This window comes from Prionailurus viverrinus, chromosome F2 (genome assembly GCF_022837055.1).
Source record: "Prionailurus viverrinus isolate Anna chromosome F2, UM_Priviv_1.0, whole genome shotgun sequence".
NCBI classification, from domain to species: Eukaryota; Metazoa; Chordata; class Mammalia; order Carnivora; family Felidae; genus Prionailurus; species Prionailurus viverrinus.
Window position 1 is genome coordinate 82415772 of NC_062578.1, and position 68531 is coordinate 82484302.

The 68531-nt window shown below is 57.5% G+C and overlaps 2 protein-coding genes and 1 non-coding gene across 7 annotated transcripts; 1 reads left to right on the plus strand and 2 right to left on the minus strand.

Annotated features, from left to right (window-relative positions):
• Positions 1–16989: 16989 nt before the first annotated feature.
• LOC125156795 (small nucleolar RNA U13) lies at positions 16990–17092 on the minus strand. Its single transcript, XR_007148779.1, has one exon. It is a non-coding gene; the product is annotated as a small nucleolar RNA U13 (small nucleolar RNA).
• Positions 17093–28031: 10939 nt separating this feature from the next.
• On the minus strand, positions 28032–35959 carry LOC125156415 (lymphocyte antigen 6H). Of its 4 annotated transcripts, none has more exons than XM_047842426.1 (4): positions 35073–35959; positions 29580–29707; positions 28770–28889; positions 28032–28506 (listed from the first exon to the last, which is right to left on the minus strand). In XM_047842426.1, exons 2-4 carry the CDS (start codon positions 29644–29646, stop codon positions 28271–28273), a joined length of 423 nt encoding a protein of 140 aa, XP_047698382.1. In that variant the 5' UTR covers positions 29647–29707; positions 35073–35959; the 3' UTR covers positions 28032–28270. The 4 variants fall into 4 exon arrangements, with proteins under 4 accessions (XP_047698382.1, XP_047698379.1, XP_047698381.1 ...); XM_047842423.1 differs by lacking the exon at positions 35073–35959 and adding an exon at positions 30235–30771; XM_047842425.1 differs by lacking the exon at positions 35073–35959 and adding an exon at positions 30187–30771.
• Positions 35960–56953: 20994 nt separating this feature from the next.
• GPIHBP1 (glycosylphosphatidylinositol anchored high density lipoprotein binding protein 1) lies at positions 56954–59903 on the plus strand. Of its 2 annotated transcripts, XM_047842430.1 has the most exons (5): positions 56954–57073; positions 57280–57383; positions 57892–58017; positions 58458–58574; positions 58702–59903. In XM_047842430.1, exons 2-5 carry the CDS (start codon positions 57332–57334, stop codon positions 58932–58934), a joined length of 528 nt encoding a protein of 175 aa, XP_047698386.1. In that variant the 5' UTR covers positions 56954–57073; positions 57280–57331; the 3' UTR covers positions 58935–59903. The 2 variants fall into 2 exon arrangements, with proteins under 2 accessions (XP_047698386.1, XP_047698385.1); XM_047842429.1 differs by having other exon boundaries at positions 57042–57383.
• Positions 59904–68531: the final 8628 nt, after the last annotated feature.

Consider the following 68531-nt stretch of genomic DNA (forward strand, 5'->3'; position numbering starts at 1 on the left):
TCATTCCAGGGGCGCCTGGGTGACTCAGTCGGTTCAGCGTCCGACTTCAGCTCAGGTCATGGTCTCACAGTCTGTGGGTTCGAGCCCCGCGTCGGGCTCTGTGCCGACAGCTTAGAGCCTGGAGCCTGCTTCCGATCCTGTGCCTCCCTCTCTCTCTGCCCCTCCCCCACTCTCACTTTGTCTCACTCTGTCTCTCAAAAGTAAATAAAGGAAAAATAAATAAATAAATAAATCGTTCAATAAGGCAGCAGAATATAAAATTAAAATGAGGTCCACTGCCTGCTAAAACATTAAAATGAAAACCAAGAGCCTTTTTATATACAAGCAAGACCCAGCTAGAGGGCGTAGCTGTAGAGAAAACCTCCTCTACGGTGGGGGCAAGAAAGCTTATACTTGAAAATAAGCCTGACGCTACATGTACAAAATCTACAAGAAATCTAAATTTCACACCCTTCCGAGAGGCAGCCAGTGACCCCGAACAACTGTGAAGAGGCTCCTTGCTCCTGGATATGAGGACTCGGAATAGCATAAAATGTCAGCTCTCTGTAACCTATAGATTTTTAAATTTAATGTGATTTCCATAAAAAGTACTGGTTTTCTTCTTGAATGAGATGAGTTGAAACGCACATAAACAACAACATTCTTAAGATCAGCTAGAAATACTCTGGGAAAAAGCAGAGTTGTGGGGGAATTAGTGCTACCAGACGTTAAACCACACTTTTTAGCGGTTCTCTCTCAAGCCTCTAAACAGCGTGTTATTGTCATATGAACGGATAATCAAGTGAAAAAGATTGTAGGGACCAAAAACAGACCCAAAACGTATGGAAATTTTGTGGACGATAAAGGAGGAATCTGAAATGACTGGCTCAAAGACAAGGTTCAAAAATTATTGGTATGTAAACAAATGCAAACGCATGGCTATCTGGAAAAGCCAAAACTGGATCCGGATACGAGTGTCCACACAGCACGTGAGAGCAAGCGAAATGCTAATTAAACAATGAAAACTACGCAGATACCAAAATAAATGGGATGTGAATATCTTGAAAACCTGGGTGCAGAGAAAGTCTTCTTTAGTATAAATGAAGATCCAGGGGCGCCTGGGTGGCGCAGTCGGTTAAGCGTCCGACTTCAGCCAGGTCACGATCTCGCGCTCCGTGAGTTCGAGCCCCACGTCGGGCTCTGGGCTGATGGCTCGGAGCCTGGAGCCTGTTTCCGATTCTGTGTCTCCCTCTCTCTCTGCCCCTCCCCCATTCCTGCTCTGTCTCTCTCTGTGTCAAAAATAAATAAAACGTTGAAAAAAAAATCAAGATCCAAATATAAGAAATAAAAAGATATGTGAGATGACCCTGGGGGGGCTCAGTCGGTTAAGCGGCCAATTCTCAATGTTGGCTCGGGTCATGACCTCACGGTTTGTGGGATCGAGCCCCAAGTCGATCCCAAGGCCTGCTTGGGATTCTCTCTCCCTCTCTCTCTGCCCCTCCCCCTGCTCGTGCTCTCTCTGTCCCTCTGTCTCTCTCTCTCTCTCTCTCTCTCTCAAAATAAATAAATAAACATTAAAAATAAAGATAGATTGGGGCGCCTTGGTGGCTTAGTCAGTTAAGCATCTGACTTCGGCTCAGGTCATGATCTCACAGTTCATGAGTTCAAGCCCCGCATCAGGCTCTGTGCTGACAGCTCAGAGCCTGGAGGCTGCTTCGGACTCTGTGTCTCCCTCCCTCTCTTCCCGTCCCCCACTCACGCTCTGTCTCTCACTCTCTCCAAAATAAAAAAACATTAAAAAAAAAATTTTTTTTTTCACCCCAGGGGCTATATTGAGGACAGGGGAAAAGCCTGATACCAAATATGAGAAAAATGAAAAAATGTAACAAAAATGATATGAAATACCACTTAAACTTAAGAAAAGATGTCTGCCCTCACCTGCGACCAAAATTCCGATGAGACGGTACCAGGGAGGGGGTGCCGCACCAGGTCGTGTGCAGGGCGTCCAGGGCGGCCTTGCACAGGGTGTCCAGGGGCTGGGTCAGGTTGGGGGAGGGTGGGCTGGGCAGGGTCCCCTGCATGGAGAGAAATTCTGTAAAGATGCTTATGGAAACCCAGGCTCGCTCCTGAGCTGTGCACACAGGCTGGGCCCTGAGCAGCGGAGACCATGAGGACCGGACCATGGGCACCAGACGGGCCACTGGGTGTCCAGAGACAGCAGCCTTTGAAACCTGGGCCAGCACAGAAGCCAGAACGCACGAACCCGGGTCTGCACTCGTAGCATAAACCGAACCGGGTGGACTGCTTCTGCCAAAACGAGAATATCAACACTTCCCATCAGATGGAAGTAAGATTCGGCGTCTCCTAGCCTCACGTTCAAAGTTACTCTTTATATGGAAGATCGGGCAAAACCCAACTAGGAATCATCACACAAAGCCTTCAAAGCAGTTAGTGTAAAAATGCCCCAAGAACTGAGGGCAAACACGCTTGAGGTGAATGAGCAAGAGGGGAAACACGCGGAGAATGACAAAACGGGACTTGTGGCACCGAAGAACACGATCGCCAGATTAAAACCCTCACCTGCTGGGCTCGGTAGCATGATGAGGATGAGAAAAGAAAGACTCAGACAACCTGGGGATAAATCGCAGCGATTATCCAGTCTGAACACGACACGAAGAAAAGGCGCCGAAGAAATGAACAGAGCCTCGGGGACAACACCAGAAAGTCTAACGCGTGTGCAAAGGACACCCTAGAAGAAGATGACAAAAGTGGGGGACAGGAAAAATATTCAAAAAACAGTGACTGGTAATTTTCTGAATTTGGGAAAAGACATAAAACTATGGATTCAAGATGCCCAGTGAATCCCAAACATGGAGACTCCAAGAAATACACACGCAGACCTTTCCTAATCAAGCCACTTAAATACACTGATGTCAAAAAATAAAATAAATAAATAAATAAATAAATACACTGATGTCACATGACAGGATTCTCGCCGCGGGAGAACAGAGACAAAACGTGTGGAAGGGGAAGGAAAGACGGAATGAGATGGAATGTGATGGAAGGGGGGTATGTGTGCGAAGGTACATCCTGTGACACACCCCAATAGCGACAAGCATGGACTGGCCCAGATGTCGGTTTTCAAATACTATCAAGTATCATTTCTTTTTCAAAGGAATCTGAATTTAAACAAAAATAGATAAATAAATAAGAAGCTAATCCCAGGGCAGGGAGAGGAGAAATACAGCAAAATGCAGTCAAATTCCAATCCGTGTGGAGAGAATGATGGAAATACTTAATGACCGTTTGGCAAAAAATCACAATAACAATTGTTTTAGGCAAGCGTCATCAAAAGAGACTAAGCAGGGGGTGCGCGGGGTGGGGGGGGCGCTCAGTCGGTTAAGCTTCTGATTTCGGCTCAGGTCGTGATCTCGCAGTTTGTGGGTTCAAGCCCCGCGTCGGGCTCTGTGCTGACAGCTCGGAGCCTGGAGCCTGCTTCGGATTCTGTGCCTCCCTCTCTCTCTGCCCCTCCCCTGCTCACGCTCTGTCCCTCTCTTTCAAACATAAATAAACATGAAAAAATTAAAAAAAAAAAAAAAAAAGACTGACCACGTGGGCAAAAGAGTGATGAGAAAGAAAACATTATGTGATTTTGAAAACGTTCTCACAAGACGCGCCTTAAACACTACAGGACAAGGGGTAACTTTGCAGCGGAAGAAACTGGCAGGTGCCACCTTAACCCAGTGATCAGAGTGCACACTGCCAGCGACGGGACACATCAGCTTCCCGGCCTCCTGATGTGATCCACCGAGAAGAACACAGCCACGTTCCGTGATATTTTTGTCAAAAGCCTTGAACTAAATGTAATCATCAGTAAACAACTAGCCGGAATGAAAAGACTTTCTACATTGTTCCTGTTCAAACAGTGTGAGGTCCTGAAAGAACTCAAGACTGGAGGCCCATCCCAGACGGAAGGACGTGGGGACACGACGGGTAAGATCAGAATGGGACCCGGGGATTAAGTGATCATGCGGGATCCGTGCTAACTTTGTGATTTTGATCATCGTACAATAGTTGTATACGATGTTACCTTCTGAGAAATCTGGGTAAAGGGTTATATAGAATAATTCTTGTACTTGTTTGCAACTTTGTTATAAATCTGAAGTTATTTCCAAAGGACGAGAGTGTAAGCTACGAGCCTCCCAGCCGAATATCCCTGTTTATTCTTCCTCCACGCATGTGCAGGGACAGACATTTTGAGAAGGCGCATGTCCCTCATTCGTGTGTCCTAGGTATTTACAAAGATACTAAGATGCTCGCTTTGTAAAGACTGTGTCGATTTGAATGTGCTCTCACACTGTCGCTCTCACACGGAGAAGTGTTCCTCTGGTCTGTTACTGATTTGTAGCTTTCTCGTATCTGCGTCAGAGAAGATGGTCCTGAGCCGGGAGATAAAGGAGACTTTTGAGAACGGATCAAATCTGGACCCTTGAACAAAAGCGAAGTCCCGGAAGGTCCTGTTCAAGTCCCAGCTGAGCAGCCGGGTGCCCGGGGCATGGCTGTCTGGTTCCTTTCTCAGAGCGAGAGCCCGAGGGAGCCGATGGGTTGAGTGCTTTACGGACCGAGACCGCCATGCCTGAGCGGTCCCCTCCGGTCTCGGTGAACAAGCCCCGCGCACTCTCTGACCTTACACCCCACACCCCAGCAGCTCTAAGGTTCGGTCAGCTTCTCAGGGCCCCCACGGTGGATGGGAAACAGCGAAGCGGGGTCTGTCCCTGCACGTGCGTGGAGGAAGAATAAACACGGATATTCGGCTGGGAGGCTCGTAGCTTACACTCGTCATGTCTCCTAGCACAGTTGTGCTGGCTGTGAATTCCCATAGCTTCATTCTCTCAAATGAAAGTATTTTACCTTCTTCTTTTTTTAATGTTTGCTTATTTTTCAGAGAGAGAGAGACAGAGCATGAGCGGGGGAGGGGCAAGACAGAGGGAGACACAGAATCTGAAGCAGGTTCCAAGCTGTCAGCAGAGCCGGACGCAGGGCTTGAACTCACGGACCACAGGATCATGACCTGAGCCTAAGCCGAAGTCGGACGCTGAACCGACTGAGCCATCCAGGCGCCCCTATTTTGCCTTCTTTCTTGAAGAATATTTTCACCGGATATAGAATTCTTGGCAAATAATTTTTTCTTCCAGTACTTTCAAGATATTGTTCCACTGTCTTCTGGCCTCTACTTTTTCTGAGGAGAAGTCAGCTATTTTTTAGTTGCTCCTCTGCTTAGTAATGGGTGTTTCCCTCTGGCTGCTTTCACAACGTTCTTATCTTTGGTTGTCGGCAGTTTGACCGCGTTGCGTCCAACTGTAGTTTTCCTCATGTTTACAACCTTGGGGGCTGCTGGCCTTCTTGAATTTGCAATTTTATACCTTTCATCAAATATGAAAGGTTTTGGCCATTATTTATTCAAACAAGTCTCTCTTCTCCGCCCCCTCCTCCTGCTCCTCCTCCCCTCCTCCCCCTTCCCCTCGCCCTCCCCCTTCCCCCTCCCCCCTCTCCCCTCTCCCCCTCCCCCTCCTCCCTCCCCTCCTACTCCTCTTCAGTTTCTTTCTCCTTCTTCTGGAACTCCTATAACATTTATGATAGACCCTTCAATACTGTTCCCCAGTTCCTTGAGGCCATGTACATTTTTTACTATATTTTTCTGTGTCTTCTTCAAATTGGTTAATGTCTACCAATTTATCTTCAGGTTAGTAACTCTTGTGTCACTTCCAATCTTCTCTTCAGCCCAAATGGTGAATTTTCAAATGTTTGATTTTTTTAGTTCTAGAATTTTCATTTGAATCCTCTCAGAGTCGCCATTTCTCTGTCGTGATTTCCTATCTTTTTATTCGTTTCATTCATCGTAAGCATATTTTCCTTGACATCCTTGAACGTACGATATGGCTGCTTTAAAGCCTTTACGTTGTGATTACAGAATCTGGATTCTGGATCGTCTCAGTGTAGATCTCTGGTCATTATCTTTTCTCTAGAGTGTGCATCATAGTCTCCTGTCTCTTCAGGTAAGTTTCCTCACGTAGTTTTAGGCTGCTTCCTGGACACTGAGAATGATGGGCGTAGAAACTCTGAATTTGCTGGGTTCCTCTGAAGGGCACCAGGCCACCAGCCTGGCTGAACCCCACCTGCAAACGGTCTCCTCTTCAGTGGGCGGCAAGGAAACCTGCAGTTCGATCTAGCAAGCTTAGTTGGACTGTTCGGAAACTTCCGTACACACGCAAGGTTCAGAGGTCAGCCAGAGATTTGAGGAGACCATATACATGGGATTCGGGGCTGCCCTGCTCGATCTTTTTTGGTTTGTTCCCTCGTTTTCCAGCTGCTATGCTGGTCCTGAACTCTGCCCTCGGGTTCTTAAAGTCATTAAGACTAGGGGTTCTGTCCCTCGTGTTAGCCTGCCACATGGCACAGATTGTCCCCAGACTCAAAGCCACAACAATAGGAAATTTACCAGTGGTTCTCTTATCCCCGGTGTTGACCCCTCAGTATCTGCCTGCTTTGGGTCACCGGGGACGGTACAGTCAGAGACAAACAGGTGAAGCCAGACTTGACCCGCTGTGGGTCAGATTTTTGCCTGGCATCTGTAGTTTGCCAACCTCTTCTATAATCTATAAATAATGAAATTTTATTTTTTAAATTTTTTTTAATGTTTATTTTTAAAAGAAAGAGACCGAGAGAGAGACGGGGGGGGGGGGGGGTGTGGGAGGGGCAGAGAGAGAGGGAAACACAGAATGTGAAGCAGGCTCCAGGCTCTGAGCTGTCAGCACAGAGCCCGATGTGGGGCTCGAACTCACGACCTGTGAGATCATGACCTGAGCCCAAGTCGGACGCTTAACCGACTGAGCCATGCAGGCGCCCCTAAATAATGACCGTTTAATGTCTTCTTTTCCAATCTTTATGCCTTATTTTCATTTTCTTATTTCAGGTCACTTATTCTATCATCGGAGTAAAAATGGTGAAAGTAAATATCTCTGGATCATTTCTGATGTTACAGGGAATGCTATTAATGTTTCCCTGTTTATAATTGGCGGTAGGTTTTTTATAGATAGCCTTTACTGAGTCAATCCTCCTCTACTCCCACTTACAAGGAGTTTTTCATGAATTTGTGTTAAACTTTCTTCAAAAGCTTTTTAATTGAAATGACCAGGTGACTTTTCTCATTTTTTCTGTTCCTGAGATGATACTCTTTCACAGATTTTCTAATTTCACACTTCCCTTGCACTCCTGGATTAAACCTACCTTGGTCATCTTGAATTATGTTTTTATACATACACACTTTTATACGTCTTTTCGGATTTGGTTTGTTAAAATTTGACTTGTAGTCTTACTTCTTTGTTTTTGAGTAAATGGACCCGGAACGTTTCTTGTCATGACTCTTCAGGTCTTTGCCCTGTGCTGGCCTCTTGGATTTGGATGGGTGGCTGAGTATTCTCTCTTCCTCTTCTCTGGGGTGATCTCAAGTGGTTTGCTTCGGGGGCGCCTGGGTGGCTCAGTCGGTTGAGCGTCTGACTCTTAATTGCGGCTCAGGTCAAGATCCCAGAGTCTTGGGATTGAGGCCCTGAGCTGGGTTCCACGCTGAGCATGGAGAGTATAAGACTCTCTCTCTCCCCCCCCATGATGCTCTCTCTCTCTCTCTCTCTCTAAAATAAAAAAAAACAAAAAAGATTTTGCTTCAATTATCTCATAATTACAGTACAATGCATGCTATCTAATTACAAGTCCACTTTTCAAGTTACTTTTTTCTATGAATGTCTCACGTCATCTAATGTTTTAAATTACTTGCTACACCGTGTGTGCTTTATCTACAGATACGTTCTACTTTTATCTGTATCGACGGTGTTCACCTCACCTACTTCCCTCCCTTGTTGGGTCGAGTCAGGAGCTCCTCCTGCTGGAACCCATAATGGGTTCTGGCGGGCTCCATCACCCCGCCATTACCGTCCTTCCTCGTTCATTTCCACTTTGACGTTAGTACCTCTTTTGGGGGACCTAATCCATTGTTCATTTTTTAAGTTCAAAGCTGGGCACTTTTAGCTTCTCTTATTCTCTAGCATAAGCAGGCAAGGGTAAAAATCCCCACTCCCTTGTACCCTAAAAATCTTTATATGTAATTTTTTCATTGGTATTTAGAGATAGTTTTACACTTACGTGGTGATTTCATTTCTCATCCATAAACATATCAGGAGAATATTTAATTTACTTGTACAAATAATTGTTTACTTGCTTGTATTAACGTTTAGCTTCAGGTGGGTGGTGAATGGAGAGTGTGGCCGTTGTGGGAAGACGTCTAGGGGAAGTCTGGACCTTTGGAATGAAATCAAAGTTCTCGCATGTAGTGTTTAAGGTTCCAGAGCAAATACCTGCCTATTCTTGTGGTGAGACACATTCATTTTGCGGAGTAAGGCGGTGGGAGGAGGGGAGGTCGATGCCGTCATTTCGTGAGACAGAAAGTTGTGTCAAGAGCAGACATCTGACGGCCCAGAGCCCCCAAATCCGGTTAATCTGAGGACGCACCCGTGGCCCGGGAGCACCCGTGATGTCCCCACAGCATCTCAGCGCTCACACCTGCCCGGGTGCTGAATCGACCCTGAGATCCATGTGTACTTACCTTTGTTCCTCGTTTCGTCTCCAGAGAGCTAAAAGGAGTCTGAGAGAGAGGCTCAGCCCACACAGAGGACTCCGGACTCGGGAGCGAAGGCAGAGGGGGGCAGACATTCAGGGGGTGCTCTGTGTGGGGTCCCGAAACGGGAGGGCCAGAGCAGCTGACACGCTCACCGCCTCTACAGCCCGAGTGAGGGACCGTGCAAGCTGATAATCAAAGACTTGGGGAGCTGGAGGCAAACGGGGGGAGGGAAAGAAGACAAAGGTGTGACCTGGATGAACCACGAAGGAGCCAACCGAGGCTGAAAGGCACTGGGCAGGGGTGGCAGTGGGGGGTGGGGGGAGGGAGGCTGGAATCCGGTGTGGAAAAACAGGCCAGTGCCCCTTTCTCCGGCCCATAAGCCAAAGCAGAGCAAGGTCCCTAGGTGTCCGAGTTCTAATGCGGGGTCCTGGCAGAGGGGACCGTGACAAGCAGCAGGGTCTCCCTCACGACCCCAACCAGGACGGACCTATCGACATCACGCCGAGCGCACACGGTGACAGTTTTACACCTTCGGTGCACGTTCATGCCGCGGGCTGGCAGCTGGCAAAGGTGGGGGCATGGTGTGCCCGTCTCGGTGATCTGGATTGATCCAGAAGTAACTTCAGGAAAGTGGGTTGAGTTCGGTCCTTTAAGCCAGTGGACGTTTCGCTTCTCTGACCATGACCCATATCAAGAAACACAACATGTGAGGCATCCTTGGGTGGCTCAGTGGGTTAAGCCTCCGACTTTGGGTCAGGTCACGATCTCGTGGTTCGTGAGTTCGAGCCCCGCGTCGGGCTCTGTGCTGACAGCTCGGAGCCTGGAGCCTGCTTCCAATTCTGTGTCTCCCTCTCTCTCTTCCCCTCCCCTGCTTGCAATCTCTCTGCCTCTCAAAAATGAATAAACATTTAAAAAAAAAAAAGAAACACAACACGTGACCGTGCATACACGCTCACAAACACGCACTCACATTCGCACACACTCACACATGCCTGGGAAGGAGGGCTAGCAGCTGGTTGCAGTTTTCCTTCCTCCCCCGGGGATGCCTCGGAGAAAGCCAGGAAAAAGAAGAAAGGGGGAGGGATCCCGCACATTTCCTCGCAGACTTGCAATCGGAGCTCGTGCTTCCTCCTGGACAGATAAACACATGTTCTCGTGTCGGCCCGTCTAGGCTCATCACACACAAGTCTGGGTTTATCACGGCCACTGGGATATGTCAGTATCTCCGTGCAACTACTGGATTTCCAAGGAAAATGTTTCTCAATGGAAACACATCCTCCTGTAGGTGAAGGCCCCGGGCACCCCTGGGGGTTCTCTCTGCACCCTCCCCCCCCCCCCCATGAGGTGTCAGGAGGGCAGGCTGGGCGGTGTCTGGATGCCTCCCCCGGGCTCCCCTCCGCCAGGACGTCTGTCTCCCCATCCTCATCTGGAGGCCAGAGGCCAGAGCCTGAGCCTCAGAACCAGCCAGGCGTGGAGCGGGGGGAGAGGAGGGGAGGGGGGCAGGTGGGGGGGGCGCTGGGCAAGCAGGTGGAGAGCTCTGTCCTCCGGCTGCTGTGCCCGGGAAGAAGCTAGGCCTCCAGGAGCAGCTGGACAATGAGGAAGAGCTTTCCACCCTGAGACAAGCCTCCTTTCTCCTGTGACCAACGAGACAGACGCTGTGCTCCCTCGGAAGGTCACCCAGCCTTGAACACCATCTGCTCAGAGGCTCTGCAGGGGGAGGAAGGCAGCTCCAGGGAGCTGGGGGAGGGGGGAGCCCAGCGGCATTCTGTCGGACAGCTGGGACACCCTGGGGGAAGTGACGGCAGAAGTCTGAGGACTGGGCACTGGGGGTCCTCAAATCAGCACCAGGAGGGCAGGCTCACCCCTCATTCCAGACACTGCTGAGGGGAGGGGAGACTTGGATGCGGTCACCTGGCCACCAGTCCCGGGTCAGCCCCCAAACGGCTACAAGCTGCTGTGAGCGAACACATTTAACAACTGACTGGCTGCAGCGGGGGTGACGGGGGCGGGGGCTTGTCCCCAGAGAAGTAACCGCCCCCCCCAAAATGACTTACTCCTTCCAAAGCATCAGGAAAGTTCCAAGTGCCCGTGGCCTCCTGGCTGGATGTGGCAGGTGCTGTGCCCAGGGGTCTCCCAAGCTGGGTATCTGTACGACCCCCCCCCTTGGGGCCTCAGGCTGGCGGGGAGGGGGGAGGTCCGCTCCAAGAGGAGGAGAAGGCCGCCTGGGGGCGGGGAGTAAACACGGCTGGAAGTGTCCGCTGTTAGGAATGGGACGGAGAACGGGGACATGGCCAGGCGGGCACCGGGAGCTGCTCACCCATCATCCTCTTAGGGTCCCCCATCTGTCCCCTTCTCCCCACTCTGGAGCAGTTCACATCCCATCACGAGTGGGAGTGAGAAGAGAAATCCTGAGGACGAGGCCCTCCAGCTGCCCCAGTGCAGCTCCGCCGCCTGGTGGGGGCCCCCCCTCCCCGACCCGACTCTCCCCGCGACCCCCCAGCGCCCGCTTCTCGGAACCCCCCTCCTCCCCCACTCCCCCCGGGGCCCCCCAGCGCCCCCTCCCCGGAACCCCCCCTCCCACTCTCCCCGGTCCCCAGAGTCCCCTCCCTGGAACTCCCCTCCCCCCACTCTCCCCAGGCCCCCCAGCGTCCCCTCCCCGGAACCCCCCCTCCCACTCTCCCCGGTCCCCAGAGTCCCCTCCCTGGAACTCCCCTCTCCCCCAGTGTCCCCAGGCCCCCCTCCCCCCCACTATCCCCTTGCCCTGCAGTGCCCACTTGGACGCCTGAGTGGTCAACCACCTTCTACTTGTTGAAGCCTTTTTACACTGACCGTCCCCTCCGAGGCCCCGGTGACCTCTGTGCCCCACTGCCACAGTCTTGCCACGGCCCAGAACACTCCAGAGCTGTCCCGTTTGGGGGGAATCACAGTCCTCCTCCAGGAACCCTGTGACTTCTGCTCAGAGTCGCTGTGAGGAGACCTGAACCCGCGGCTGGGGGCGGGGGGGGAGCATTCCCGGGGTGGTCCAGCAGTCCCCTTGCGCAGAGGACAGACCCCCCCATACCAGAGGGTCTGGCAGCTAGGACACGAGAGGCAGGAGCCGCTGGCAGAAATCAAAACCGGGGTGGGCCCAGCACCCTGGGGGACCCTAGACCCACGAGGCGGCCCCCGTGTCACCCGCCGCCACCTGCTCAGCCCCCGGTGCTGTCTCGCAGTTTGCCCACAGGAAGTCTGGGAGGACGCTTGGGCTCCCTGCAGCCAACGTGCGGCCTGGCTGCACTCCCCTCCGGGGCCCAGGGGCTCATCCGACAGCTGGCAGAGTTCCTCTTTAAGGACCGAGCCCCCTTTGTCCTTGCTGAGGTCAGCTGGGACTGCTCTCTGCCCCTAGAGGCCGCCCCATTCCTTCCCCCGAGTCCCCCTCCTCTGCGGGCTCCCCCACACCTAGGACCCCTCACCTGCACATCCTCGCTCAGCAGCGCCTGGGCAAGGGTGCCGACCGAGTAACCAGGACCAGAGTCCAAAGGGATTTGGGGTGCCTGGCCAGCTCAGTCCGTGGAGTGAGGGACTCTTGATCTCGGGGTTGTGAGTTCGAGCCCCATGTTGGGTGTAGAGATTCCTTAAAAATAAAATTTTTTTAATGTTTATTTTTTTTTAATTTTTTAAAATGTTTTTATTTATTTTTGAGACAGAGAGAGACAGTGTGTAAGCAGGGGAGGGGCAGAGAGAGAGGGAGACACAGAATCCGAAGCGGGCTCCAGGCTCCGAGCTGTCAGCACAGAGCCCGATGCAGGGCTGGAACTCCCAGACCGTGAGCTGAAGTCGGACGCTTAACCGACTGAGCCACCCAGGCACCCCTATTTATTTATGTTAAAAGAGGGGGGAGAGGAATAGAGAGAGAGAGAAAATCCCAAGCGGGTTCCACACTGTCAGTGCAGAGCCCGACACGGGCCTCAAACTCACAAGCTGTGAGATCATGATTTGAGCTCAAACCAAGAGCCAGACGCCTAATCGCTTAACTGCTTAACTGACTGAGCCACTCAGGTGCCCCTAAAAATAAAATCTTAAAAAAAAAGAATCTTGGGGGCATTTGAATTCTGCACACCACCACCCTGACCGTGGAAGGCATCAGATCATTCTGAGACCAGAAACGCTGCCCCGTGTCATGGGCAGCGGGAAGAAGCCTGTGACCAGAGAGGAAGCGGCCCGGCAGGTGACGGTCTGGGCCCCGACACGGCTGCCTGATGGCATTGGCCTCCGAGGGCCCTAGCCGGGACTGCCTGGCCGGATCCTGGCTGGATCCCCACCAAGGCGGGTCCCAGGCAAGGCCATTTTGCTGCTAGGAGATCAGCTTCTGTGCACCAGGCCTGCGGTGAGCTCTGTGGGGACCCCGGAGACGATGAGCCTCCCTGAGGTTGACTCTCAGAGCTGGGGTTTTCTCGGTGAAAAAGGAGGGAGGTCCATACGCTCGGGGAACGTTTGGGTGTTTGGGTTTTTTCAGACTCTGGCCGTAGTAGCCCTTAGTACCACAGGGTCTCCAGGCAGCTGAGTCTCCAGTGATGGGACAGTGAGACCCACCCAGGGCACCAGCCATGTGAGTCCCCGTGGGAACGTCGAGGAATACCCGAGTGCCTGGCACAGACACCCGCCAAAACTCCCACTGCCACCCCAGAGGGGACCGAGGCCCGGCCGGCACCTTGGTCAGACCCCCAGGGCGAGACCCGCGGGTCCCAGGACGAGCCTGCACGTGGGTGCGGAGACCAAGCACCCCCGGCGTGCGGACCTGCACCCTCAGCCCGCACCCGGTGACACTGCCCGGCCGAGGAGACGTGGAGCCCACCGTCAGCAGGGAGGACGCCCCAAGGCCACGGTCCCTGGAGGCACACGGCCCCCCGACTTCCACAGGAGCCCTCGGAGCACGAGAATCAATAACACCCTTGCTCCCTCCCCCACAGGTGTACCCACTGAAGGCGGGTGATGGAGAAACGTCCCCAGCGTGGGACGGGGCCCTGCACCCCCGGGGTGATCCACGAGCATAAATGAGCCGGTGCCCCCGCTGGCTGCTAACCAGCCCGGGCTGTCCGCACACGATACGGGCGTTGTCCAGATGACCTGAGAGAGACGACACCACTGAGGCCTCCGGGAGGCTCGGTGTGGCCCCGAGGCTGCCTGGGCAGCTGGGGGGGGGGGGGGGCAGGGGGCTGCCATCTCCCCCTCAGCGTCAGAGCTAGGTCTGCACCCCCAGACGGACGGCCATGGGCGCGAATGAGCTCGGAGGACATGTGGCTTCAGCGACCTGATGGCGTGGACAGCTGCCCGCTGCAGGCACAGCCGGACGGGGGACAGGAGCCTTCAACATGGCTGCGGGGCTGAGGTCGTGGACAGAGCGCACCCAGCTGGGGTCACCCTGATGCACACGCACAGTTTTGGAAGTACGCCGTCTTCCCAAGCTGGACAAACTCTACCATATGGGATGGTGGAAACTCGTGCACTGGCCCAGATACGACCGCCCCACCCTGCCCAAAGCTCCGTGGGAGTTTAGGATTTGGAGCCGGGGTCCTGAGTCAGGCAGAAGTGTTCCTAGAAGGTCATTCGCTCAGGAGGCTATAGAAGCCATTAGCAAACGGTCCCCCCGTCAGCAACATGGGGGACAGGGCTTGCCTCCTTCCGCGCACAGGAGCGTATGCCCGGCTTCTAGCCACCGAGGTATCCGGTGCCTCTGAAGGTCAGTGTCCAGGCAGGGGCGGGGCGGGAGGCGCTACGGGAGACTGAGTCGTGGAAGGACATCGCTGGTCGGCGTGGCCTCCAGGAACCCGAGAACCACAGCGTAAGAGGAAGTGCGACTCCGGGACCATCCAGCTGGGCCGAGCGCGTCCCCCCAGGTGTCCTTGTCCGGTGTCACCTGAGGACAGCGGGAGCCGGCATCCACACACACCGGTGCTGCATCCCGGGGGCCAGGAGGGACCAGCCCCTGCTCCACGGCGCCCGGTGCCCTGGGACGTGAGTAAAGGTCATTTCCGCCCCCCAGGAACGGGAAGTGACACTGTAGTTTCAGGTGTCACGGCCGCAGACGTCATTTTAATCTCTCCGTCCCTGCTGTAGGGAGGGAGAAAGGGCTTGTCCATTTTCTGATAAAATTGAATTAAGGAAAAAAAAACCCGGCTGGGGCCAGCAATGACCTCAGGAGAAAATGTGTGGGGAGGCTGTTTGGAGCCTTGTGTCAATGCGGTGCCTTTGAAGACAGATCAGACGGGAAGCAAAGAGCATCTGGCCTGTGAAAAATCCCCCCGTGATTCAGTGCCCCCACGGACACACGTAAAATCCTGCAACGACCATCGAGGCTGGGGAGAAAGTGTGGTGGGGCTGGGGACAGACCTGGCCTGAGCCCTGGCACCTCGCCGTCCCTGTGCCTGCGCCGCCACGGTCCCTCTGCGCCCAGCTGGCTGCTCACGGAAGCGGGGCTGGAGCAGAGTGATGGCACGCCGCACCGCGGGTGACGGTGGCTAGAAGTCCTCCCCTTCTCACTGGAAGTCTGGGCCGCCTTTGGACAGCTGTTACCAAACTGAGAAATCCAATGATTTGTGCCCGTCCTGGCCAAGGAAGAAAGCGGCTGGGCGTCTCGACCAAGGGGCAGGCAATGGGGGCCACACACACTAACTCCCAACACTCCATCGCAGTGGTTGGTTTTTTTTTCAGTGTTTATTTTTGAGAGAGAGAGAGAGACAGAGCATGAGCAGGGGAGGGGCAGAGAGAGAGGGAGACACAGAATGCAAAGCCGGCTCCAGGCCCCGAGCTGTCAGCACAGAGCCCGACGCGGGGCTCGAACCCACAAATGTGAAATCGTGACCTGCGCTGAAATCGGAAGCTTAACTGACTGAGCCACCCAGGCGCCGCTAAAAATAATTTTTCAAAAAACTAAGTTGAGGGGCTCCTCAGTGGCTCAGTCGGTTAAGTGTCCGACTCTTGATTTCGGCTCAGGTCACGATCTCACGGTTGTGAGTTCGAGCCCCACGTCGGGCTCTGTGCCGGCAGTGCTTGGGGTTCTCTCTCTCCCTCTCTGCCCCTCCCCCACTGGTGTGCACTTTCTGTCTCTCAAGATAGCCAAATAAACTTAAAAAATATGTTTTTGTAAAAAACAATTTAAGGGGCAGTGGCTCAGTTAGTTGAGCGCCCAATTTCGGCTCAGATCATGGCCTCTAGGTTCATAGGTTCGAGCCTTGCCTCAGGCTCTGTGCTGACAGCTCGGAGCCTGGAGCCTGCTTCAGAGCCTCTGTCTCCCTCTCTCTCTACCCCTTCCCCTGCTCACACTCTGTCTCTCTCTCAAAAATAAATAAACATTAAAAAAAAAACAAAACAAGTCGATAGACACAGAGAACAGACTGGTGGTTGCCAGAGGCAGGGAAGAAATGTCTGAGCTGTTTTTGTCAGATTTTTTAGTTTAAATAAATTGTTTATCTTTTTTTTTTTTTTTTAAGTAGTGAAGTCCTGGTCTGGGGTCATAGCAGCGGGAAGAAAGGCCTGGGAAGCTTCCGGAGATATTCAGAGGTGGGACTGGGATGGGGGGGGGGGGGGCGGCCGGATGGAAGAAGGTCTGAGAAAGAGAGGCATGGTGGCGCTCCGGGCTCGGGTTACTGGGGTAATGGAGGTGGCCTTGAAATTTTAAAAAGTCCTTACTGCTGGAGGGAAAGTCCCTTTGCTTTCTCTAGCGGCAGAGCTGGGGGGGGTGGGGAGGGGCAGCAGGGAGCTTATCACCAGCAGCTCCAGAGCTAAGGCTGTGGCCTCCCTGCCTCCCAGAGGGGCCGTGAAGACGCCTGGACTGCGGGAGGCTGGCAGCAGCTCACCGCCGGTGTGCCCCGGGCTACAGTCCCCAAGCACCGCCCTCCACCACCGAGTGCCTATCTTGGCCCCGTCCTTCACGGCCACCGAAGGCTGAGCGGGGTGGAGTCCCCCACCCCCACCCCGGAGCCCCCCTTTCCCCCCACAGCCACCTGCCCTTCAGGCCACCACGTGCTCCAGTCTGCACTGCCTTGTCCCCAGTGTCCCCGCCGCCTGGTCCCCTAGGGCCTGTTTCTTTCTTTCTTTCTTTCTTCTTTCTTTCTTTCTTCTCTCTTTCTTTCTTTCATGTTTATTTTTGAGAGAGAGAGAGACAGTGTGAGCAGGGGAGGGGGAGAGAGAGAGGGAGACACAGAATCCGAAGCAGGCTCCAAGCTCCGAGCTGTCAGCATAGAGCCCGATGTGGGGCTCGAACCCACAAACAGCGAGACCATGACCTGAGCCGAAGTCAGACGCTTGACCGACTGAGACACCCAGGAGCCCCTGATCCTTTCTTTTGTTTTGTTTTTCCACGCCAACGGATCACAAGCTGAGGTCGTAACAAGGTTTGAGGGAGCCACGGGGCCCACGATGGCGTGAAAGCCCAATCATCACGCTTACGAACTACAGAAAGATCCCCGGAGCCTGATTCTAAGTGTGAGGGTGAATGATCCTGCCGAGGTCGGACCGGGGTCAGCCCCAGGGTGACGGGGAGCAGGCCCAGAACCGGCATCCTGGGTGAAGTGCCCCCAAAAGCACATGCCCACCGGAAGCCTCAGCCTGTGACCTTGTTAGGAAATCGAGTCTTTGCAGGTGCGGTTGTGTCACAGAGGACTGAAGTAAGGCCATCCTGGACTTGGCGGGCCCTCCATCCAATGGGAGTGTCCTTGTAAGAGACAGGGAAGGACTCACAGAGACCCGGGGAGACCACGTGGAGACAGGCCAGAGTTGGAGGGACAGGCCAGAAGCCAAGGACACCAGGAGCCCCAGCAGCTGGAAGAGGCAGGAAGCACCCTCCCCCAGAGGCTCGGAGGGAGCATGGCCCTCCACACCCAGAGTTCAGCATCTGACTCCAGCCCGGGGAGGGTAGACTTTGGTCATCTGTGGGGCTTTGCCACAGACCTGGATGCTGACAGCATCTCCGCGGCTTCTCACGTATCGCAGTCCCCAGGGCCCAGTGGAGGCCAGCTGTCCCCTACATCCTTCTCTGCCTCCAGCTCAGCCCGTGGTCTCTGGGGTCCAGGGCCCCTCAAAACCCTGTTCTCTGCCCCCAGGAAACCTCCTTTCTCCTCACATTCAAACCCTGCCACCGCCCCCCCGCCCCCCAAAGCGAGAGTCAGGCTTGCCATTCCATTCACTGGGACAGGACAGGGGCTTCCCTGCCCTGGGGATGACATTTTCAGCACAAACATGCCTCCCGTCCACAGGAAGGGGGGGGGGGCCTCAGGAAGGAGCCCTCCTGATAGAAAGGTGTCTGGGAACAGACAAGTCACGTGTTCATAATGGGGGACTCACAGCTCAGACGCGTGTGGTGAGGGGTCTGCTCTGGTTTGTTTCACGTGAGGGTATCTCTGATACCGGAGGGGCATAAGGTGGACTTTCACTCATGGTCTACGACACCCACTCCTCGTGGTCCCTATGCGGTCCTCATTTCTTTCTTTCTTTTTGATAATGTGACAACCTTCTGTGAGCTCACCAACCAGCAGGAAGACTAATACTTTGACACTAACTCGCTGCTTCCTGTGAGACCCTTCTCAGTCCCCTCTGCGCCCCTGCACGCCCCTGCCTCCCTGTCCTGGGGGAGTGACACCATGCTCTGGAATCTTCCCCTGATTGTTCTCATTCTCCTCAGATAGATGATTGATAGAGGTGGATGGACGAAAGGATGGATGGATGGATGGACGGACGGACGGATGGACGGACAGATGGATGGATGGATGGATGGACGAACAGGTGGATAGATGGATGGAAGGACGGACAGATGAATGGATGGATGGATGGACGGATAGACGGAAGGATGGATGGTTGGATGGACAGATGGACGGATGGACAGAAGGATGGATGGATGGATGGACAGATGGATGGATGGATGGACAGACGGATGGATGGATGGACGAACAGACAGATGGACGGATGGACAGAAGGATAGACGGATGGATGGACAGACAGATGGATGGATGATGGATGGACGGATGGGTGGACAGATGGATGGATGGATGGATGAAAGGATGGATGGATGGATGGACAGATGGATGGATGGATGGATGGATGGATAGACGGAAGGATGGATGGATGGATGGACAGACGGACGGACGGATGGACAGAAGGATGGATGGATGGAGGGACAGATGGATAGATGGATAGACAGACGGATGGATGGATGGACAGAAGGATAGACGGATGGATGGACAGACAGATGGATGGATGATGGATGGACGGATGGGTAGACAGATGGATGGACAGACAGATGGATGGATGATGGATGGACGGATGGGTGGACAGATGGATGGACAGACGGATGGATGATGGATGGATGGATGGGTGGACAGATGGATGGACAGACAGACGGATGGATGATGGACGGACAGATGGGTGGACAGATGGATGGATGGATGGATGGGGACGGATGGACAAAAGGATGGAAGGACCAATGGATGGATGTTGGGTAGATGCCAGACACATAGATAGGTGACATACAGCGTTACTGTCTGTGCAGCTATGCTTGGCCCATCACACTTCTATAGAACAACAGTGTACTTTACACACGAGTGTCAGCTTTATGTACCGTGTCGGGACTCGCGCTGCTGGCCTCCTTCCGAATCGTGTTGTGGCTAACTCACTCCCCACAACTGCCACAGAGTGCTCCATCACGTGACTGTATCACAGCTCATCAACCCAAACCCCGCGATGGCCATTTGGGCTTTCAGACGGCCGCTCTCGCGCACAGAGCGACCATACACATTCTTGCCCGCGTGAGATGTTTCACTGGGCGATGTGAAGCGATTGCTTGGTTCTGGGAACAGACCATCCAGCGAATGCGCCACGCCGTGTCCCCGGGCGGGCTGTGCCCCAGGATCTCGGACGTGCGGCGTGCAGGAGAATCTGGCCGTGCACGTGGCCTCCATCACGTGGCCCGATCAGGCTTGTGAACGTTTGCTAACCTGGGGGCAGGACTCTCGTTTGTGGTTGGCATTTCCCCAGCGACTAGTACAGCTGGACATCTCTCTGCCGTGTGCGTGTCCTCCGCGGGTCACCCGGGGCTCTCCTTGGCTCCGCCCGACCTCCGCAGACTAGAGACGAGAGCTTGGCTTCGGCGGGAGGGCTCCGTGAGGAAATCCAGCGGATTTGAAGGCACAGTAACCAGGTGATCACCGCATGGGACACTGGGGACGCTCACCAAAGAACGACTTCCTTTCAGATCAGCTAATCTTCAAGCCTTCCCAGCCGTGCTTGCTCGGGTAGACCAGCGCTCCCCTCCGAGGTGTCTTCTGGATCGAGAGCCCTGACCTCGTTGCTTCGGAAAGGTGACTGTCTTTCTGATCATCCGTGCGTCTCCTTGCCCACCTGGGGCCACGGGTTGCTAGGTCCCCAAGTTAGGGGACGAGGGCCTGGTGCTCTGGAGGGACTGGAGCAGGGGCCCGGATATTCCCTTCAGAACAGGGAGACCCGGGGAGAAGGGCAGTTGGGGAGAACGGGGCCGAGGGGCAGTGTTGACGCTGAGGGCTCCAGTCCATAGCAGGGCTGCCCCGTCAGCCGCCTTTTCTCAGTGACCCACGACTCATGACTTGTCCCTCAGGTAAGTCATTTTCCATCTTGTGTTTTATTCATTCATTCAGCGACACTGCCGACGGCCTGCAAGGGTCTGGCCTGGGAGGTGAGTAGGGGTCTCTGCCCAGGGAAGGGTCGGGGTTCTTGCTCCAAGTGCGTGACCTCCCAGCAAGCAGCCCACCTGGGAGGACGGGGAGCAGCCCCCCTAACGCTGACGCCCTCCCCACACAAGCCAGGCAAACGGCTGGGTGCTCCCTGGGCAAAGCGGCTGGTGCAGACCAAGCCCCCAGCCTCACTTCTGCCTCCGGACCCTCCCACACAGCCACGGAGTCACCTGGCTGGACAGACACTCGTGCGTTTCCCCAAACCTCTCCCCGGCCCTCACCCGGCCAGCGCCAAGACCAGCGTGGGATCAGGGGGACTTGGGCATAGTGGGGGACGGGCGACACTCGCCTTTAGCCTAGGAATTCTGGAACTTCAGACTCTCGTCCTCATTCCCGTCCCGCACACGAGGGCCCCGCCCCACATCTCCCCATCCTCCAGGACGTCCCCCTGGGTGACGTCAGCCTGGACAGCCCTGAGCTTGTCACCGGTTCCACCTGTCCCAACCTCCTCCTCGCCTGTGCCCTGACCTGGCGACCGTCCCCTGGGCCCGGCACGGGCCATCCCTTCCCTGAGCCCTCACTCTCCCCACCACCCCGCATCTCTGAGTCCTAGTGCTCTAGACAGGCACCAACCCCCATCACACGCCCCAGACCCCAGACCTCCAGGCCTTCCCCCAGCTCTACACGGTGGCCCGCTGGCCCTTCTGGGAACGTGGATCTGAGCCCGTGACTCAGATACACGGTCAGCTCTTGGTTGCCCACAGGTTGCAGTTCAAAGGTGTCCAGGCCCGGGTTCCTGAAATTTGGGCTCCTCAGGCTTGAACTCGGTCAATCATTGTCTCCCTTGCCCCTGACAAGCATGCTGGCCGCGAGGCCCACCTGTCGAGCCCTCCAGAAGCTCAGGGCCGGCAGCGCGTGGTCTCCCCAGGAGGAGCCAGGCCCCTTGCCCAAGTGGTGAGGCCCACGCCCGCCCCCTCCTCACTCGGGGTCACTTTTCATAAACGTTCCTCAGACTTCGGCCTCGGCCAGCACAGACAAATGCGTCAGCCGCTGGCAGGGAGCAGGACGGGGGAGCGACTCCTGAAACGTGTAACACAACTGCATCCCCCCGACAGCAGAGCCCCACTGAGAGGACAACCCTCGGCTGTCACCGCCCCTGGGGCAGCGCGACCGCCATTCCCGCCAGAGTGACCCTCTGGCTCAGCGAGGCCAGCTGGGGGGGGAGGGGATGGACACCTGACAGTGTCTGAACACAAGGGTACGTGAAGCAGGCCCGGCGGACAGGAAGCAGAGACAGACGGGAGCTGGAAGGTGAGGGCTGGGGGAGCCCGTCTGCGCCGGGGTGGACACGCCGCGCCCGCGAGGCCTCTCGGGACAACAAGTCAACCGCCCACGACTCGTGTGTACAAAGGACACGGAGGGCGGAACTATGGCCACATCGCCCCGTCCTCGCACAGACACCTGGAGGCACAGGGGGGGCAGGGCGGGAGATGCGGGGGCCACGCCTCCCACCTGCTTATGGCGGGAACGCGGCACCCGCTCAAAAACTTAAGTTAAAAGAAAACAGAGAAGCCCCTGGCCTAATTCCCAGGCCCAGGGTCCCTGCGCCCCCTGCCCTGGGGCCGCCCCGTCCCAGCAGCCCCCTCAAGGAAGGGTAAGGAGGCCCCCGGGGAAGGAGAGCGGGCCCCTCCTGGTACCGGCACGGGACCAGGGCCAGGGCCGTCCGCCCGCTGCTCACTCCCGGGGCCTAGAGCCTAGCGCTTAGCTCCCAAAAGTGGAAAACGAATCCAGAAGCACGTGACACCGGGGGCCTGCTGCTGCCACCTGTCCTGGCGGCGCCCTCCGTGTGCTGTGGGCGCGGGTGCTGCAGATTCCTGGAGCCGGAACCGGGCACTTCAGTCGGGATCTCGGTGCAGGGCCTGGGCGCCTGCGACCAAAGCCCTCCGCGGACAGGTTCCCACGGCCACCGGGAGGCGTGGCTTCCTTCCCCGCCTCGGGGAAAGGTCCGCTTCCCTGCAATGCCAAACTCAAGGACCTGTGGGTCCCCAGTGTGCAGATGCTGGGTGAGGTGGCGGATACCCGGCGACGTCCCAGGTAAATGTCCCTCCAGTGGAACAGGAAGAAGCAGGCGTGCCTGGGGGCTTCGGCCAGCTCGGCCCTCTCCACCAACAGTTAGCAGCACTGGCCGTGTGCAGGGCTGAGCCAGCAGTGCCCTGGGGCCCCAGGAGACGGAAGCACCCGGGGTGGGGGCCGAGGGACACGAGATACAGACCGGACGGACCGGACGAGGCACCGGCGGCGTCCTCAGGGGGCTGGGGGCACAGGCCAGGGGGAAGGGTGGGAGAGAGACCACCCGGAGAGGTTGCGCTTCAGGGAAGCCCTCAGGTCCGGAGGAGGGGGCTTGGGGGAATAAGGGAGGGTCAAGGGCAAGCCTCAAGTCCACCCCCCACCCCCCGCTCTTCCAGCCCTGCTGCGGGACCAGCACTCTGCCAGCTGGAACAGGGTTCCGCTGCTTGCAAACACCGCCCCTCCCTCATGAGCTGGGTGTGTCCCCACATCACAAACGAGGCTCAGAGCGGGTGCAGGACTTGGTCCGGGTCAAACAGCAAGAGGCATCTGAACCCCGGCCTTCCCTGCAAACGCACTGACCGTTTCCGAATGTCCGTGTCTTACCTCTTCCAGGTCTGCTTCCTGGGGGTCTGACCGGGCTGAGACCAGTGCAAACGAGGAGGTGGACAGGTCCCGCACCCACCGGGTGAGGACGTGGAGGGGGGGCGGGCACAGGGCACCCACTGACCCTGCCGCTGCCCTGGGCCCACACCAGACTCCCCCAGACCCCCCCCCAGGAGGCCCTGGGGAAGGTGAACTCCACCGACGCCCTCCCCAGCCAGACTGCTCCAGAGCGTGGGCTGTGCCTGTGACCTCTGTGAGGCTGCCAAAATCCTGAGCTCACTTCCAGGGATGACGTCCAAAGGACTAGAGACAGATCCCAGCCATGAATCTGACGCAGCTCTCCTGACCAAGTACGGCGGGGGGGGCGGGGGGGGGGTCAGGCGACGGTCTAGAAGAATCCTGCACCATGACGCCCACCACAGCTCGTTTGTCACAAAAGCCAGGGCGCCTAACCATCCGGAGGTCCGGCGACAGAACCCGCTGTCTCGACTACTCATTAAATGAGCAGATACGGAGTTCTAGCAACAAATGGTGAAAGGCTGTTTCTTTAAAACTCATCAGCCATTCCTCATGGAGAAGAACCTAATTGAGATGTGAATAAATAAAGAGTCTCAGCTGAATAAAGACTGGTTTTCAAGCCCAAAAGCAAACTTCGATTCGAGGTGCCGCAGAAAGGCCTGCCATTAACACAGACGCGCCCTACGGCAGTGTCATTACTCAGCCGCTCTGTGGGTCCCGGCTAAGGCGACAGCCACAAAAATTGAGTAAGCAGTAAACACACTGAGAAAGCTGAGTCGAAATCATCTCCGTTCGGCGGCGGCCTGGTCATGCACCTGAAAGTGCCAGGAGTGGAGTTGACAAAGGTTAAGTGTTGGAAAATCAGCCTCTGCTTGCTCGTGTGGCCGTGCTGTTTGCGGCGGCCCCCAGGTCACCCCAGCCCGCCGCACCTTGCTGGCAGTCCCTGAGCCCGAGCCCCGCGTCTCTGCAATTTGGGAGCTGCATTCTGCAGCCTCCCAGCCCCTAGGGTGGCCCGCCGCGTCTGGTTCTGCCAGGGAGACGCTTCTGGACGACACCGCCAGAGACCTCGGAGGAGGGCCAAGAGGCAGCGGGAAGCGGGCCAGCTCGCCGCCCGGAGCGGCGCCCCGGCCCTGCCACACCGGAGCGTGTGGCACTCAGCCCCCAACCCAGGTGAACGAGGCACGGAACTTTAATTCTTCTGCCACAATTTTTCCCTCTAGACCCATCTTACCGGGCGGAAAATCCTGACGTCTTGGCCAACGTGGAACACCGCCTCTTCTCTTTCCCCCCGGGGCTGCGTCCCGTGGGGGGCAGGCTGGCCTATCTGGTCTTTGCACAGCGACCGGGGCTCCCAGGCTGTACCCGGACGGCCGTCGCTCCTGTCGGCGCGGCCGCACCCTGACTGTCATCCCCAGGCCACATCACATCTTGGTGGCCTGAGGCTGTCTCCAGGTGACCTGGGCCAGATCCAGCCGGGACCGCTCAGAGGTCCTGCCCCTCAGGAACCTGTCTCTGGGGTCCACCCCCCTACCCTGGCTCCTTCCAGCCCCTCTGCCTTCTCAGCCCAGGGGCATCTCCGTCTCGTCTGAGGGAGATTCCTCTCTCCCTCCCTGACTTCAAAGGGGCTTCTCTGCAGACTCCTTCTCTGCGTCTTGTCCTGTCTCAGAGACACCCGTGGCCCTGTGGGTGGTGGCTCCCAGAAACATGGAGGCCGGTCATCCAGGGGCTGCTTCGGTCATCTGCCCTCCTGACACCTGAAGCCCCCAGCCATCCTGCTTTTTATTTTAATTTTTTTAAGTTTATTTATTTTTGAAGGAGAGACACAGCGTGAGCAGGGGAGGGGCAGAGAGGGGGGGAGACACAGAATCCGAAGCAGCTCCAGGCTCCGAGCTGTCAGCACAGACCCGACGCAGGGCTCGAACCCACAAACCACGAGATCACGACCCGAGCCGAAGTCGCCTGCTCAACCGACTGAGCCTCCCAGGCGCCCCCCAGCCGTCCTGCTTCAATGAAGGCCAGGTAGGGGGTGGGCACTTCTGGAAAGAACGGCACGAAGAAAATGAAAAACATCAGGTCACCACACCGAAAATGACCAGTTTGGTTTACAGCACAGGGGGATATCCCACTTACAACGCCCCCCAAAGCTACAAGTTGCCGAGCAGTAAAGACGCCAAAGAAGATACAAGTCGCAGAGGAAGAAAACGAAATCGCCAAGGGGCATATGGGGCAGTCGGCTGCGCGGTGAGACCTCAAACCGGGACCACGACCCCATCCCCCGCGTCACCCCCAAACAGGCGAAATTCCAGTCACCCCTCCGAGGCCGTTCTGGAAGTGGACAAGTGGACCCTAACATTCACCTGGAAGAATAAACGGTGACAAGCAGTGACCTTCTAAAAAGAGGCGCTGCCTCAGCAGCTCTGGAACTCGCTGTGAAGCCGCCAGAAGCAAAGCGCCCGGCGGGGCCCCGACGCGAGGCGGGTCGGACCCGCACGGACGCGGGTGCCGCGCGCTGTTACCAAGGTGGCACTTCACGTCAACGGGGGAAAGACGGGCTCTTCAATGGGTGGCACTGAGACACAACGGCCATTTATTTCGAAGAAGTCCTGCCACCTCGTGGACGAGCCCCGGGGGGCCTGGATGTCCGCAGGTAGTGGCCGTCGCTGTAACAGCACCAGAATATGAGGACTGTCTTCCCAAGGTCAGGGCACAGGAGGCCCTCCTAAGATCCAGAAAGCACAACAATTAGCTTGGACCACACAGAACGTGAGGACGTGCACGCGAGGACGGCGAGGACACCAGAACACAGGACCATGGGAAGGACGGCACCTAACACACAAAAGGGTCCCTAAATCTGTAAGAAAACACAAGGGCCACAACACAAGGGCCACAGGTTGTGACAAACCAGTGAGATGTTCAACCTCGCAAAAGCGTTTTCCAGTGGAAATCAGGGCAAGGGTCCGCTCGGTCTCCCAGACTGACGGAAGCTCCTGGAAGAGGAGGGGCCCACGGTGAGGGGTGGGAGGAGTGGGGAGGGGACACGGCTCCCTTCCCTTCTTTGGGGGCCATCTCCTTCCACGCGGATGCTCTCCTGGCTCAGCCACCCGCTTCCTGAGTCCCCTAGAGAGTCACTCGACTGCATGAGGACACGAGGACGAGGGCGGTCACGCTGGTCACACAGGGTGCTGGTGAAAGAACGGACCCCTCGCCTTGGGGTGAGAGGCGGTTTCGGGGGAGTACTATGCAGACCCCGAAAGCAAAAGCTCTGTGTAGATCCGGAAGGGTGTCCTTGGCCAGTTCTTCAGAAAAACGCCCCAAGGGCGCACGGGTTCACCAGCGCTGTCCACGTGCCCAGCCGGACCAAGCGCACCCCGCAGCCGGCGGGGCTCAGCCCCACGAGGACAGCCCGTCAAGGTGGAGACGCTCGCAGGCCCTCGGACGCGCGGGCCCAGACTTCGAGGCGGCAGCTTGGAAGCAGAGGGGAGACGTCAGAGCAGGGGCTCCAGGCCATGCTGCCCCCGGAGCCCCCGTCCACCTCGAATCACAGCACGCTGAGAGCGCTGGGAGGGCTCCCCACTTGTGTTTTGCACACTCCCCACGCAAAGATGGCCCGAAAAGTTGGTCAGAACACCGTGTCTGGGGGTGGGGGGGGCGGCCTGGTCCTCCCGATCTGTCGACGGCCTCCACTGCTCAGTGTCCTCGCCGGCACCAGAGTCCGGCATCTGAATCCTCAAGCTGCCGTCTTGCGGGTCACCCGCCCACGGGGCCCGGTCCCCACGCTCCCCAAAGGACCAGACCCACCCAGTGGGTATCACACTTTGCTGAGTTTGGGGAGGGGCAGGGATGGGTTCATTGCAGAGAAGCAGAGCAAACTTCAAACCGAGCAGGAGACAAGTCCCCGGCTGTCTGCACCAGCAGGAAGCTGACACCGGTCTCCAGCGACCCCTCTCCTCTCTGGCTCACCCTGGACTCCCAGATCTCTCTCCCTCGCTCACGCCAGGGGAGCCCCAGGAGGAATTCCGCCGCCAGCCTTCCGTGAAAGCACGGTTCTTGCCTAGGAGTCCAGGACCCGGGAGCGACCACGGCCTGGGTCAGCCACCGGGGGGAGGAGAAAGAACTGGGCAGAGGTCAGAGCCCTGAGAAAGCCCGGAGGGGCCGCCAAGCATCACGTGGTGTGCCTGGGCCATAGGGCGACCCCCACAGCCCTGCAGGTGTGGGAGGTTGGGTTGGACTCAGGGTGCAGGGGCAAAACCGCAGACCCACCGCGGGAGCAGGAAGCGCCTGGTTCCCTAAGATTCACCTACACGTCCTCCCCTGCCGCCTCCCACCCGCAGCACCCAGTCTGTCTGGGGCATCCCACACGGGGCTTCCTCGGCCCCTGGTGGGCGGGCTGGCCTCCAGGACCCTGCCCAAGATGGCGCCCCGCTCAGATTGGGGGCAGGGGGTGTCTGCTAAGAGGCAATTCTGGGCACGACAGTGCTCCCAACAGCTCAGAGGGGAGCCGGCCCCCCAGTCCGATCACCCCAAGGCCATGCGAAAGAGCAGGAGGAGACACAGGGGCGTGCGTCCACTGGACACGGAGGGCCGAGTGGTGTGCATCCAGACGTGAGTGCGCATGGGCTGGGGCACCCCGAGCTGGCGTGACGTAAACGTTTCAGTGCGCACCTGCGGACGCTTCGGGAGCGTGTGGCTACGTGCGCGCGGGTGCGGGAACAGAGCACAGCCCTCCAGACATGGGTGTGTGTTAGTGTGCGTGTTCCCATGTCTGGTATCCGCGTGCACACGCGCATGGTTCTAAGGCCTCACCCTCGTGTCCCGGCCGTGGCTCTGTCCACTCCAGCCTCCCCACAGCCGCTTCCGAGGCCCGAGGCCCCCCCAGGCAGCCCAGCACACGCACGCACGCACGCACGAGCCCCCAGTCCCGGTGCCTCACGCCCGCGCGTCCTCCGTCGGGACTCGTCCCCATCCCTCGGCCAGCCCCACCCCACCCCCACCCCCAGGCTCAGACCCACGTGTCTAGACCAGAAGCGACTTTATTTCTCCGTGGAAGACGCCCTCACAGCCAGGCTGTGGGGCTGGGCCTGGCTCTGCCTGCCTTTCCCTCGGAGACCTGGGGGTCCCAGCCCCCTGCCTGCACCCCCGGGGCCCGGAGACATCCTGCCGGCTGGGACTCGGAGCTGGTGGAGAGAGAGGGAGGCCTCGAGTCTCAGGGAGGGGGGGGGTCAGCTGGAAGCCCTGTGGGAGGGGGAGGGCCTCAGGGCCCAGCCCAGAGGAGGGCCGGCCCCAGGCTGAGCAGCAGCCCCCCGGCCAGGGTCCAGGGGCCACCCCCCGCCGTCGGCCCCCCGTTGCACAGATCCGTCCCGCAGCAGTCCACATCGACTTGTAAGATCCCAGAGTTAATGAAGCCCATCAGATAGTCCGAGAAGAAGTGCCGCTTAACGAAGTCGCAGGAGGAGGCGCACATCTTGTTCACGGAATGGTCCTTCCTGCCTGGGGCAGAGCGGGGAGAGCCTGGGGCGGGAGCCGCACCTGCGCCCTCTTCCTCCTGCCCCGCACGGGACCCACCCACGCCGCCTCAACTTCACGCAGAGGGCCACGGAGAGGGCCACGGAGGGGGCCTGGGCAGGAGCGACGCCGCTCACGGTCACACAGCAAGGCAGTGTCCTACCCACAGACCCACACTCTTATCCACGGCCGGAGGGGCTCAGAGGACGCCCCCAACCGCCCCCTGCCGGGCCCAGGTCCCGACTCACTGCTGCTGGGGTCGGTGATCCGGACGCTGGCGCACACCGTGTCCGACAGCTGGCACTGCTTCGGGGTGCAGTGGCTTGAGTTGGTGGTCAGGGTGCAGTCCTGGCACCACAGGCCGTGAGCTGCGCAGGGCACGAGGACGCGGATGAGCAGAGGAGCTGAGGCCCAAGCTGGCCCGTGTGTGCCCCACTCCCCTGGCCACCGAGGCTGCTCCCGGGAGGACCGCGCAGCTCCAGGAGGCCAAGCACCACACCCCCCTCGCCGACCAGCGGTGACCAGGCCAGACTGGCCCCCAGAGGTCAGGCCCTGGGAGAACCGCGGGGCCTTCTGGGCAATCTGCGGGGAGGCTCCCAGCCGCCGGAACTCCGGAAGCCCCTGGTCACCCTCCGTGGCCCCACAGACACGTGTGCACACATGCACGCACACACCAGCCACACACACCTCACACTTATGGGGCTTTCCCACAGGCTCCTGCACGCTCCCACACCTCCCCGCACACTTCGGTCGGTTCCAAGCCAGGAAGGACTCGCTGGGAGGCCAGGTGGGGGCTCTGAGAAGCGATGGGGCGCACGAGGGGGCGTCCGTGCGGGACTAGCCCACGGTACAAGGGCGGGCAGGAGCCAGGAGGGCCCGGTGCGGCTGGGGCTGGGGCCGGAGCACCGTGAGTCAAAGCGACGGGCGCGAGGGCCCGGCTGGGGTCGCCGGGGTCGGGAGCGGGTGTGGACGTGACGGGCACCGTCGGAGGATGGCGGCCCCACAGCCCGGCTCTCCCGGAGACCCGGCCCAGCCCCGCGGGCCGCCCCCAGACTCACCGGGCGCAGAGCACAGCAGGGCGGCCAGCAGCACCAGGCCCAGGCCGTTCATGGCTGCAGGCGGCATGCTCCAGGCGGGCCTCGGGAAGGCGCGGGGGTTGTGGGCGGAGGTCCTCCGGGGCGCAGGCCTGGCAAGGAGACGCCTCGGTCAGGGGTCCCCGCCGCCCGCCGGACCCAAGCCCCCCCCCCCCCACCCTCCTTTTGCGGCCCCGGAGCGCAACCTCCGCCTGGAAATCCCGGGAGGGGAGGAAGGTCCGCTAGCTCGCGAAGCCCTACCCCCAGCCCATCCCCCAGAGCGTCCACCATCACAGCATCCCCTCCGGGGAGAACAGGTCCGCCGTCTCGGGCAGGGTGACAGCTCGAAATGCCCCCAACCCGCGCCGGGCACCTGTGGGGGGCGGGGGGAGGGTCGGGGGCAGCGCGTCTTCTCCCTGGGGAGCGGCAGGTGCGTCCGAAGAGAAAAGGGCAAGACAAGGTGCGGGCAGGCCGTACCTGCCCATGGGGGAGGGGCGCGCGCCACGTCCCCACCCCCACCCCTGGGCTGGGGGCCTGGGAACCCCGGGCCGAGCCCCCGCCCCTCGCCTCCAGCGCGCGCCCGGGCGCTCACCGCAGGTCGAGGCGTGGAGCGCGGGCTTCGGGTCGGGGGCGCACTCACATCCCTGGGGGGGCTCGCGGCTCCGGGGCTCCGGGAGGCGCGGGGAGCGGTGCCCTTCGGTCTCCCTGCGGACCGGAACCCGGGCGCAGCCTTGTCTTTCGGGGAACGCAGCCGCAGACGCGGACCCCGCGCGAGGGGCGGAGCGGAGCCGGGGCGGGGGCGCGCGGGGGGCGGGGGCGGCGGGAGAAGGGCGGGCTGGGCGCCCGGGGCTCGGGGCCCCGGCGGGTCTCCGTCCCTGGCCGTCCGCGCCCCTCGACAGCCAGCGCCCGGCCCGCGCGTCCGCCCCCTCCGGTGCCGGCTCCCTCCGCGGCTGTCCCGCGCGCCCCTCCCCCGGCGCGGACGAGAGCCCTTCCCCCTCCGCTTGGCGGAGATCCCCTCGAAATTTCTCGGAAGAACATTTACTGCGAAAGGAAGCGAGCGAAACGCACAAAGACGCAGGGACGGAGGCGGGTAACAGCGGAGGTGATTCGCTCAGGCCCTCGTTCGCAGACTCCCAGCGAAGGGGCCTTCCCCAGGCCAGCCGTCCCCGCTTCGATGGTTTGCGGGTGCGCACCCGCGCCCCGCCCGGACCCGGAGCAGCCGTGACCACCCCCACCCGCCGCCACATCCACGTCCGAAGCGTCAGTCCCAAATGCTGGTCTCGGCATTCAATGCCCTCCGCCGCCTGCTTGGCCGTTTCTCAGCTTTATCTCTCGCCTTCCCGCCGCACAAAGCTTTTGAGTGCTGTGTCTTCGCACCCGCTGCCCCCGTGCCTGGAATCCATCGCTGCTGAGCGCCGAGTGAGCCCCAGCTCCTGTGCACGTGTTGGGGGTTGTTTCTTTTAGTCTGCCTTCGTTTGGCCGGGCAAATATTTGTGGAGTTGCCACGGTTGGCCTAGCGCTGAGCACTGTGAGAAGAGCTCCGCCCTCCCCACCCCCCACCCCCCCCCCATCTTACCTCAGACAAACGATTATCACTAATACCCCCTTGTGAGCTGTGCCGCTGATCACATGGACCCAGCACATAGTATGTGCTCTGTGTAAACCCGTGTGTTATGTCGTGACAGCTTCACACCCTCCCTGCAAGTGCTGTTGGCGCCCCCACCTTACAATGAGCAAACGGAAGCACAGACAGGTTGAGCTCCCCGCCCAAGGTCACGCAGTGACAGGTGACAGAGCGAGTGTTGGAACCCTAGATCCTGCACACCTTAACCCCGCCCCGGGCTGGAGGAGTGAAGGGGAAGGAGATAGACAGGCGACTCCAACTTGGGGACTGGGGCTCCCACACCTTCAATTCAAATACGAGTTCAGGGGCGCCTGGGTGGCTCAGTCCGTTAAGCATCCGACTCCAGCTCAGGTCATGATCTCATGGTTCGTGAGTTCAGGCCCTGCGTCGGGCTCTGTGCTGACAGCTGGGAGCCTGGAGCCTGCTTTGGGTTCTGTGTCTCCCTCTCTCTCTGCCCCTCCCCCACTTGCACTATCTCTCTCTCAAAAATAAAAATAAACACTAAATATGTGTGAGTTCAAAGTCAAAAAATCAGCAAACATCCAAAGAAAATGGGCCTCCAAAGACACAGAAGAAACGATGAAGAGATACGGATGTAAATCTCCACAAACCTTCTAAACTGAAAGTGTGCGATACAGAATACAAGATTCATTTGTGTGGTAGGTTGTAGTTAGATTGTAGGAAAGAACAAGGCAGTGCCAGAACTGTGCTTTGTTGGAGAGGGGAACCTCTAGAAATGAAAAGCTCTCACTGAAATTAGCAGGTCATCAGAAACTTTGAAAGATTTGGGCTAAATGAAAATAAAGTCGTTTAAAAACATATATGATATGGCTTCATTTACATGAGATGTCCGAAATAGCGAAATCCAAAAAAGAGAAAGTCAATCCATGGTCGCCTCCAGCTGGGAGGAAGAAGGAATGAGGACTCCTTGCTAGTGGTCAAGGCGTTCTTTCAAATGATGAAAATATTCTAAAAATAGAGACTATCCTTGCACAACACTGTGAATGGACTAAAAACCACTGGATTAAAAACCTCAAAAGGCTGAACTTTATAGTATGTGAGTCATATTTCAACAAAGCTGTTGTAAAAAAAAAAAAAACAGCAAACGCATTAGGCGGCACATTAGATACCACTGAAGAAGGAATTTGCAAACTGGAATTTAAATCTATAGAAATTATCGAGACTGCGGTGTAAGGGATAAGGGGACAGAAAATAGAAAAGAGAGGTCGAAACACACAGCATGCACCGTGCTGAGCGCCGAGAGAGGGATGGTCAAAGTCCCAAAGGAAAGACAGCCAGTATTCGAAGAGATTATGCCTCAGAACTGGCGACAGGTAAGCATTTACAGAGAAGCGCAATGTATACTAAATGGAATAAACAAAAAGAAAATTCACACCTAGGTACAGCAGAGTGAAATCACAGACCACCAACGGCAAGAGATCTTTAAAATAGCCAGAAGATGGGGCACCTGGGTGGCTCAGTTGGTTAAGCGTCTGACTTCAGCTCAGGTCGTGATCTCACAGTTGCTGAGTTCGAGCCCCACGTCGGGCTCCATGCTGACAGCTCAGAGCCCGGAGCCTGCTTCGGATTCTGTGTCTCCCTCTCTCTCTGCCCCTCCCCCGCTCGTGCTCTCTGTCTTTCAAACATAAATAAACACTAAAAATAATTTTAATAAAATAGCCTAAAGGAAAGAGCGATATCAGCACTAAAGAAACAGCAGGTAAACTGACAGCAGAAATGGATGCCCAGACTGTGGAGTAAGTGTCTTCAAAGTGCTCGGAGGAAAGTAACTGCCAGCTAAGAATCTTCTACACCGTTTTCTGCCGGAAGCCAGGCTATCCAAGGAGCCTGATGGCAGGGCCCGGGCGGTGGACGGATCGGGGCTGCATGGCGGCCCGCCAGAAGGGAAGCTTCTTGTCCTCCTGCTTTTATGTAATTTGGCCTTAGCGTTGGTCGGGGCAGCCCCCCTACCAATGAAAGCGCCTGGGGATTTGTCGGTTGGGATTGCCCACGACAGGCCCCCCGGGAGAAGAACCACTGGGGAAAGACATAAGGTTCCGCAGGGAAGTCATGCTGCCCTGCATCCAGCCCTTGCCACCCCCTAGGAAGACTCCTCTACCCAAAGGAAGGATGGGCCCATATATTTCCCAGCCGAGGAGGGGGACGAATGGGTTCGAAATCCCCACTCTGGCAACAAAGGAATGTACCTATGGATACAAGTTGCTCCAACCCCTAGGCCCGCTTGGCCCCCAGGAGGCATTCCAGATGATAACCGGACCTGGGGGGTTAAGGTACAGAATGGTTCATTAGTTCCCAGGTAAACATTGTTTCTCTGGGAGCGCATAAGGCGTGGGTTTCCAGGGCCCTCCTGGCTCCCTCCGGGCACCCAGACCAAAGCGAACGCTTTTGTTCCTTGTGCCGCAAATGGTTCAAAGAAACCATTAAGAAGTCACGTCCCTGTAAACGTTCCACTTGAGGTGTTGACAGCTGGATGACCTTGAAAGGGCAGGAGGGAAATTTACAAGAAAATAACTATGTTGTTCCTTAATGGGTGATTACACAAAAGAACATTTTTAGAATTAGGTAATGCCGAGAAACATAGATAACACACGCCACAAGAAAATTGCTAACAAATATGATGCCACGCTTGCCACAATAAAGCAGCCAGTCGAACCCACTGCCGTTGTCCGTGTCCATTTGTTATTTTCACCGACGCCGTTCATCCTTCGGGAACCCCCGGACCTGCTGGGGCGGGACCTCCGCAGTTTTCCAAAAATAAGCACAAGAGAAATTTTTCAGATAATGAAAAGTTTGCACGTAAATGTTTTCTGACAACACTTTGGAGGAGTCGTGAGGGTTTACCGCTAGCGGCCTTTCATTAAAGGAACTTTTGGAGAATGCACTGCAGAAGGAAAAGGTATTCCAGAAGGAAGGGCTAGACTCGAGAAGGAAGCGTGTGGGAAGAAACTGGCTTCTGGGAGGGAAATGGAAGCTGGGGTCGTCATCTGAGGCGGGAAGAATGTCCGATACGTGAAGTTTGAAAAGACTGAACCCGAGGACAAGGCACGGGCAACGGGCGGGGTGACTGAGTCAGAGGGTCCTGAGACCCGTGCGCTGTTTGAGAGGCAGCGCGGGACATGGACTTTAGACAGTGCTCGGACGTTAAGGGTGCAGGAGAAAGCCTCCAGGTAACCAGCAGAAGGGCCAGGGGCAGCGCCTCACGCGGGAAGAGAAAGAACATCTGTGTGTCACAGCACCCAGATACTTAGTCAGACGTTGTCCTGGTGGTTTCTGTGAGGATGTCTGTAGGTGAGGTTAACGTGTACGTCAGCAGGGGCGCCTGGGTGGCTCAGTCAGTTGGGCGTCTGACTCAGCTCAGGGCATGATCTCGCTGTTCATGACGCATCAGGCTCACTGCCGTCACACAGAGCCCACTTGGGACCCTCTGTCTCCCTCTCTCTGCCCCTCCCCCACTCATGCTGTCTCTGTCTCTCTCTCTCTCAAAAATAAATCAACATAAAAAAAAAAAAAGCATTTACATCAGTAGACTTCGAATGAAGCACATTGCTCTCCATGGTGTGGGTGGGCCTCATCCAATCAGTTGAAGGCCTGAATAGAACAAAAACAGACTCCCTCTGAGCAAAAGGAACTTGTGCCAGCAGACAGCCTTTGAACCGGAACTGGAACATTGGCTCTTACTGACTCTTCTGCCCGTTGGCATGCCCTGTGGGTTCTGGGCTTGCCAGACTCCGAAATCACACGAGCCAATTCCTTACAACGACTCTATGTAACTCTACACGTCCCATTGGTTCTGCTTCTCTGGAGAACCCGGCCCGTTACAGGGAGTGACTTACAGCTGGTAAGTGAGGGCCGCTGGAGCTCGAAGCCCGCTGCAGTCTCTGTCCCTGTCCCCCACTCTCCCAGACTTCCCGTCAACATCATAGGGAAATGCAGGGGGAAGGGGCCGAGGCAGGCACACACATCATTAGTCGACGTTTCCGAAGATCCCCGTGGCTGCTGAGTGGAGAATGGCCTGGAAGCTTCTAGAATGGAATGGGGCCGGGGCGGGCGAGGGGGAGGGGTAGTGAGGAGGACAGCGGCTCAGACCAGGGGTGGCAGTAGAAATGGGGCAGGTGGATGGGTTCGCGAGACTTGGCCACGTGTGTCCAGGATGCCCACCTCCGGGGCTCTGGCTCGGGAAGCGGGTGGACCCAGGGCAGGACGGTGAGCACACTGGCCACGAGAGGCATTAAAGCCTTTTTGTTAGTTGGGGACGCCTGGACGGCACCAACGGCGGGTCGCAAGTGCCTGCGGGGCTCAGCGCAGGGTCTGGGCTGGAGACGCACGTGTGATCTGGGTCGGCACAGAGGGAACAGGTGGGGTCTCCAGGCGAGAAAGTGCAGAGACAACAAGGCCAGCTGAGGGTCCAGCCCAAGCAGCGAAGGTGCAAACAGGTCCTGTCACTGGGAGACGAGTGCCTCACAGGATGTCACTGTCGCCTGAGTCCAGGAGCTGTCCATCTGTCTGTCCATCTGTCCGTATGTCATCCTTTTGACACCTAGGCCCACTTTGGCTCAAGTCCCAGCAAGGGTTCACACAGAGGCCCTTCCCTTCTCTGGTCCCTCTGAGCCACCCGTCCCCAGGCTACACTGCCTCCAATTCCCCGGAGCCTCCCGAGCCCCAGCCGTGCCCACGGGACTCCCCGGCAAAGCCCCAGTGCTCTCCCAGCTTGGGGAGACTCCTCTCCCCCACCCCTGCCTAGGTCTGAGCACATGTCCCGGGCAGGGGCAGCTGGCAGCTGTCACCTGGGGCCAGCGTCCTGGGGGCGTTTCTGCCACCAGCATTGAGCACCTGTGCTGCTCCCGCCTGCCACCTTCCTCTCCACCTTCCCTGCGCCAATGTCCAGGCATCAAAGGAACATTCCTGCAGAGGAGGTTGCACCAGGTCAAGCCACAGCCTCAGAGGAGCCCGTGCTCCCCAACGCTTTGCTTCTCCAGCCTCTGCTCACGGGCTCCCTCCGCCTGTAACACCCATCCCGACACCTCCCTCCCTCCCAGCCTGCACTTTCTTTTTGCAGTCAGCAGTCTGGACCCTTCCCCCAAGCCGGCCTTTTGGTGGCCCTGGACCCAGAACGGAGGTCAGATCTTAGTTCCTCCCACCTCCTCCCCTGAATGCACTGTGTCTCTGGGAGCCCGCCGTCGCCCCCCCACCCAGCACGGGCAGCTACGCGACCCCGGCCACCGCTCCAGGGCTCCCTGGCCATCATGCCTGCATCATCTGCCTTTGCCCAAGACCACCTCTCAGCATGCAGGGTCCCCTTCGAGACACCTGAGCCTTCTCGAAGTTCAAGTCGGCTCCGAAGAACCCCTTCCCAGCAGTGTTAGAAGCCCGGAGAGCAGCTGCAAGGAGCCTGAGCACAGCGCCTGGCCCAGGGTCCAGGCTGGGGGAGCTCCCACCGCAGGGAGCACTCAGGGCTCCTCACCCCGCAGCCGCCGGCGCTCGTGCACACACTCCACACACTCACACCGCGTGCACACTAACGTGCACACACACGTTCACGCATATGCACACTCACACCGTCACAGATCCACGCCCACACTAATGCACTTCCTCTGCCACACCTGCACGCTCGCACACACTTACACGCTCACTCACACACTCACTGAGACCTCAGTCCCAGCAGGTCAGCAGCTCCTGAAGCGCACGGGGCTCCGCTCTGTGCTCTCGACGGCATGTCGTGTGTGACCGTAGCCGGCTCGTCCAGGGCCTCTTTCCAGGAAGCAGAAGCAGAACAGCACAGTGGTGACATCCAGCCTCTGGGGGAAGACAGGAGACGCCATGCTCGGTGGGGGGTGGGGGTGGGGGGATGGTCTGGGCCTGCTGCGTGACCTCCTGAGCCTCGGTCCCTCGCCTGTAGAATAGGGGGTGCTAGCCACCTGTGAAAGCATTGTGGGGAGCACACACAATGCCACCACTAAAGTGCTCCACGGCACAGTCATCCATTCCTGCCACCAGCCAAAGAGACAGCCGAGCCCTACCCCGGGGAGGGAGGCAGCAGGGGAGAGCCGGCAAACAGAAAGGCGGCTGTGGGGTGATGTGAGCTGTCATGAGAGGAGCTGGGGGGCGTGGACGGGGCCTCGGAAGGAGACAGCGAGCCAAGGCCTGGGAGACGAGGCTGGCACAAGCCCCAAGTCCCAGAGACGGGACGGAGCAGGGGTGATTGGGAGAGGAGCCAAGTGATGTAAGAGGGGAGGAGGGAGGAAGAGGGAGGATAGAGAAGAGGAAAGGGGTGGAGGAGGAGGGAGGAAGGGAAGGGGAGGAGGAAGAGGGAGGAGTGGGGGTGGGCAGAGGAGGGGGGAGGAGGAGGAGACGGGAGGGGGAAGGGTCTCTGCCAGGCCTAGGGCAAGGCGGCCAACCCCCAACATCTGGAGCCTGCGGTGGGGTGGGTGGGCTCTCAGAACCCCTGGGACACCCCTGCTACCCTCCCCTGAGCCTGGGCTGGACTTAGCCGTTTGCCTGTGGTGGAGAGAGAGGGTGGAGGGATGGTGTCCCTGAGACAGGGTTATAAAAAGAACAGCTTCTGAGGCAGGCTCAGGCCCTCTCCCGCTCACCCTCGGGGAATCCGGCTGCCCCGCCTGCGGAAGGGGTGAGTCCTGCCTGCCGACAGCCACTCGAGGGGGCTTGAAGTGGGTCCCCCACCCAGGCCTCCCTCAGATGAGACCAAAGCCCCGGACGACAGCTTGACCCCAGCTTCCTCAGGGACCCCAACGTAGAGGTGATGCCTGCATTTCGAGTCCACGGACACCGGGAGAGCACAAACCGTGTTGCCTTAAGCCCCTAAGTTTTGGAGTAATTTATGCAACAAAAGATCACGCAAGTGGGCAGGGCCTGACTTGGGCCTGGTGGGGGGGGTGGGGGAACAGACGTCAGAAGGCTTGAAGACTAAAGTCGAGGCGTCCGGCCCCAGCCCCTGGGGAGTGCGGTTCTGGGCCTGCTCCTCAGAGAGCGGAGACTGCGCTCTCCCCATGTTGGGTGGGCTTGGTTGCCAGGGAGATGGTGATTCCTAACCCAGTTTCCAAGCTACTCAGCTTCCTTCCAATGCATGTAGGTCAGTTTCACCCTATCAGGATTTTGCAAACAAAGAGTAACAATCAGTCACGATTAGCAGGAGAAAGGACTTTCTTTCCGGGCAGCCAGAGCAGAGCAAGTCCCTGTGTGTCCCTGGCCCTGCGGTCTGCACAGGTCCTGCAAGGAGCCTCAACTCCCTCCTCCGGACCCGCCCTGGCGCAGACGCCCAGACCCCGGTGAGGGAGCACGGAGACCTCGCTCTGCCCAGGGGCACAGTGACAAGTCCCTGAGCGCTAAACCGGCAGGAACCCTCATCCCACGTTGTGCTCAGGCCCCGGATGACTGGCCGGTGGGCCAGCCCCAGAGCAGAGCCAGCTCTCAGATGGTCAGAACCAGGGACAGCGTCAAAAGCCACCGCACTCAGCCCTAAGCCCGCTGAAGCAGCAGCGGGGGCCGAGGACGGGGTCCTGCCCGAGATGTGCTCCCAGAGCTCCCGGCCTTGTCTTTCGGCCGACACTGTCAGAACCCTCCGAGCCGTCCAAGACTACGGATGCAGCGCGGGCCAGAGCTACGGAGGAGTTTTCCCGAAGACTGCCCTGCGTGCTCACAGGGCCAGCTTCTCAGCCAAGGGTTGACAGGGACGCTGTGTCAAGCCTTTCCTGAGAAGCCGCCGAACTCAGAGAGGGAGAAAGTTTCTGACCCCCAGAATAGTGGGGGGCAGGGTGTACGTGGGCTGAATGGTGGCCACAAAGAGACGCTCAAGTTCTAACCACCAGAACCCGTGAACGCGGCCTTATTTGGAAAAAAGCTCTCTGTGGATGAGATGGAGTTAAGGATGTAGAGATGAGGTCATCCTGGATTTGGGGTGGGCCCTAGACCCAACATCTGGAGACCTTAGATGAGAAAAGAAAGATGCGAGGCACAAAGGCACGGGGAAAGGTCACGCGGCAACGGAGGCCGACCCCGGGCGTGGCCACAGGCCACCGACCTCCTGGAGCCACCAGATGCCGGAAGGGGCCGGAAGGACCCTCCCCTAGAGACTTTTATTTGTTTTAAGGCACCAAGTTTGTGATTTGCTGCAGGAAACAAACACAGGGTGTCATAGGCGCTGTGAGAGGGAAGTGCCCCTAGCCCTGGCCAGCTGCCTGCGTGCAAGAAGCCGGAGGGCCTCCTGTGCTCTGAGGACCCAGGGACGCGTCCTGGGCCTGGCAGACTCAGTCACACCCGGACCCACCTGCAGAGCCCAGGGGCCTGGGAAGGAAGGGCAGGCAGCGGGGCTTCCAAGCTACGTTTATTTATTTTTTTTTTTAATTTTTTTTTCAACGTTTATTTATTTTTGGGACAGAGAGAGACAGAGCATGAACGGGGGAGGGGCAGAGAGAGAGGGAGACACAGAATCGGAAACAGGCTCCAGGCTCTGAGCCATCAGCCCAGAGCCTGACGTGGGGCTCGAACTCATGGACCGCGAGATCGTGACCTGGCTGAAGTCGGACGCTCAACCGACTGCGCCACCCAGGCGCCCCTATTTTTTGAGAGACAGAGAGAGACAGAGCACAAGTTGGTGAGGGGCAGAGAGAGTGGAAGACACAGAATCCGAAGCAGGCTCCAGGCTCTGAGCTGGCAGCACAGAGCCCGACGCGGGGCTCGAACTCACGGACCGCGAGATCATGACCTGAGTCGAAGTAGGACGCTCAACCGACTGAGCCACCCAGGCGCCCCTGTGGGGCCTCCAAGTTAGACAGGAGCAGGGGTCCACCTTAGGGGCAGAGCAGGAAGGGACAGTCCGTCATTGGGAAGGGGCTCCCCCCAGGCCCAGCAGGTCGTGGACAGGATAGAGGCCCCATGTGCGGCTACAGCCCCCCCCACAGGACACTCCCCCAGGGGCAAGATGCCACCAGATCAGGGGCTAATAGCACCCCCTCCACGGAACCAGCACCCACCTTACACGGAAGGAAGAGGGTGGGGTGGCTCTCAGCCCCACCCACAGCTCCTCTTCCCCCACCCCCGCCCCACTGGGGGGCTCAGGCTACCCTACCCTGCCCCGGCTTTACTCCCCGACTTCCCCACAGGGCCCACGGGGCCTGGCCTCCTCCTGCCTTTTCCCCTCAAGGGGGGGGGGGGTGCTGAGAGTCCCCTCCTCCATTCGTGAGCCCCCTCCCCCCACCCCCCACCCCGCACCACAGGGATGTGGCCCCTTCCTGCCTGGATTGGGAACCAAGGAGAGAGGCCTGTGAAGAGAAGCATGTCCCCTCCACTCCACTGCCCTGCCCTCCACGCATGAACCCAGCCCAGGCTGTAAGGCCGAGGCCCCCCTGAAGCTCCTGATGGGTGTCCCTGTCGGCCGAGGGGCAACTGATGTTGGGGATTCCTGTTTCCTGAAGGAGGTGGCCCAGGGGGTGTCTCATCGCTGTGGGGGCCCGAGAGGCCCTCAGTAGACACCAGACAAACACACGCTCACGCACACACGAATACAAACACACATACACGTAAACACACGTAAAAATGCACACACACAACCACACACATGCAAACACACACATATGCACACACATGCACACACGCAGACACAAACACCTGTATATGCACACACGTCCACACGCCCACATGTGCAGGCACAAACACACGCGTGTGCACACACATACACACACAGCAAAGACCAGAAAAAAACAGCATCTGTGGGGAAGAGCCCCAGGTGGGGGAAGGCCCAAGGGGCCCCAGCGGAAAGAGAGACACAAGAGGGCAGGGGGCAGGCCCCGGAGAGGGGACCCAGCGGGGCCAGCAATATTCTGGGAGCTCTCTGACCATCCATTGTCCTCCCCAGGCCCCACCTGGCCCCGGCCCAACCGTCTCTCACCCGGACCGCCCCCAGCGCGTCACCCGGGCTCCTTGCGCCCACTCCCACCCACCCCAACCCATTCTCCAGAGGAGGTCAGAGCGGCTATCACAAACTCAGTGTCCAAATGCTTTAGGGGCTTCTGATCGTTCTCAGGATGAAGTCCAAAGCCCTCCGTGACCCCTGGCCCCTCCCACCTCTTCCGTCACCGCCTCAGCTCCAACCGCTGTCCTTTTTGTCCTTTCAGCTCCCGTACTTGCCAGATTCCTGCCTCAGGACCTTCGCGTACGCCGCTCACCGAGGCTGGAACCATTCAACCCCTTCTCCTGCAACTGGCCAAGTCCTATTCAGCTCTGAGGTCCTGTCTTCAATGTCACCTCCCCAGGGAAGCCCCCCACACCGCTCCTCAAGCCGTGTGCTCTCACAGCATCTCCACTGACTGTTCTCTGTAGAACCAACCACAAGCCACCATATTCAACAAGTGTCTGGGGCCCTGCTTGCTTGGCAGCAGTCTCCATTGGACCTCCCCGCCCTGAGGATGTCTCCCTTGTTCACGCTGTTCTCCCCACACCCAGGTGTCCGTGCTCAGACCCGCTCATCGCTGAGTGGAGGCGTGTGTGCTAACGGCAGTGGCCGGGACACGGCAGCCAGTGTACGTGAAGCATGAGTGGGAGGCATCCTGGGGCTCATAACTGTGGGGGGTTGAAACGTGTGACCGGTAGCCCTTAGATATTTACACGGACTCCTCTCCAGCCTCGGATGGTTCTGCCACACCCGGCCCAGCCCTCTCCATCTTTCCCGCACTCCACCTGAGGGTCTCTTCTTGACCAAGCTCAAAAGCCACCTCCACCAGGAAGCCCTCCCTGGTGGATCCCCACCAACTACTGCCTCCTCATGAGGGGTCCTTGACGCAGCCTTCCCTCCTTTCCTGTTTCCGCGTGCCTGCCACCTCTCTGTCCCCAGCTCCCAGCTCAAGGTCCCACTCAGCGGGTTCCACCGAACACGTATGTGTGTATCTGCTCCCATGCCCCCAACCACACCCAAGCTTCTGGCAGCAAGGCCCCTGGCTCTTCGTCCAGCCCTCTCCCTGGGTAGCCCGTGGTCCAGTGCTCCCTCAGTCCCGTCTTTGCTGGGGCCAGATCTCGGGGTTCAGGGGCATCTATGAGATACCTATGCTTCCTGGACTCGGGTCCCAGCCCCCAGAAAGGGAACGTGTGGATGGTTGCATTGACTCTCAGATCAGGCTCCAGCACAACAGCCTGGCCTGGACCAGGGCCCAGCCCACCCCCCCGCCGGGGTCCCCACCCCGGGATCCGGCTGGTGCCAGGGAAGGTGAGCCCCTCAGCCCATCCTGTGGGTGAGCACCCCAAGTCACAGGTGTGCACCCCACGCAGACACTCCAGGGAGTCCCGTGCACCCGTCTCGCCGTTAGGCGGTGTCCTCTTACATGCGCCTTCAGGAGGTACTGTCTACGGCCCCCCGGGGGACAGTAGCTAATGTGACCGAGCATCAGACTTCACAAACCACGTGGGATCCTGGGATAAAGCACAAATAAAGAGACAGAGCACCCCAAATAGAGGAAGGAAACCCGGCCCACACCCTAACCACAACTCACGCCCTCACAAAAAAATAAGCAAATGAAAACAACCCGAAGTGCTTTGCTTGTGGCTGCTGTGGTCCCGATGTCTTCCGGAAGCGAAGCCCCTTGGCCGTAGGAGGGTCGGCCGAGGAGGCTGTTACTTCCGCACCGGTGACAGAGGCGAGCCGACCACGTGCTGGGAGAGCAGGGTCCTCCGCACACTGAGTCCCGCGCCCTCTGCGCCCAGGGTTCCGGCGGCCTCCCTCGCAAACAACCGCACGTAAGAATAGAGGCGCCTACGGTACTCGGGCTGGGCTCCAGACCACACGGCGAAGCAAACGTCGCCGCGAAGCGAATCAAGTGAAATTTTGGCTTCCCCGTGGCTATGAAAGTCATGTTCACGCTACACTGTTGTCTATTAAGCGTGCAACAGCTTTGTGTCTAGAAAACAATGCACGTACCTTCATTAAAAATACTCCCTTGCGGGGCGCCTGGGTGGCTCAGTCGGTTGGGCGTCCGACTTCAGCTCAGGTCACAATCTCATGGTCCGTGAGTTCGAGCCCCGCGTCGGGCTCTGGGCTGACGGCTCGGAGCCTGGAGCCTGTTTCCGATTCTGTGTCTCCCTCTCTCTCTGCCCCTCCCCTGCTTGTGCTCTGTCTCTGTCTCTGTCTCTCTCTCTCTCAAAAATAAATAAACATTAAAAAAAATTTTTTTTTAATTTTTTTTTTCAACGTTTATTTATTTTTGGGACAGAGAGAGGCAGAGCATGAACGGGGGAGGGGCAGAGAGAGAGGGAGACACAGAGTCGGAAACAGGCTCCAGGCTCTTGAGCCATCAGCCCACAGCCCGACGCGGGGCTCGAACTCCCGGACCGCGAGATCGCGACCTGGCTGAAGTCGGACGCTTAACCGACTGCGCCACCCAGGCGCCCCTAAAAAAATTTTTTTAAATACCCTCTTGCTAGGGGCGCCTGGATGGCTCAGCCAGTTAAGGGTCCGACTCTGGATTTCAGCTCAGATCATGACCTCATGGTTCATGAGATCCAGCCCTGCATCGGATCCAAGAGCCTGCTTGGGTTTCTCTCTCTCTCCCTCTCTCTCTCTCTCTCTCCCCCTCTCCCTCTCCCTCTCTCTGCCCCTCCCCCACTCAAGCCCCCCCCCCACAGATAAATAAATTAACATTAAAAAAAATACTCTCTTGCTAAAAATCGCTAGCCCTCATCTGAGCTTTCAGCCAGTGCATCTCTCTGCTGGCCGAGGGTCTGCCCGAGGCCGACGGCTGCTGGCTGGTCCGCGTGGCGGCCGCTGAAGCCGGGGCGGCAGTGGCCAGTTTCAAAACAAGACGACAGCGTGAAGTTTGCAATGACAGCGGACATTTCCTTTCACGAACGATTTCTCTGGAGCAGGTGACGCTGTCTGACAGCATTTTACCCACAGAACTTCCTTCCCAAGTGGGGACCATCCTCCAAGCCCCCGCCGCCTTACCAACTAGGGTTCCGGAATATTCTAAACCTCTGTTGTCCTTCCAACAATCTCCACGGCATCCTCGCCAGGAGGAGCTTCCATCCCCAGAAGCACGTTCTCTGCTCCTCCCCGAGCAGCACCTCCTCGCCCGTCAGCTTTATCCTGAGATGACAGCAGTTCGGTCCCGTCTTCAGGCTCCGCTTCTGATCCCGGCCCTCTGGTCCCCACCGCCTCTGCAGGGCCGTCCTCCGCGGCCGTCCTGAGCCCCTCAAAGTCCTCCACGAGGGTCAGAGCCACTTCTTCCAAACTGCTGTCGGTGTTAACGTTTCAACCTCTTCCCACCAAATCACAGGGGTCCTTCGTGGCATCTAGAACAGTGACTGCTTTCCAGAAGGTTTTCAACTTTGCGCGGATCCGTCCGAGGACTCCCTGTCTATGAAAGCTATATCCTTTTTTTTTTTTTTAATTAAAACCTTTTTTAAAAAACATAACGTATTTATTTTTTGGGAGAGCGCAAGCAGGGGAGGGTCAGAGCGAGGGGGACAGAGGATCTGCGGCAGGCTCTGTGCTGGCAGATGTGGGGAGCCGACGTGGGGCTTGAAATCACCAACCGCGAGGTCGCGACCCGAGCCAAAGTCGGACACGCAACTGACTGAGCCCCCCAGGTGCCCCGAAGCTGTATCCTTACAAAATGTATTTCCTAAGTAAGAAGACTTGCAAGTCAAAAGTTAACTCCTGATTTGTGGGCCGCAGAACGGATGCTGTGCTAGCGGCATGAACACAACACAAATCTCCGCGTCCATCCCTAGCGGGGCTCTGGGGTGACCAGGCGCCTTGTCAGGAGCAGCAGGACTTTGAAAGGAATCTTTGTTTTCTGAGCAGAAGGCCTCGAGGGTGGGCTTCAAATACCCAGCCGGCCGTGTCGTGGACAGATGCCCACCAGCCGGGCTCTGTGGTCCCACCGCTGGGGCACAGGTGGAGGACACCTAGCACCACTCCTCGGGCCCTCATTCCAGCACGGTCACTGGGCACCGGCTCCCTCTTGAAGTCACCAGCCGCGTCGGCCCCTCCCAAGAGAGCCAGCCCGTGCTCCGGGGCTGTCAAAGCAGGCACCGACTTCTCTTGGCTGCGGAGGTCCGGGACGGCGTCTCCCTCCAGGACCGGGCCGTCTCATCCACACCGAAAACCTGCTGCTTAGTGCAGCCGCCGTCGCTGACTATCTGAGCTCGATCTTCTGGAAAACTGGCTGCTTCGTCCCGCACTTGTAGGTTGTGGAGACGGCTTCTTTCCTGAACCCTCCGGAACCAGCCTCTGCTGGCTTACAGCTCTCCTCCCGCGGCTCCCTCGCCTCCCCCAGCCATTGTGGGACGGACGAGAGGGAGGGCCCTGCTCTGGGCCAGGCCTTGGCTTAAGACGACATCGTGTCTGATCTGATCTCCCATCCGACCACCCGACTTTCTCCGCATCGGCAACGAGGCTGTTTTCCTTCCTTATCATCCATGCGTTCTCGGGAGAAGCACCTGTACTTTCCTTCAAGAGTCGCTCCTTTGCGCTCACAACCGGGCGAACCCTTTGATGCAAGAGGCCTCGCTTTCAGCCTGTCTCGGGCTTTGACGCCTTCTCACTGAGCTTAATCACTTCCAGCTTTTGATTTGAAAGTGAGAGAGATGTTGATGAGGTCCCCAATAGCTCATTTTTGCTTTTAATTCCCTTGCCTTTGGAGACGTGTCAAGCCAGAAATTATTGCTGCCGAGGTCAAAGAGGTTGTTGCCTATTTTCTCCTCTACGGTGTTGACGGCTTCCTGTCTCACATTTAGGTGTTTCATCCATGTTGAGTTTATTTTTGTGTCTGGTGTAAGGAAGTGGTCCAGGTTCTTTCTTCTGCGCGTCACTGTCCAGTTTTCAAGCACCACTTGCTGAAGAGACTGTCTTTATTCCACTGGATATTCTCTCCTGCTTTGTCGAAGATTAGTTGGCCATACGTTTGTGGGTCCATTGCTGGGTTCTCTATTCTGTTCCATTGATCTGAGTGCCTGTTTTTGTGCCAGTACCATACTGTCTTGATGCTTACAGCTTTGCAGTAGAGGTTAAAGTCTGGGATTGTGATGCCTCCCACCTTGGTTTTCTTTTTCAACATTACTCTAGCTATTCAGGGACTTTTGTGGTCCCATACAAATTTTAGGATTGTTTGTTCTAGCTTTGAGAAGAATGCCGGTGCATTTTTTATTGGGATTGCATTGAATGTGTAGATTGTTTGGATAGTATTGACGTTTTAACAATATTCATTCTTCCAAAACATGAGCATGGAATGTTTTTTCCATTTCTTTGTGTCTTCTTCAGTTTCCTTCAGAAACAATCAACAAAACTAAAAAGCAACCGATGGAATAGGAAAAGATATTTGCAAGTGACATATCAGATAAGGAGTTAGTATCCAAAATCTATAAAAAACTTACCAAACTCATCACCCAAAAACCAAATAATCCAGTGAAGAAATGGGCAGAAGACATGAATAGACACTTCTCCAAGGAAGACATCCAGATGGCCAACCGACACATGAAAGAATGCTCAACATCACTCATCATCAGGGAAATACAAATCAAAACCACATTGAGATACCACCTCACACCTGTCAGAATGGCTAAAATTAACAACTCAGGAAACAACAGATGTTGGCGAGGATGTGGAGAAACGGGAACCCTCTTGCACTGCTGGTGGGAATGCAAACTGGTGCAGCCGCTCTGGAAAACAGTGTGGAGGGTCCTCAAAAAATTAAAACTAGATCTACCCTATGACCCAGCAATAGCACTGCTAGGAATTTACCCAAGGGATCCAGGAGTGCTGATGCAGAGGGGCACTGGAACCCCAATGTTTATAGCAGCACTCTCAACAATAGCCAAATTCTGGAAAGAGCCTAAATGTCCATCAGCTGACGAACGGATAAAGAAGATGTGGTTTATATATACAATGGAATACTCCTTGGCAATGAGAAAGAATGAAATCTGGCCATCTGCAGCAACGTGGATGGAATTGGAGGGTATTATGCTGAGTGAAATAAGTCAAGCAGAGAAAGACAGATACCATAGGTTTTCACTCATAGGTGGATCTTGAAAAACTTAACAGAAGACCATGGGGGAGGGGAAGGGGAAAAATAGTCACAGAGAGGGAAGGAGGCAAACCATAAGAGACTCTTAAATACTGAGAACAAACTGAAGGTAGATGGGGGGGTGGGGGAGAGAGAAAATGGGTGATGGGCATTGAGGAGGGCACCTGTTGGAATGAGCACTGGGTGTTACGTGTAAGCGGTGAATCACGGGAATCCACCCCCAAAACCAAGAGCACACTGTATACACTGTATGTTAGCGAACTTGACCATAAATTATATTTTAAAAATAAATAAATTAGGGGCGCCTGGGTGGCTCAGTCGGTTAAGCGTCCGACTTCGGCTCAGGTCATGATCTCGCGGTTTGTGAGTTCGAGCCCCGCGTCGGGCTCTGGGCGGACAGCTCGGAGCCTGGAACCTGCTTCAAATTCTGTGTCTCCCTCTCTGCCCCTCCCCCACTCACACTCTGTCTCTCTCTCTTTCAAAAATGAATAAACATTTAAAAATTAAAAAAAAATAAATAAAAATAAATTAATTAATTTAATTAAATAGAGACATGCGACTTTCCCCCCCCACGGGGACACCTAGTGGCCACCGCAGAGATATTAACTGGCCTGATGCCAGCGTCGTTGTGTCTCAGAGAACAGAGCTGACCAGGGACAGGGTGGTCCGTGGCGCCCCAAAACAATTACCCCCGTAACCTCAAAGATCACTGGTCGCAGGTCACCGCCACAGAGGTCCGAGGTGCTGTGAGAATTAACAAAATGTGACCCAGGCACGAAGTGAGCAAACACTGTTGGAGAACTGGTGCCGACAGACCTGCCTGTGCCTTCCGTTGCAGGAAACGCAGTATTGATAGAGCACAATAAGACAAGACGTGCCCAGAGCTGCCGGGGGGGGGGGGGGGGGGGGCTCCGTCGGCTAAGCCTCGGACTCCGGCTCACGTCATGACCTCACAGTTTGTGGGTTCGAGCCCCGCATCGGGCTCTGCGCTGACAGCTTAGAGCCTGGAGCCTGCTCCGGAGTCTGTGTCTCCCTCTCTGTCTGCTCTTCCCCCGCTCATGCGCTGTCTCTCTCTCTCCTTCAAAAATAAATAAAAACAGTAAAAAAATTTTTTTAATAAAAAAATAGATTGAAAACACCCCAAGGTGTTCCCATAGATATTTCCCTTTTTTATTTTTGAAAAGGGAGAGTGTGTGCACACGTGAGTGAGCAGGGGGGGTGGGCACGGAAGGAGGCTTCATGCTCAGAGGCGGGGGGCGGGGGACGGGACTCAATCTCAAGACCAGGAGATCATGACCTGAGCCGAAATCAAGAATCAAGAGTTGGACGCCTAACCGCCTAAGTGACTGAGCCACCCAGCCGCCCCGCTAGGTATATCTTATTGCAGATCACAGAATCACAAGGCTCCACTGCTGTGGCCATTTGGAAATTTTCCTAATGAAACGTTCACATGTGCAGAGGGCTGGATCCTGTCTCCATGCGACTCCTTGACTGCATGAGGACGATAAAAAATAGTTACCCAAACTTCCGTGACTAATTGGATCTGTCTCCTTTTAAGTTAGTGCAGAGTCTCAGAGTCCCCGACACCGGTAAGCGGATGCTGAGACCAGCTACTGGGAAGCAGGAATTTGGGGCACAGAGGCCTTGAGCCCAGATCCCAGCTCTGCTATTTATTTTATTTTGTTGTGCAGTCTTGACCCAGGGCTGAGTTCCGGCTGAAGAGCACAGTCTCTTTCTTGGGCAGCCACTGATGCACACGCCCCAACCACACCTCTTATCCGGACCCTTGAACACCCTCCCTCCCCGCCCCAGGGCTGGGTGCCAGACAACTAGGGATAGCTCCTCTGCCTAGAGGTGCCAAAGTTGTTCAAATGAGCCGATCTGCAGGGAGCCTGTGGGACCCAGCTCCCTGGCCCTGCTGGCTGTCCACGAGCTGCTCCTACAGGCACTCCACACACACACACACACACACACACACACACACACACACACCGGCCGGCACAGCCCCCAGATGAGGCCAGCGCTCTGCCCTCCAGCCGCCCCGGTGTCATCCTGCTGTGTCCCACCCTCAGAAGAACATTCACATTTTATAAAATTGATGTACAAGGACCGGTGCTTGGGTCCCATCTGTGTGACTTTGGACAGCTCCCAGGCCCCCTTTGCTTTTCACACATAAAGATGGGGGTCCCTGGTACACAGGGTCAGCCCATACGCTAAGTGAGTGGTTGCGAAGAGAAGTCTGGTGAGATGCCTGGCTTCATAAATGCCCTGCATGTAACTGCACCCCCAGCCTAGCCCTGGAGGTCGTGCCTGGCTGGCGCCACTCTGACTGGAGAGTCTCAACGAACACCACTCTTGCCCCCTTGCTTCCCTAACGGCTGACTTCCACTGCAGGAGAAAGTCGTCTGCTGCGGCCTAAGGCTCCCACTGACGATAAGAAAAGCCAGGTAAATCACAGAAACCATCTTTTTAAAACTCAAGAGAGCTGGAGGAGCACCAAAGGCAGGAGGAACTGAAATCCAGAGGCGGGAGACCTGCAGACCTGCCCTGGAAACCCCCAGCCGCCCCCCAAACACTGGGGCCCTTGTGATCGTGGGAGCCTGAGAATTTGCCTTTGGCCGAGGCAGAGGCCACCCCTGGGGGACAGAGAAACAAGCAAGCAGAAGTAGAGAGTGGAAGGGACTCCAGGGTGTGGCTGGTTTCATATGCATTTTGGAATCCACTGACCAGTTTCCACACACGAAAGGCTGACAGCACAATGAGGCACTACTACAGGCCCCAGAACGGCTACAGTTTAAAAGACTGACAACACCGAGTGTCGGTGAGGTCGTGGAGCAACTGGAACTCTCTCACAATACGGGTGGAGACGCGTTGGAAGGTGTTTGGTGGCACCTCCCAAAGCGGGTCACACGTGAGTCTCACCCCCGGTGTCTACCAGACGGGAAGGCTTGTTTATACCAAAACGTGTGCAAGAATGTGCAGAGCAGCATTCGTCATCAAAGCCAAAACTGGAAACAAGCCCAAGGCTGCCCACAGTAGATTAGGTACCAGCTCCAGAATTCCCACACGATCAACACTACCAGGTAACAAAAATGCATACGGACAGACTGCGGACACACACAGCCCCAGAGTGGTCCTCACAAGCACTACAGCCGGATGCAAATAGCCAAACCGAAAGCAGCTGACACTGTATGATGCCATTTACACAGAATTTTTAAACAGACAAAAGCAACGTATAGTATTAGAGTCAGAATAGTGGTTACCTTCGGGGGATGGATACAGACTGAGAGGAGCCCAAGGGAGCCTTCTGGGTTTCTGGAATGCTCTGTATCTTGGTATGAGTGGTTGTTACTATGTATAGTAAAACCATGGTTTGTGAGCATAATTCGTTCTGGAAACATGCTTGTTAGCCAATGCACTTGTATATCAAAGCAAATGTCCCCCAAAGAAATAAAGGAAACTCAGGTGATTCATTCCACAACCCAAAAATAATCATATAAAAATGATTGCAATACTGTAATGTAATACAAAATAGTAAAGAAAATACAATACGTTTTTAATCTTTATTTAGTTTTGCGAGGGAGACAGAGAATCCAAAGCAAGCTCCAGGCTCTGAACTGTCAGCCTAAGAGCCTGACGTGGGACTCAAACTCATGAGCCATGAGATGATGACCCGAGCCAAAGTCACAGTTTCATTGACAGCTGACGGCTGCTGTTCATGAGCAAGCCCCTCTACGTCACGTCCAAGAACGCAATCGGACCACAGTTTTCTCCAAGCAGAATTGAAGGTTCTCTTGGTGACCCCATCCCAGGCTTTATCGATGATCTTGGGGCAGTTCATGGTGTGGAGATGATTTTTCCAAAACTTGGAGGGTGAGGTTTATCCTTCAGTCGCCTCGAAGCATCGCTGAAGTCGGACTTTGGTGTAAAGCCTTTTAAAGTTCTAAATGACCTGCTGCTCCACGGGCTGGAGGACTGGAGTGGTGTTGGGAGGAAGGAACCTGCCCTTAATGAACTCCAATTCCTCCAGTAAGTCGTCCTCCAAGCCTGGAGGCTCAGCAGGGGCATTACCCATAACCAGCAAGGCTTTGAGCGGCAAATTCTTCTCTAAAAGGTATTTCTTCACTGCAGGACCGGAGGCCTCGTTGAGCCACTCAACGAACAAGATACGAGTGACCCAAGCCTTGCTGATGGACCTCCACGTTAACGTTTAACTGGCTCCTCTACGTCGTGCATTTCCTGAAGGCTCGTGGATTCTCAGAACGACACACGAGCAGGGGCTTGACTTTGAAACCCCTGCTTGCGTTAGCGCAAAACAAGAGGGTGCTACGGTCTTTCACGGGCCTGTGACGGGCACTGCGTTCTCTTCTTCTGTAACGTGCGTCCTCTTTGGCATCTCTTTCCAAAAAAGCCCCGTCTCATCACAGTTAAAAACTTGCTCTGGCAGGTAACCCTCGGAAGCCATGAGCTTCTGGAACTCGGTAGCAAATGCCTCCGCTGCGTTAGCGTCCAAACTCGCAGCCTCTCCCAGCCTCACAACACTACGGATGCCACCGCTCTTAAAGTTATCAAACCATCCCCTGCTTCCCTCGAAGCTTTCTTTGTTTTCTGTTGACCTACGAGGCGGTTTACTTACGAGGTCGCTGTACGAGGCCTTTGCCTTCTCACAGATAAAGTTCTCGGTCACAGTATCACCTGCCAGTCACTTCTCGTTTATCCAAGCCAGAAGCAACTTTCCTACATCTTCCAGAACACATGGCCATTGTTTTGATATTCTCATGACTCCTTTAGCTGCATCTAGCCCCCTTATTTCTTCTTTAGTATTGTGCAAATGGCCGACATAGACTTCTTATAAAAATCTTACGATTTCGGCCACTCACCTGCCTCGCTCATACTTGCGATGATTTCCTTCTTAACTTTCACTGTAATCCCCTCGTTCTTTTTACCGCCTTTCTTTTCAACCTTTTTCTACATGGGGGCTATTGTATACACTCGCACAGACGTTGGCCACAGCACAGGGTTAATAATGTTTTGTCATATACTGTATTTCATGCAACTGGCAACAAGGCAGCAGAGGAAAGGGTCTATTTCTGCAGGCGACCTGACCTAGAATGAGGCAGAGCATTCCTAAGCTCACTCTTGTCTGGAAAAGCAAAGGACTGCCCACAGGTGCTTTGCAGTGACAAAAAAAAAAAAAAAAAAAAAAAATGCACTAGCTCCCGCTGTGGGCACCTTCCAGCATTCTGAAAAATCACTGGCAAACACCATGGCCTGAGACCGAGCATCCAAGCATGGGCGACAATCACCCACAATCCCAGAGAGAGAGACAGAAGAACCATTGGCTCGGTTGTGATCATGAGACCTTCGGGATCACACACCACTCGTATTGCAAGACATCGCTCGTGTATCAAGTTAAAGTTTATTAGAAATGTTTGCTCGTCCTGCCGAACACCCGCGGAACAAGTTCCCCGTAACCGTATATGTATAACATCATTAATCTATACACTTCAGTTTGCACACTTAGCTGTATGTAAATTCTATCACAATCCTTTTCATAAAACAAGAATGTTCTTAGCAGCGCTATTTGAAACAGCTCAAAACTGAAAACTGTCCAAAGCTCATCAGCTGTACGGTGGATTTTTTAAAAATTATGGTGTATTCCCATGACACGATACTGTGTAGCGCTTAAAAGAAACAGATGCTGGGGCGCTTGGGTGGCATAGTCGGTTAAGCGTCCGACTTCAGCCAGGTCACGATCTCGCGGTCTGTGAGTTTGAGCCCCGCGTCAGGCTCTGGGCTGATGGCTCGGAGCCTGGAGCCTGTTTCCAATTCTGTGTCTCCCTCTCTCTCTGCCCCTCCCCCGTTCATGCTCCGTCTCTCTCTGTCCCAGAAATAAATAAAAAATGTTGAAAAAAAATTAAAAAAAAAAAAAAAGAAAAGAAACAGATGCTATGGGACTTCCACGATACAGATGGATCTCGCAGGCCTACCAGGAGTAAAAGAAGCCAGACAGGAAAGAGTAAGTACCGCCTGACTCTAATTATATAAACAAGTTTTAGATGAAGGCTAACACTTACGATCTCCGTGCGCTCCCCCTACGAAATCTTTCCATCTTGTACAACTTCTCCTAGCTGTCCTCTACTTGCTAGAAGGGACGGTGCCTGATTCATGACTGCCAGGTAGGTCTTCAACTTTACTCCATTGGATTTTGTTTTCTAACACTTAAAAATAAAACAGCCCCTTACCCTACCAGCAAAAAAATAGATTTATTAAGGAAGAGCAGAGAACAGCAAGCCAGGACAAGCAAGCAATAAGCAAGTGCCCGGAACAAAGCGGAGAAAGCTCTTTTATGGGGGGGGGGGGGGGGGGGGGGGGCGGGGCTGTTGTAAACTGAAAGTCCATTGGGCTAAACTGGAAGTGTAGTGGCTCCTCATTGGCTGAGCTGTGACTGTCTCTCATTGGCTGGACTGTTGCTGGGGGAGGAGGAAACTTTCCTTCCTCCAGCCCGGTAGCCGGTAGCCCGCAAGGCGTCAGTCCGCTGTCTGGACTTGATTTTGAGGAGTGGTCGGGGATGAGAGCTGCCGGTGCTGGCCTCCCAGCTCCGTTCCAAGTGAGGTTTGCTTTTATTAATCTTCACACCCTGTATCTGAAATTCTGCCATCATACCTGCCAGGAATCCAAGTGGGACCTCCCCAGGACACAGGTCCTCTGCTGTCCATGGATGTGCAGACATCCTGCTCCCAGACGGGCCTCAGCAACCAGCCAAGCCTGGGGGCCGGACCCAGCCCGGCACCCATGTGGGGCTCCCGCGCAACCTGGGACCCCGCGCGGTCCTGGAGCTTCCCCGCCTTCACGTTCAACTTAAGTGATCCCCACCCCCTCGCAGACTCCAATCTCCATCTCCGTCATCAGGGTCTTTCTTTCGAGGCCCCCAGGCCTTTTCCCCTGCCCCCACTGTTTCCTCTGCAGGGTCATGGACAGGCCCAGGGGGCGCGTATTTGAATGGAAGACGGTACTCTGGAGACTGGAGATCGTGCAGCGCAGCGTGCCAAGTCGTATCTTTCTGACTCAGGACACAGCTTCTTCATTCCTTTATACGGCTGCAGAGAAACCCTGCAAAATAATTTTCAGAGCCTTTCTAAGATGTGAGTGTGAGGGAGATTGATTTCTAATGAGACAAGTGACACGCATGATGTCCCCCCTCGTGGATGTTCCCAAGGGGAGCCCCAATATAAAGCACTGGTGCCCCAGACATCTGGGGGGCCAAGCAAGGAACCCCTCAGCAGGGGCACGGAGTGAGGAGCGGGTCTCTGGGGATGGCAGTGCCTAGTGTCCCTCCAGTGCCCCAGGCCAAGGGAGGGGCGGCCTGGTGGGCAGGCGGCGTGGCGGGGGGCGGTTGCCACGCGGCTGGAGCCACCACCTCGGGGTTGTTCTGACCCCCTTCCATGTTTCCGCGTGGAACCCTGTGCTTAGTGACCAATGGATGAGAGCTCAGCTCCTGGCTGGTGAATGTCACCACTCGCCCGGAGAGCCGCACAAGGAAGGAGGTGGTAAGGAAAGAGGGAGATTTTCAAGGCTTTTTATTATCTTTTTTTTAATGAGACACACATGTGTGTTTACATGCAGAAGGACAGACACCGATACCAATTAAACACAGACTCACATATGCTCCAGCAACCCCGGCCCTGAGCACACACCCAGAGTGAAGGCAGGGACCTGAAGACACTCGCCCATCATGTGCACACAGCGAGTCACGGCAGCCAGAACTCGCTCGCCATCCCAGCGTCCGTCTGGGGCCGAAGGAATGGGTGAAGAAAATGCAGTGGGGCCACACAACGGAAGACTGTTCGGCCTTAAAAAGGAGGGGAAATCTGCTCAGTGCAGATTCTGCTCAGTGCAATCAGCCAGTCACAAAGGACGAACACTGTATGTTTCACCTCTCTGAGGTCCCTGGAGTCATCAGGGCCAGAGGAGGACGGTGGGGACCCCCAGAGGTCCCCAGAGAAGTGGGGCCAGGTAACCTGCTGAGGGTGCGGGAGCGGGGGGCGCTGATAGGCTGTGGGCAGCTCCACTGTGGTGCCAATGCCGGGGACCCTCGGTCACCCTCCACCACAGTGCTTGCGGGGAGAGAGGAGGTGAGACTTTGCAAGGTTGAGGGGGATGGGGTCAGGGGTGTCCAAGGACTAGAGAAAATGAGCACTGAGGGTTCCGGGGTGTGGATGTGTGTAGGGGGAGGTGGGGGCCAGGCTGAACAAACGAACGATGGGTGCCCGCACGCCTGGAGGAACGAACGGATGAGCTTCTGAGACGCTGACAGTCACGTCACAGGCTCCTGGGTGTGAGTGGGGGTGCAGGGCGGTGGAGACCCCATCTGTCCCCACAGCCCACATCTGCCCCCCAAAGCTCCATTCCCCCGTTCCTGTGTCCTGCAGGTGGGACAGATGCCCTTCCTGTCCCCACAGATGTCAGACCTTTGCCCCTCAGCCAGAAACACTCCACCCTTTCCCAGGTCTGGATCAGATTAACAGAGGCCAACACAGGGAGGATGAGGGTAGGGATAGAATAGGGGCTCCGAGCGCAGGACAGCACAGTTCCCCAAGGAAAGCAGGGCCTGTGGCCCCGCCCCCACCGTCTCCTCCTCTGCCAGGGCAAGAGGAAGTGTGCCCGGGGCCACAACTGGCAGGAAGAGCAGAATGACCTGCTAAATCCACTTGGCTTGAGGAAAGCCAGGTCTGGGGGTGGGGAGCCACCCACTGGAGCCAGCCCGGCCAAACTGGGGAGAGCAGGCAGGACCGGGTCCGTGCTGTGCAGGGGTCTTCGGGCAGGGAGCTGGGGCCCCGGGGCTGCCCCTGGATATGGGCATGGCCGAGGGAGGAAGCCCTGACCTAGAAGGGCTCTGAGCCCAGGGCGCAGGCCATTTACCATGCAGGCTCTAAACATGGGCCCCAGCCGCCAGCCCTGAGCCCTGTGGGTAGGGGGTGGCTCCCTCTAAGGGAGCCAAGTCCCACGCAGGGGTCTGCAGGAGGCGCCGTGTCCTGGAACCCCGGGCTCAGACAAGTGCCGCCTGTGGACAGTCAGGGACACCGACCCAGAGAGGCCAAGGGAGGGGCCTGGGCACTGAGGCAGGCAGCCCCGGCTCCAGGTCCAAGCCAGCCCCCTGCCCCACCCGAATCCTCAGTCCCACCAGGAAGGGGGGAGGGGCTCTCGACACCCCTTCAGGTCTGTGGCCAGTAAAGGAGGAGGGGTGCCCCCAGGGAGACAGGTGGGGGGCCTGCCAGGCTGGCTTTCACATGATACACCACCAGCTGGAGGGCAGGAGAAGGGAAGGCGGGTCCCTGAGGCTCCCAGGAAGCTTCCCCCCGCCCCTCGCCCAGCCAGCTCCCACTCAGCAAGCAGCATGGGGAGAGGTCGGGGGTACCTCCAAGGTCAGGGAGGGATAGGGTGTGTGGTGGGTGGGGGCTGGAAGGCCTCTCCGAGGAGATGCCGTCTCAGCAGGTGAGGGATAAGCCCCTCGGGTACAGGCAGAGCTAGCTTCACCCACCAAAGCCTTGGGGGGGGGGGCGCATAGCGGGCACAGCCATGGTGTTTGTATTAAAATACTCTCCGAGCAGCTGTGGAACGTTGGCGAGGCTGACTCAGGGTTGAAGGTCAGTGATATGCAGCTTGAGGGTCCGGGACGCCAAGCTCCGGTGTCTGCACAGCCGGGGCTGGCTCCCAGGGGGCGCAGGTGCAGGGCGGGTGGGCAGGACGGCTTCCGGGGCCAGGTTTGCGGGCCAACGAGTGAGCCAGGCTGGGGAGCAGCGGCACAGGTGGACAGGACACCCCCAAGGCCGACCACAGTGACTTCCCGTTCCCCCCGGCCCCCGAAGTCAGGGAGGGAAATGGCCGTCCCTGGCCTGATGCCTGGCTCTGGGGCCAGAGTGAGGCCCATTGTTTGAGGCTGGAGCTGGGGGGGGCCGGGGCCCAGGGGCCTCCAGGAAGCCCCCAGAAGTGCCCTCTGTCCCACTTCCCACAGATCCAGCGCCTGAGCAAGGAGACAAGCACACAGCCCCGGCAACCCCGGCAGGATGAAGGTGCCCACGGCCGTCCTCCTGGCCCTGCTGCTGTGCCAGCAGCCAGGTACTGGGGCAAGGGGACACCCCTGCAGCAAGGGGGGGGGCGGCATCGTCCGGGCCCACAGGGCCCCTCGGGACACCCAGCCTGGGGCGGGACTGGGGAGAAAGGGATCGGGCTGGAATCTGAGGCCAGAGGGAGGTGGACGTCAGCTGTCCTGGGCTCCCACAGATCCCCAAACCTGCCCCTCCCTAGCCCCAGATTTCACTTCTTCAAAATGCAGGTCCCGGTCTCGGTTTCCTCTTCTATAAACTAGCCCACCCTGAGGGGTTCCGGGTGGGGGGCAGCTGCTGCAAAGGGCTGGCCCACGGCCGCGGATGCTGTCGGTAGAGACAACGCCAGGCCACACGCCAGCAGGGCCGCCAGCTTGGGGGCCAGCAGGGGGGACACGGTGGGGAGGGAGAGAGCACCGAAGTGGTGAAGCACAGGCGGGGGACGGGGAGGGGACACAGCCTCGAGCGTGTGTCCCCTGTACGCGGGTAGCAGGGGTTCACAGACGTGCCTGTGTGGCCAGGCAGAGGGCAGGTGCAGGGCGAGGAGGAGGACGACGACGACGCGGACTTTGGGCTGGATGGCTATGACGATGACGATGAGGAAGAGGAGGAGGAGGCCAGTGTGACTGCAGGCGGCAGGGGCAGAGGTGCCCGTCTCCCCCGACCCGAGGGCGCAGGCACTGTGTGCGCCCCGCTGAGTGCCGGGCTCGCTGGCGGCTGGCATAGGGGGACCGTGTGTCACCTTGCCTGCCGGGGGAGGGGGAGGAAGAGCCCTGGCCCTCGGCACACCCGTCACCTCTCCCCTGGCTGGGACCCTCCACCACCGTCCAGAGTAGGGAGCCTAGAGTCGGAGCCGCTGCGGGGCGGAGAGGCCGTAGGGGCTGGCGGAGCAGAGAGGGCGCGGTGGAGGCCCGGCACGGGGAGACTAGCGCAGAGGCCCCGGGCGCAGAGAAGGGGGGCGGAAGGGGTGCGGGGAGGCTCCTGCAGGGCAGGCTCTCAGAGGGGTGAGAGCTGGCAGCAGCACGGGCCGCAGGGGGAGGCGCGGGGGGCGGGCCGCGGCCCCGCCTGAGCCCTCTTCGCCTCTCAGCCATGCTGCAGTGTTACTCCTGCCAGGCCCTGCACAGGGGGGAGAGTTGTGACCGGATTCAGAACTGCGTCCACAGCCACAGCTTCTGCAAAGCCTTCGTCTCCCACGGGAACACCGGTGAGCGGGCCACTGGGGTGGCCGCAGCGGGAGGAGCCCCATCTCCCCCTGCCGAAAGCGCACAGCCCGGAGCGGGGCCTTCCCCCTGCCCCGGCCCGTCCCGGGTGACCAAGCCGTTCCCTCCCAGGGTCGGGCCCTCTGACCACCTATTCGGCGTGGTGCGCAGACGCGTGTCAGCCCTTCGCCAAGACAGTGGAGGGGACCCTGATGACCGTGACCTGCTGCCAGTCCACACTCTGCAACCTCCCACCCTGGCAGGACCCACTGGGCAGGGGGGCAGGGAGCCCCCAGGGCAGCCCCAGTCTGGTGGCCACTGTCCTCCTCAGCCTCCTCCCGGGCCTTCAGGCCATGGGGTCCTGAGTGGGTGGTCCCACCCCGACCCCAGCCGGGCTCACACCCTGGATGGCCAGCACTCACTCCAGTGCCTTACCCACCTGCCCATCCCCCACCCCCCGGCTTTGGAGAATAAACGCGGAGCGACTTCAGGGGTATGGCCAGCACTGGCTCCTCCCTCCCCCGCGTGTCCCCGCGTGTCCCCGCGTGTCCGATCTGTCTGGCATCTGCGGCCTCTCTCCCCACTGCCTGTGCCAGGACGTGGGTCACAGGTCCAGGCCTCAGCTGCTCAGAGGGTGGGTCCACACAGCCTGGGGAGAGAAAACACGTGTCATATGCCGGAGTGGGGGGCAGGGGGGGCGGCCCCATTCTCTCCTCACCCTCCCGCCACTGAAACGCCTCCATGCACGTGATTGTTGCCTGGGTTCTTGAGAAATGGGCGGTGGGAGGGGCTGGGAAGAGAACCCAAGTGTGCCCCAGTGTCCACTGTGGCCAGGCTGGCACCGTTGGCTGCTGGGCTCTTGGCCTTCCTGACTGGTACCAAGACAGAGCCCTGAGACAGGAGGGAGGAAGCCTGGGTCTGGGCCTCAGTTTCCCCATGGATAAGTGTGGAACAAGGCCCTTGATCTCCACCAGCTCAACATCCCCAGGGTAGGGAAGCCCAGAGTCCTCCGCTGCCTGTCAAGGATCTCCAGCAGGTAGACAGCTTCCCACTCTCTGTTTCCTTCTTTCCTTATTAATGAAAACCTCCAGGTCTGGTGGGGGGGACAGATCCCTGAGGTGGAGGTGACATGTCTTTCTTCTTCTCCTTCCTCCTTCCTGTTCCCTGAAATGATGGCTGGGGCTCAGCAGCCACTTTGCACCATGAGGCAGCACACTGAGGCTAGTAGGGCAGCATGGAGGAAGGGGCCTGGATCGCTGGTGACCAGGAACCACTGTACTAGCCCCACGCTGCCTACCTTAGGACCCCTTTCCTTGGGAGAGAAATAAACTGCTGTGGGGTTGAAGCCAGTTGTCTGGGTTTCTCTCTCATTGCCTTTTCACATTCTATCATACGTGTGCACTCCCACACGTGCGTCCCTTCTCACATTGCTCCCGCTAGTGCACACACTCATGGGCACACACCCACCCACACGGCCCCCTACTAAAGCACATCAGAGAACAGCAGAGCTCGGGGGCCACACTGAGTTAAAATGTTAGGTAAGCCCAGGTCCCCGGTTCCACCACCCTGGGTGAACACCACGCCCCACCGGCTCCATGACCGAGATGAACGCCTTCACCCCCCAGCTGGGTTTCCCTGTCTACTAGGTGGGAGGAGAGAAGGGCCCTCCTGGCCGGGCCAGCCTCAGTGAGGCCCCAGGGAACGCGACACGCCCGGCAGGCAGTGCGCACTCAGCAAAAGTGAACTGTTGTCGGTGCAACCCCACGGGCCCCGCCTCCTGCGCGTGCTGATGGGAGTCCCTCGCGACCAAAAGAGACCTGATTAGCCTTGCTCCTCCCCCCTTAGAAGCACTGGGTGCTTCTGCATCACAGAATTCTCCCTCCAGCTTCTGCCTTAGAGCCTGCTCTAAGTGATCTGAGTGCACAGGACCCCCCAACATCTCTGGAGCTGACCCTCTTTCACGGTCCTCGGCACCAGGTGCAGGCTACAGAGCCCGCCCTGGCCTCGGGCTCCTGATTCTGCGACAGCCTCTTCTCTGGGGTCCTGGGGCCCTGCCAGGACCTGCCCCCTCCCCATCCCCGCCCCTAGGGAAGCAGAAGGGGCAGCCTGACCCCTCCCGGGGCTCTAACCTGCTCCTGAGGGCACAGGAGGAGGCAGGCTCAGATGTGGTGAGGACTTGACGCGGCGCAGAGAAGCCTGCCTGCCGGGCACCCTGTCCCGAAACACTGCCCCTCCCAGCCACCCCAACAAGCCCAGTGTCCCCGCCACCCCAACAAGTCCGCCTGAACAAGGAGACACTGAAATGAAGGCGTCGGCAGGCTGTGCTTTTGGGAGCTGCGACGGCCCGTTTTACGTGTCTGCCTGACCCGATGGAGGGTGCCCCAGGATGTCTGGGTGTGTCTGTGAGTTTCCAGAAGAGATTAGCATTTGAGTAAAAAGATCGACCCTGCCCGCGTGGGTGGGCCTCACCCAATCTGCCGCCGAGGGGAGGGCCCGAAAGGACGAAAAGGCGGGAAGGGCAAGTTCACCCTTCTGGAGCTCGATGTCCGTCCTCCCCTGTCCTCAGGCACCGGGGCCCCCACTCCTCAGGCTTCTGGGTCTCCAGCTCGCAGAGGCAGGGGGGACACCTCTCGGCCCCCACAGCCACGTGAGCCACCTCCTGTACTCAGTCTCTGGCCAGTGCTGCAGGACACCCTATTGTTTCTAGCAAGGAGCCCCCGCTCCCCCGCCTCCTCATGGCCTCCTGCGCTCTGGCTCGCAGCCCCCCTCCAACCTCTGTCTCTGCACCGTCTTGTGCCTCAAATCTCCCTCCACCAACCCCTTTCGAGGGCCTTTGTGGTGACCTAGGACCACCAGATAATCGAGAACAATCTCTCATCCCCAGACCCTCAAGCCCATCACATCTGCAAAGGCCCTGTGCCTATGAGGCCACACGTCCAAGGCTCCAGGGATTGGGACCTGGATGTCAGCCAGTGAGTTTAGCACCGCCCAACACAGACCCCCTGGACGCCTGCCTGGCTGCGCGCTGGGCCTCGGACCCAAGGAGGATAAAGCCCAGTCCCAGGGCCCAGTGGAAGGGCTCACCTGGTCACAGGGGCCACAGCCCAGAAGTCAGGGGTGGCTGTCAGCCCCTGCGTGGCCCCTAAGTATACACCTGCCATCCAGACAGGATTCAGACGACCCCGCCTTTGCTCATGATCGGATTCAGGCTCCTAGAGGGTCAGGAGTTTTTTTTTTGTTTTTTTTTTTTAATTTAATGTTTTATTTATTCTTGAAAGAGAGAGAGAAAGACACAGAGCATGAGCGAGGGAGGGGCAGAGAGAGAGAGGGACAAAGAATCCAAAGCAGACTCCAGGCTCTGAGCTGTCAACACAGAGCCCGACGCGGGGCTCGAACTCACGAGCCGTGAGACCATGACCTGAACCAAAGTCAGACACTCAACCAACTGAGCCACCCAGGCGCCCCAGGGTCAGGATTTTTAAGGTTGAATATATGATGGGCCAGTGGGGGAGGGCGAGCCCCCACGCTGCCCCTGTGGGCACGGCCGCCTGTGCCTAGAGGCTGCAGTCACGCCCAGCCTGAGGTGACAGAACACCCTTCCCTCTGCCCGGATGCGTCACTGCCCACACGCAGCTGTGCCTGGAGCCACGCGCCACCGCTGGGTGTCACAGAGATTCCAATAATTCATGGGACAGATTCTAACCACACCTCCCTCCCGCAAGCTCTAACCATCTGAGGACACAGGCACAGAGACGTGGGGATCTAATGCCCCCCAAGGAAGTGGGCGGCCCCAGGGTAGGGGGCAGGGGTGGGGAGGATGCAGGCAGACCTCAGAGGGTGTGAGAGGGACAGTGACAGAGCCCGAGGGTGACAGGCCTCCCCAGAACCCACCCCCCTTGGGCACTGGGGCAGCAAAGGTTACCCCAACGCTCACCCTCCCTTGGAACCAGGTGTCTGGGGAATGGGACTCCTCCCTGGTCCTCACATGCTCGTCCCCCCCCCCCCCCCCGCATGTCTACTTCTCTTCTTGTAAGGACACCAGTCGGCCTGGATCAGGGCTCCCAGTGACCTCCTTTACCTTAATCACCTCCATAAAGACCCATCTCCAAGCACAGTCACCCTCTGCGGCCCTGAGAGCAGGACTCAGCGTATGGATCTTGGGGACGTAATCCGGCCACTAACAAGGGGCTGAGACAGAGCTCCGTGAGGGCAGCGAGAGTGGTGTCAGCCCTGGGCTGAGTTTAGGGAGGTGTTTGCCAAGGATGGGGGAGATGGGGCCTGATGGTGACAGCCTGGCGCAGGTGGGGGGGGCCTGCAGACAGATGGGGGTGCCGTAGCACATGCTCAAAAAGCCAAGAATTCAGCTCACAGGCACCAGGCTCCCGCCCGTGGCCTTTATGACCACATTTGGCCACCAGGCAGGATTACATGCTCCTGCTGGCTTCCTCAGTACTCCCTCCATCTGTCCATCAGGGTGCTCAGTGACCTGTCATGGCCCTTGTCATGCCCGTGTCCCCCATAAGTTCTGCAGTAGCAACATCCACCCGGCCCGAGAGCACTGGGTTCTGCATGCAGACCTTCTCTGTAAATGGAGACACGCCCCTCTCTGCAAACCCCACCCGCAAACCCCACCCCGACCACCCGATTCCCCAGGGTGTCCCTGTCCTGCAGAGCTGGTGGTCTCAATGGTGATTCGGCCTGGGCCGGCCTCAGGAGGCTGAGCGGTCGCTCGCCTGCAGACCCCATGCGCATGCCTTATAGAGAGCCCCTCCCGACGGGAAGGCGTCCTCCCCGCCTCAGCCTACTGGCAGGTACCCCACCTGAGAAAAGTCAGGAAAGGAAACCTTACTAACATGGGAGCGGGGAGTTTCGGCAGGGGGAGCTCTCACACCCGCTACTCTCCCGCAAATGCAACAGGAAGAGAGCGGTCCTGGGTTAGGGGCGGTCCTACCACTTTCCCTACTCCTTTACCGCTGGGCAGGTGGAAGGAAGATTTCCTACTGCCCCGGCAACAGCCCAGCCAATGAGAGTCTGATTCAGCCCAGCCAATGAGAGACTGTCACAGCCCAGCCAATGAGCAGCCACTACACTTCCAGCTCCCAGTTTAGTCCAATGGACTTTGAGTTTACAACAGCCCCTCCCAGCCCCCCCCCCCCCTTCTCTGTAAAAGAGCCTTCGCCTTCCTGGCTCTGCGGACTTACTTGCCTGCGGACTTACTTGCCTGCGGTCTTGCTTTGCCGGGGCTGCGGTTCTCTGCCATTCCCGAACAAACCCATTATTGCTGGTAAGACGACTGGAAGTTTTATTTTGAAGGTTAACAACTCCCAGGCCCCGCTTCCGCACTGGAACCGGGATCGTGGACCCGCACCACCGCCCTCGGGAGCTTGTGGCGCGTGTGGGTGGTGGAGCCCCGCGCAACTTCCGTCATCAGAGCGGCGAGGATGCCGCGCTCCGGAGGAATCTGGAAGCGGGCGTGCAGACTGGCACGATGTCTGCGGTCGGGGGGGTGGGGGGTGGCGCTGGGCCAGCGCGCCCTGTGACCCGGCGGTTCCACCGGAAGAGGTCGGCCCTGCAGCCACCAGGCCCTCGTCTGGACCGGCCTCCTGGGCAAAGAGCGTCAGCTCTGCTGGCGCCGCCGGTGGGTGACGGTGCGCACTCGTGTGAGGTCCCCGCTTCTACGCTGAGCAGGGGGCCTGAGGCACCCCTCCAAAAGCCCGGCTCACCCATCGACAAGGAAGGACACGTGTCCCAGAGGCCAGCGGCACAGGACAGCGAGAGGCTGCAGGCGGTGGGCCAGCCTCTGGGCCTTGGTCAGGCTTGAGTGACCTTCAGAGCCCACCCCTCACCCCAGGGCACGTGCGGGTACTGGGACCCTCAGAGAGTGTTCCTCAAGAGTCTGATGCTGGAAACTTCTGGAGCCTGGTGGTCCTGGGTAAAGGCTCTGCCCTGCAGCGTGGATGCTGTCGAGGCTTCCTGACCTTTGTCAGTGTGACGGGGGAGCTGCTAAGACAACAGAGGAGCCCATGCAGCTCCGGGGCTGACTGCTGACCCCTGCGGGCTGTGTGACCTTGGCCACCCATGTAGCCTATCTGTGCTCAGTCCTCTTGTCCACAAAACTGGAGAAAAGCAGAACCCATCTCCGAGGGTCCATGCGGAGGCTGCCAGGCCCCGGTGCTCCAATGCCAGGGCTGACTGTGATGGCCCCTGCTCTCACCCCTGGAGCTGTTCCTGGGGGTGAGGGCTCCAGGCCCCCTCACGCTGGCCTGTGGAGGCATCGCTTCTCTCCCCTCCCAGCACTGAGTCCGCCCACTCACCCTGCTCCCTTCTGTTGCCCGACAAGTGACCCCTAACATGGAGTCGACAAACAAGGCCGAGGGACCCCCTACCCAAGGTGCCTCGCCACCCCCACCTTGAAACCAGCCTGGGGCTGCCTCAGGGCGCTGGGTGCCCCATCCAGTCCTGACACTGGGAGCAAGCTGAGGAAGAATGCTGTGCCCCCTTCCTTTCTGGGCCCACAGGATCTGCCAGCTGGGGGAGGGCACGTGCAGAGCCTCCCTGGGCACCCCTCCCCTGCAGCCTCCATCCTCCCCATGACCCTGAGCTCCTCCCCTCTCCTCCCCCCCCTATTGTCCCCTTGGTGGCCTGCCATTGTCCACTGACCCAACCCCACCCCAGGATTGAGTCCTAAGGTGGTCTCAGGACTTCCTTTCTCCCAACACAGGAAGCAGGTGGCCACAGTGCACTTCCTGCCCTTGTTCTCCCTGTGAGGATGAGGCATTGACCCAAAAGCAGGACGTTCCTGAGGATGGAGATTGCTGAATCCCGGCCCTCTGGTGACCGCCAGGTTTGCAGAAGCCGATGGACCCAAGGCTCATCTGGAACCTCCCAGAAAGAGGGGGATCACGGGCCCCCACCTGAGAGCTGCGGAGGGGTCTCATTGTGGTCAGTGTCCCCTGACACTCAGGCCTCCCAGCCTCAGAGGAGGATCCCTGCACAGAGGTGCATCCCGCCTGAGGGAGTGTCAGGGGGGCTGCCTGGGCTCTGTGATGGGCCTGCTGGCAGGGGTCGGGGGGCCACCTGGCCACAGGCTCTTAGAGAATGAGGGGAGTGGGGAGGAATGGAGACATGGGAAAGCCTCACTCATGCCTTCCCCTTCCGTGTCCTCGGTCCTCCCAAAAGGAGCCTGAGATGAGCAGTGAATGTGGCAGTGTCGGGGCCATGACCCGGCTCATCCCACCGCAGAAGACGCACCTGGAGAGACCCGATCCCAGAAATCCTGACTTCGGAATGTTTGCAGAGGAGGAAGCGTCTAATGCGCCAGCCACAGGCGGGGGGCCTTTCCTTCCAGACGGCACGCCGTCACAGAGTCACGGGCTCAAGTGAAGGAAACAGAGTCACAGAGTGATGCCACAGGCTTGAGTGAAGGAAGCTTACCTCTTGGAAGAAGCCGTGCGAGCAGACCACAGCCTCTCGGCCCAGGGTGGGCCTGACAGTAAATTTATGCTGCGGGGGACGCGGCGGATGTCACCTGGGGGTCGGGCTCCCCTGGCCTGTTGCCACCCACGCGACACCCTAGTAATTTGCCTCCGGGGGAACCTGTCCGCAGATGAACATGGGGAAGATCACATAATTGGAGAATGAGTGTACTTACTGCCCACCTTGTCATAAACTGTAGGCTCCAGGAGTCAGATGTGAGTTTTTCTAGGTGTGTGACCCGTAACTGAGGAACAAGCCCACAGGTAAGGAATCAGCGTTTCTTGGAAGCATACTAAACCTGATGGCCTCTTATGTCTCCACCTTGCTCTGCGTCCAAGGCTTCACTGAGCCCCTTGTGCGTCACCACTCCTGTGCTCCCGAACAGTGTGGCTCTGGACCTGGCTGCCCAGTAGAATCGTCCAGGGGCACTTTTAAAATACCAGCGTTGGGAGCGCCTGGGTGGCTCAGTCAGTTACACGTCCTACTTTAGCTCAGGTCATGATCTCAAGGTTCCTGAGTTCCAGCCCCACGTCAGGCTCTGTGCGGACAGCTCAGAGCCTGGAGCCTGCTTCAGATTCTGTGTCTGCCTCTCCCCTGCTCACACTCTTTCTCTCTCTCTCTCTCAAAAAATAAATAAGCATTAAAAAAAATTTGTTTAATGCCAGTGTTGTGTGTCCACTTCCCTGCCCCTGCCCATCAGTTAGAACCCCTGGGTGGGGGGTCCAGGCAATGGTTCCCTAAGCTGTGCAGGTGTTTGAGATGCACGGCTTTGGCTGAGCGGCACTGCACCGAGGGGCCTGCCTTCTGATGCCCCCTAAGCTGACCGACCACGAGGGTCACCGGGGGGCCTCTACGGTCGTGCGTCACGGGGTTCAGCCCCTATGGCATTGCTTCACCAGCTCTTGTGTGACACCTGAAAAACAACTTTTTCAAGGATGCTAGGGTGATTCTAATGGACAGTTTTACCGTGGCCCAGAGTGAAATACTATCAAACAGCATCACCTGCTCCAGAGAAATCGTTCGTGAAAGGAAGCGTCCGCGGCCGTAGCAAACTTCACGCTGCCGTCTTATTTTGAAACTGGCCACCGCCGCCCCGGCTTCACAGCCGCCACGCGGACCACCCAGCAGCCGTCGTCCTCGGGGCAGGCCCTCGGCCAGCAGAGACGCACTGGCTGAAAGCTCAGCTGGCGGTTTTAGCAAGAGAGTATTTTTGTAATGAAGGTACATACATTGTTTTTTCAAAGACACAATGCTGTTGCACACTTAATAACTCACAGTATTGTGTAAACATAATTTTTATAGCCACTGGGAAACCAAAAAAAGTCATTTGACTCACTTCATTGCAATATTTGCTTTTACTACTATGGTCTGGAACCCAACCCACCCTCCTAGGTGTGCCTGTACGTGATAAACACACTAATAAGGAGATTACATAGTGTGTTAGTGGAACGTGTTATGAGAAAATGCAGGACGGGTGGGGGAGTCAGGGGTGGGAGAAGAGACCAACTATGGTGTTATGGACTCTGCTCCCCTCTCCAAGCGCAGGGGGCACCTGGGACTTGCTTCTAAGGTGACACAGGTCGTCACTCCTGCAGTTAGGTCACATTGTATGATGGTGACAGGAGGTAATGCCTATGGTTCTGTTGTTATATGAGGAAGGTACCACGAGGTGACTCCCGCGGTTAGACTATGTTCTGTGACAGTCCATCTGAGCAACCTGGGAAGAGAGGCTCTCCCACTGGCCCTGAAGGAGCAAACAGCCATGCTGGGAACTGGCCTTGGAAGGGGCCACATGGCAGGGAATGGTGGGTGGCCACCGGGACCTAAGGTCAGCCTCTAGCCAAAAGCCAAAGGAAGCAGGCCCTCAGTGGCACAGCCACTGGGAAATGAATCCTGCCAACAACCACGGGAGTGTGGAAGTGGATCCTTCCACGGATGAGCCTCCAGCTGAGAATGCAGCCACTGACACCACGACTGCAGCCTGGCAAGAGCAAGCAGGGAACCAACTAAGCCACGCCAGGACATCTGGACACCTATTCCAAGGAAGTGAGGGAACAAACAAGTGTTTTAAGCAGCTAAATTTGTGGGAACCGGGAAACTAATAGAGAGAGCAGTCGGGGCTCCCTGGAGACGCGGAGCAGGAGGTGGGAGTGCGCCAAGGAGATAGCTGGGGATGAGCATCCGGGCAGAGGGAACGCTGCCAGTGCAAGTGAACAGGCCAAGTGCACCTGCTGTGTGTGAGTAGCACAGTCAGGTGGCTGGAGAGGGGTGAGTGAAGGGGGAGGGGTGACGGAGGAGTCTCAGGGGTGAGCATAGGGATGAGGGACAGGATGGAGGAAGGGAGGATGGAGTGAGGGAGGGGCAGGCGCGAGGGAGGGGGCGCAGAGGTGAGAGCACGGACGGGCGCGGAGGGTGGACGAGCAGGCCCTCCCAGGAAAGGGCACCAGGAGCTGGGGGCGGGGCCGTCCACGGAGTACCAATGAGAG

Bases quoted from the DNA above. Each gene is read 5' to 3' on its own strand.
- LOC125156415 (XM_047842423.1), bottom strand. From the start codon at position 30,632: ATGTTCTTCCGAGAAATTTCGAGGGGATCTCCGCCAAGCGGAGGGGGA. The intron at 29,708-30,234 runs GTGAGTGCGCCC...TCTCCTTGCCAG, and splicing joins CCGCGAGCCCCCCCAGGGAT to GCCTGCGCCCCGGAGGACCT. The intron at 28,890-29,579 runs GTGAGTCTGGGG...TGCCCTGCGCAG, and splicing joins CCTGCTGTGCTCTGCGCCCG to CTCACGGCCTGTGGTGCCAG.
- GPIHBP1 (XM_047842430.1), top strand. From the start codon at position 57,332: ATGAAGGTGCCCACGGCCGTCCTCCTGGCCCTGCTGCTGTGCCAGCAG. The intron at 57,384-57,891 runs GTACTGGGGCAA...CTGTGTGGCCAG, and splicing joins GCTGCTGTGCCAGCAGCCAG to GCAGAGGGCAGGTGCAGGGC. The intron at 58,575-58,701 runs GTGAGCGGGCCA...GTTCCCTCCCAG, and splicing joins CGTCTCCCACGGGAACACCG to GGTCGGGCCCTCTGACCACC.